At 43.6% G+C, this 72,089-nt stretch overlaps 2 protein-coding genes across 4 annotated transcripts; one reads left to right on the top strand and one right to left on the bottom strand.

Annotated features, from left to right (window-relative positions):
* The first annotated feature begins 29,442 nt into the window (after nucleotides 1–29,442).
* Nucleotides 29,443–51,809, top strand: LOC142491616 (myeloperoxidase-like). 2 transcript variants are annotated; one of them, XR_012800439.1, is made up of 15 exons: nucleotides 29,443–29,562; nucleotides 29,648–29,733; nucleotides 31,540–31,633; nucleotides 33,319–33,494; nucleotides 35,503–35,626; nucleotides 36,563–36,692; nucleotides 37,792–37,998; nucleotides 39,555–39,870; nucleotides 41,678–41,838; nucleotides 44,099–44,351; nucleotides 44,790–44,960; nucleotides 45,837–46,074; nucleotides 49,412–49,620; nucleotides 50,677–51,452; nucleotides 51,496–51,809. XR_012800439.1 is itself a non-coding variant. In XM_075594433.1 (14 exons), the coding sequence occupies exons 1-14, from the start codon at nucleotides 29,531–29,533 to the stop codon at nucleotides 50,697–50,699; spliced, it is 2,220 nt and encodes a 739-aa protein (XP_075450548.1). In that variant the 5' UTR covers nucleotides 29,443–29,530; the 3' UTR covers nucleotides 50,700–51,809. The 2 variants fall into 2 exon arrangements, 1 of the variants encoding a protein (XP_075450548.1); XM_075594433.1 differs by having other exon boundaries at nucleotides 50,677–51,809.
* An 8,078-nt stretch (nucleotides 51,810–59,887) lies between these two features.
* CIDEB (cell death inducing DFFA like effector b) lies at nucleotides 59,888–71,821 on the bottom strand. 2 transcript variants are annotated; one of them, XM_075594431.1, is made up of 5 exons: nucleotides 71,667–71,821; nucleotides 71,238–71,382; nucleotides 69,973–70,128; nucleotides 63,997–64,184; nucleotides 59,888–60,537 (listed from the first exon to the last, which is right to left on the bottom strand). In XM_075594431.1, exons 1-5 carry the CDS (start codon nucleotides 71,705–71,707, stop codon nucleotides 60,402–60,404), a joined length of 666 nt encoding a protein of 221 aa, XP_075450546.1. In that variant the 5' UTR covers nucleotides 71,708–71,821; the 3' UTR covers nucleotides 59,888–60,401. The 2 variants fall into 2 exon arrangements, with proteins under 2 accessions (XP_075450546.1, XP_075450547.1); XM_075594432.1 differs by having other exon boundaries at nucleotides 69,979–70,128.
* Between the last annotated feature and the right edge of the window lie 268 nt (nucleotides 71,822–72,089).

Below are 72,089 nucleotides of genomic sequence, written 5' to 3'. Positions count from 1 at the left end.
GATGATGGGGAATGATGGAAAGATCAAGGGGGATGATGTAGAATGATGGGAAGATCATGGGTGATGATAGGGAATGATGGGAAGATCATGGGGGATGATGGAGAGTTATGGGAAGTTCATGGGGGATGATGGGGAATGATGGGAAGATCATGGGGGATGATGGGGAATGATGGGAAAATCATGGGGGATGATGGGGAATGATGGGAAGATCATGGGGGATGATGGGGAATGATGGGAAGATCATGGGGGATGATGGGGGATGATGGAGGATGATGGGAAGATCATGGGGGATGATGTGGAATGATGAGAAGATTATGGGGGATGATGGGGAATGATGGGAAGATCATGGGGGATGATGGGAAGATCATGGGGGTATGGGGATGATGGGAAGATCACGGGGATGATGGGAAGATCATGGGGGGTGATGGGGGATGATGGGAAGATCACGGGGATGACATAAGTTTGACCTTCCATTCACTTTAGTAATTTGATGGCACTTCTTTGTATTTTTTCTAGTGCCATAATGTTTTTTTTTGGAGTGATGCCCAAAACTACTCCATATTCAAGGTGTGGTCTTTTCCAAGGATTTATACATTGTCGAAAGTATGCTTTCTCCCCTTATATCCCTACCTCGTGTTACGCAAGATAATATTTTATTTGCATTTGTAGCTACTGCCTGACATTGGGCACCGTTGCTACTCTTATATCCTTCTCCATCAAGTATTTACCTATTGTTGCCCCGTTTAATGTGTAAGTCACCTGTATATTCATGCTTCCCAAATGTATAACATTTATTTATATTAAACCTCATCTGCCATTTACTTGCCCATGTTATTTATTCAAGTCCTTCTGTAGAGAAATGACATCCTTCTCTTATCTTTGCAACTTACATTATTTTGTGTTATCAGCAGAGATGGAGACGTTGCTCTCTATGCCAACCTCAAGGTCATTATGTAGACTTGCATTGCTCTGTTATAAATGCCTACTTACCGCCTTAAATTAATAAGGTTAGTTTGGTATTACCTTTCTCTTATACATCCATGCCGACTATTACTAATAATTGAAATAGGTATTCCTGAATATTATCCCTTACTACAGGGGTGCACAAAACTTCTGAGCTGCGCCCCCCTACCTGGCACCCCAAGCGCTTGCGCCTCCCCCCTGTCTTGGGACCCGGCGTCAAATGCCGCTGTGGGTCATGTGACGTCACGTGACCCGGCAGCGTCATTTGACGCGTGATTTGCCATGGCAACGCGTCACATCACCTGACCCCAGCGTTGCCATGGCGAAGACCCGACTGAAAGCAGGTAAGGGAAGTTACAGAGGCCTCACTCCTCCCCCGGCATTTAATTTAAATGCCTTGGGGATGAGCACAGGGCCTCTGTAACCGCCACCCCCCTCACCCCCCTACTAAACCTTCAAGTCTGCTTTAACCCAGTCTCATGGGGCTGAATCTGTGGAAATTGAGTCTTTGGATATTAAATATAATGGTTAGGCTATTACTGCAAATAGCTCCTTAAGAACTCTTGGGTGTATGCCATCGGTGCCAGTTTCTTTATTTACGTTTATATTATCGATCAGCCTTTGCGCTTCTTCCTCTGTTAACCAAATGTTCGTTAATATTGACATAGTGGCTTCCTCTTGTTGCAATATTGTTGCAATTGATTCCTCCTGTGGAAATAAAGAGGCAAAGACTATATTTAATACCTCTGCCTTCTCTTTATCTCCAGTTATTTGTTTGCTCACCTCACACTTACAGGGTCTTATATTCTCTTTTCTAATCTTTGTGTTATTAATGTACTTGAAGAACTTTTCAAGGATGACCTTACTTTTCTGTTGCAATCCTTTTTTTATTTTCAATTTTTAAATTCAGCATTGGGCACCCCCTGCTTCCAGAGATACTTACCTCCAAAGGGGATGCTGGTTTCTCCTGCAAGTTTAAAGGTCCTGGTCACGTGGGCCAACAGGAAGTCACACCGGATGACATCACGGCTTCCTGTTGGCCCGCTGGACACGTGAGCTTGGATATGTGGCCATTACATGAACGTCAGCTAGTGAGCTGGAGTGGCTACCGGCACCCCTATGGAGGTAAGTATTTCCGGAAGGAGGGAGTCACCGGAGCTGAAATTAATGAGGTTCAGCTCCGCGAACCCCCTGCTTCAATCCTATGTAAAAAAACAAAACATGGCCAGCTTGGATTGCCTCTTTAAAGGATGACATTGATAACAATGAGCATTATTGTCCTGCCGAGAAAATTGAGTTATATGTACTGCTGTATACCCTATAGTATATAACGCTTCAATAACGCACCGATAACTTTAAACAACGTCGCAAATGAGTAAGTGCTGCAAAATTACTTATTCACGTGCTATTCCCTAAACTCCGATACCTCTCTAGCTCCCCCAAATTTTGCCAAATTTTACCACCTACCACCGGCTGGCATTATCTTGCCTATGTACATAATGAATGACCACTATAAACATAGGCATGGTAAGATTAGCCAACCTATAATAGGTCAACCCATGACTTGCTGGCCATTTGGGCTACTAAAGGCTTCATTTTTGCAGATATGGATGTAATTTTTTTTTGTATTTTATTTGTAGGGTTTTTGTGTTAAATGTCAGTCCCTTTGGCCCCTGAAGAAATTTCTTTGCAATGCATTGGAAGCCTTAGGCATCAAAGGGTTAAATACATTTCTGCTAATAATAATTCCATAACTATATTATAGAAAAGTGGTATATCTCCCACTCCTCCAAAATTACATTGCATGGGCTGATTATCGCGGATTTCTATGTATAAAATAGTAGTCTTCCTCGCACTCAGTAGGAGAAACACAGCGACACTGCAGTTAGCCAAAAAAATATATTTTTACTGCTCATAGAAAAAAAAAATATATATACACAGAGGTAGAAGAACCTCACATCATGAGTATATTGTATTAAGAAAAACACGGAGGAAGTAATTCCAGGTGTGTTTCTATCCCAATAGTAGACAATGTTATAGTGAAGGAAATATCCCGAATGATAGGAGAATAACAAGACACACTCCAGAAAAAAAGGGAAGAAAAATATCTATAATGATATATGCCAGATATAATCAATTGGACTACACAAGAGACGTATATAAAAAAAACAACACAGGATCAAGAAGCAAAAACCACAGTCAATAGGTCAAAATGGAAAATATAGTCACTAATTGATCAAAAGGAGGACAACGTCAGGGTGAGGACCCGTTCTGACCCATTCCTACGTAAACAAGAGAGAATGAAATCCAGTACTGTACTTCCCTTTAGAGAGAGCCTCCTGAAAGTCCAATGTAACAAGTCCCTTAGTTTATATTCATAGGGGATTCAGATCCCTGGCAGAAAATCCTACAATCAAAGACAACCGCCCACTATATTTATAGGGTCAGCAGGCTGGAGGGGTGATTGGGAGGTGCACTGGGTTAGACACAGAACTGGGAGGTGGACACACAAGGGACAGAGACAGACACTCACCCTCCTGATTTCTGTGTTATCACTAATTAGTGTAGATTGGACTATTTAGCTCTGAGTCATCACATTTTTGGTGTACAGTGTGTGCAAAAAAGATGAATATTCCTACTTATTTTTGAATAAGTATTTCCTAGTGAATACGTCCGGAATAAAAAAACATTTAACAACACTGTATCGACTTTCAGTGAATCCAGCCCAATGTGCCGTTGGGACTGCTCTCGTGCTGGCTGATGCTCCTTGATGTGTTAGCTGCCAATCAGAAGATTTCACTGTGTTTTTAACATGAAGCTATCTGACCAATCAATTCATTTTTCTCGATGAGTTTAAATACCTTGCTATCTGCTGTGAAAATATATCTTATATTATTCTGAATAGTGCCTAAAGTTCCTCGTTGTCAAAGCTGGCTTAGGGTGTAAGTAGTTTTAAGTAAAACTGTTCCTAATCTTGAATGAACAGTATTTTGGCTTTTATCTTGTCCAATACTTTGTCTAAAGGCTGATAAGGACTGAGTTAATAATCTCGTTGTTTACTGACCAGAATATTGAAACTGTTTCCTTCCCAAAATTTCTCTGAACCCCAATTTTTTTCAAGTTATTTCACGTAGAGACGAGTGAAATATTTGCACACGTTTACAAATGTAGTGAATATTGCGTACGTGTAATCTGCAAAATCTCGACCAAGCGTCACTAAATCATACAGAGATTTGCTGACAAAGTTGTGTCACAATCGATATATTCTTACTGTATTTACTAAATACATCAATTTGGTGACTTTGCTAGGGAAATACACAACTTTAGTAAAGAAAATCGAACGCCGCAACAAAGCACATTTTTACAATTGAGCACATTTCTTAAAATAATGTGCACAAATAAGTGAGTTTGTTTATAGCAGGTACAATACAACACATATCTGCTGCACACCAGAAGAAATATATATATAATGATATTATCACCAGTTCTCCTGGTTCAGGGAATTCCTGTTGTACAGATACCAGCACAACTGCCTTTCACAAGTGTAGCTGGCACTACACCCCAGGCGTTATTATGCCAGCTATACTTGAGAAAGGCAGTAGTATCTGCCGAAACGTTGGAACATTGGCTAAATAAATAGTTTTGTTTTTGCCACAATACGTAGTGCCCTGCTTCTAATTTGGCTTGTTTTTATAGTAGGTACCAGGTCCCGTAATGGCATAATTTTATTTATTTGGACACATAACATATTTGTAAAACAAGGTTTTAGAAGCAATGCTCTCTTCCATCAGGTCAAACAATACTCACACGTCTGAAAAGATGTGAGAAAAAGTTTGTAAAACAAATAAGGGCACTTTTACTCATGTCCCGTTGCATCCCAGAAACTCTAGACAAGTTTAGGAAATGGCCCAGTTGTTCTGTACAAACTGGTGTTGTCTGCTTGTCACTAAACCTGCACGTTTGTGATGTTCACACAATTAGAAAGGCAAGAGTTTTTCATGGTGTGGGGAAACTCAGTATACTAGGCTTTTTTTGACTCTTCCCACTTTGTCAGTTTCTTCTAATCTATGACTTTCTCAACATTTTCAGGTTTTGCAGAAGCTGTGGATATTCTATGGGTCCAACTCAAGACATTGCATCCTCGGAAAGAGAGAACCAGCTATTTCTCAAGCACTGCAGCCAACAACACTTCAACTGCCGGGCCCAGCGCTGATGTTGCTTAAGAAGAAACATGCAGACCCAAGGAAATGTTATTAAATCAAACAACCAATTTACAGACGAGGCCACGATTATCCTAACGCTTGCTTTAAACTAGCCGGGTTACATTCAGGGTATGTGCTGGGTATGTGCTGGGCTAGTTTGAGGCACGTTTAAGGCATTTCTGCATTGACTAACGACCCATAGGATTAACACAGCAGGGGTCCCTGGCAGTCCAATTCAGTTTGAATGGGACTGCCAGGGACCCCCTCTGTTAATCTGATGGGCCATTAATCAATGCAGAAATGCTGGGGCTAGTTTAAGGCACGTTTAAGGCATTTATTCAGGCTATACCTGGGTCTTTTTGGCGATTGCCACTGGTTTGTGTTAGAATAGTCGCAGTCTCTACTGTACAACAGGGGACATGGGGGTGACAGTATGTATCAAATTCTCCCATGTGCAAAAGTAGGGAAACCACAGGAGCAAATAGATTTATGAAAGAAAACATTTTCATAGCATACAGGGGAATTTTCCACTTTAATAAACCTGTAACTTTTGTGCTCTGTTTTTACTCCAGTTTACAGCCAGGAGTAAAGATGTGAAATTGTTTTGCCCAAGTATACAAACCACGCAAAAATGTGCAGTCATTTTTCGCAGTGAAAAAAAATCTACAAAATTAATTTCACAACCAGTTTGCCAAGCATTAAAAGTTGGTGTACATCGCATTTTTGCTTAATGTTGCTGATCGGCGAAATCTGCAAAATACACTTAATGCTGTTACTGTAAATAGGGCACACACACACCATGTGCGTGTTAGCTGTTACCGCCCATTGGATGGGCTTTTTTCTCCATCTTGCCAAAGGGTAGGGTGTGTTGGAGGTAGTCGTGTTGGTGGTAGTTATGCTGAGGGTCAGGGAGTCAGCAGCAGCACTTATACTCCATATATGCAGGGGTTTTACTCTGTCTGTAAAAATCCCTATGTGCTGCATACTGCTGTATGCTGTATGCAGCACTATGCTGTAATTGTGAAGTGCTTTGAGTCCCATTAGGAGAAAAGCACTATGTGAAATAAAGTTATCATTATTATTATTTTATTAGAAGGCCCATAAAGTGAGATTACAGGCATATATTGAGTGTTGGCGCTCTCCAAGGGCCCTGAAGGTTTGGCTAGCAGCAGAAGATAATGGAACCAACATTGTGTAATTTTATATCAGGGCAACTTGATTATGTTCCCTGCTTTATTCATGTACTCTTCTACTTAATAATTAACTGTTTTTTTACAGCATTGTGAGGAAGTGCAGGAAATATTATAAACATCTACAAAAATTGTGCCCACTTTAGACTCTCCTACACAGTTCTTAATGCCCTCTGTTACCTACAGCAGTCTAACACCCTGCCATGCCACAAATTCAAAATAGAGTACAGTACATACGCCCTGTACATGAGAGAGACTCTATGAGCAGCACAATGCAGTGAATGATTACATCATGGAGAACTACAAACTCATAGAGGGAGCATAGTTGAAGCCCAACCAGTGGCATCTGATGGGGGATCTGTGTGGGCTTGTGATGCCTTTTGAAGAGGTGACAGTCCCGTTTAGCAGTGACAATGCTGGCATCAGTAAAGTCATCCCACCTATATTCCTACTATATATTACCTCTGAATGCTGTATGAGTGTGAGAATAATGACAATGAGAATAATGAGAATGAGAATGCTGAATTGTTGAGGCTTGTGGAGGCCATGCTTAATTGCCAAAGAAAAAATCCCAGTGTAGTATTCGTGAAAACTAAGGAAGAATATCTTCTGAGTGCTTTTGTAGACTCTTACTTCTAGGAGGAAAAGTAAATATTTCCTACCTAGGGTGAAACAAACAGTAGCACAGTGTGAAATAAACAGTAGCACGGTGCAAAAAACTTGTGCAAGTGTTGATGGCAGAGGAAAGTAAAGAGCTATGGTCAGACTCATCACAGGTAGGGGCTAACTGCTCAAATACACCAGTATCTACTAAAAGAGCAGAACCATCACTGGGGAGAAGGAACCATAGAGGGAGTCCTGATAGTAGTAGCAGATGCAGTTATGTGTCTGCCTCAAGTTCTACTCCAACAGCAAGCCAAGGCACAGGGAAAGGGCATGAGGGTGGTACCGGTGGCAGTGTAGCAGCCTAGGTAGTTCTTTCTGGTACGTGTTGTCACAATATTGTTTAGTGCGTGTTAGGCCACAAATAGAGGAGGAGGGGGAAGCAAGAGCTACCAACATGGGGGAGGCATCGGAGTACCTCTGCTGTCCGCCAACCATAACAGCTCATGCAGTAGAACAAATCTATTTAGTAGCAGTTTGGCAAGACCTACAGTATGTTCATTAACAAAAAATTAAATCCTTTCCCATGACCATGTTATGCCTGTCTCCATGTTACCAGCTTCTGAGAAGGAAGCAGATTTAATTACAGATTATGTATAATTTAGGTTTTTGGCTGTTATATTTTTTGTTCCAAATAAAATGACAATTTACTGACTTGACATTGTCAGGACCCACGCATAAGGACTGCTTCATTCAGGAATCTCTTCAGCAGTCAGCTGTGTTCACTCATCACCTAACCGGTCTGGCTGAGATGTTTGCGGGGCTCGGTGCAGGCATATGTGTGGGGCCCCGGCTCTTACCTTCTCCGAGGGCATCTCCTATTCCTGGCATCTTCCCATGCATATTCCAGTCATCATGGCTCCGCGATGTCCAATGGCGTCGCTTTGCCATGACAACTTGACGTCACTTGACGTCAGAGCACCATGAGGTGTCACGCTGACATGGCAATGCGGCACAACAGGACGTCCCATTGTCATGGCAACATGACACCACCTGCCTGACACTCACTCAACTGCAACAACACAAATAATAATTCGGTCCGACCACAAACAAGGTCCATAAGGCTCGGTTGCGGCTAACTGCTGCGAGGTGAACGGCGATGCCGTGGGAGAAGTGCATACTATTTAGGGCCAATTACAGATAAATCATAGTGCATCTGTACTAGTTAGAATGGCATTGTTACTAGAGGGTCTATGATTGTAGTCAAAGATGTATGTATGCATTAGAAAAAAGTATGACAGGATATGAATGTATAATATGTTCAGCAGAGTAGTTGAGTATGTCTTACATTATCCAAGCTATACAGAGAAGGATGTCTATTATTCCTGAGTTAGTAATATGTATAACACTGTTAGGATGTTTTAATGGTTGGATCAGAAGCTAACTGAATTTTTCAATATTTAATACTTTATATGTATGAAATTTTGGGGACAACATTGGGTTTAGTTAGGGGAGACTGTAACCCCCTCTCTTGGTGTTGTTTACTAAAGTAAGCTAAGGGGTTAATGGTAAGAGGGAATGATAAGTTCCACTCTGTGGTGACGGAAGAACTATGTCACAAGAGGTATAAAAGAGGAAACAGAGAGTTCTGGGAGTCAGATATGCTCCCACAGTAATAGTATAGGTCAGGCTCCCTTTTGTTGTGTTTCAGGTAGGGACAGTGCCCCATCAGTAAGGATTCCATAGTATGGACACAGGAGAAAAGCATGTCCCAGTAACGAGAATGCAGACATGCCTCAGTGGGCAAAGCAGAGATGAACCCAGGATGTCTGGGGATCAGTCTTACATGCGGTTCCCCATCAACAGTATTCAGTATTCCAGAGGAAGTGGCTGTTCCATAACAGGGTGAGCGGTAACAGTAACATTACACAGAACAGGCCAGGATCTTAGCAGGGCCCCACAATAAAATGGAAACTAAGGATGTTGCTAAGAAGGGAGCCCACGGTCCACAATATAACGCTAGTACAGTAACAAGTAAATGCACCTCCCACGAGTGTTAAGAGAGGACACTTAGGGAAGACATGTATCAAGAGTGATCGCAGTATGGATGAAATGAAGTACAACTATGTCAATCTAAATAAACAGTGACTGCAGTGTTCCCAAGCATGGGAACATAGATAAAGATTGATGATGTACTATAAAAACTCCTGGCACCCATCCTTTCCATTGCCCAGCCTACCATAGACAGCACCCTGAGACAAGGTAAATCAATGCATATGTCTAATACACCACTATACCGATGTAACTTTCCTAGGGCGCTGGGCAGGGAGGGTTACTCAACCACACTGGCTACCAATATAGAAAACAATGTATGACAGATATAAGAAACAAGTAGCTGACATCCTTTTTATACAAGAAACGCATTTTAGACACTCAGACAGACAGAGGTTCTTTGACAAAACTTTCCCCATGTTATACCTGGCCTCAGCACAAGTCAAAAAGAGAGGGGTAGCCATTCTAATTTATAAAAGTATCCCCTTTAAGAGCGGGTCGGGCTGAATAGGGAGGCAAGATTTCTGATCCGTACTGGATCTCTGTACGTGTCCGAAATAACTCTTGCTAATGTGTACACATCGAATGAAAACAAACAACGTTTTTTTGACACATTTTTTGGTATATTGTGAAAAACACCCAAGGGTCATCGTATATTGGGTAGGGATTTCAACCTGGGAGCACACTAGGTCGCTCAAAGGGAGATTCCAGCAGATTTGTGGAATATCTTAGATCGCTTGGGATGGTGGACTACTAGAGGGAACTGAATCCCACAGGGAGAGATTACACCTTTTTCTCTTCTCCATATCATGTGTACACCAGATTAGATTACCTGTTCGTTGATTCACTTCTGATTTCCAAGACAATCTAGGCCCAGATTCATGTGGTCTGACCACGCAATGATAGAACTTTCCTTACCTAGCAAAATTAATAAATGCCCTCACTTTTCCTGGCAAATTAATGAGTTCCTACTCAAAATCCCAGAGATTGTGTCCGATGTTACAGATGCGATAACAAACTATTTTCAACAAAAGAACCCTCGCTAACCCCACTGTGGGAAGCCCACACGACAGTCCTCAGGGGCAAACTGATAAGCACAGCCTCCTATTGTAAAAAGCAGAGGTTAGCCAGAACAGAGTTCTTGAGTAAAGAGGTCCATAGGCTAGAGACGGCCCATAAGACGAGCCCTACCAAACGGATTTTAAGTGATACCATACTGAGAGCAGAATTGAACGTTTGCCTCTCAGAAGCAGCTGAAAAGGCTATGGCATGGACTAAACATACTTTTTAAAGAAAGCCAATAAGCCAGATACCATGTTGGAACATAAACTTAAAAATAGATGCCCTCTCCACGCGATCCACTCGATTAGTCTAAAATCAGGCCATTTATCATCAAACCCACTTAATATAATCAAAGAATTTCAGGAGTTCTATACTAAATTATATGACAGAAACAAAATAGAGTCAAACAAAACGTAGAAAGGAAAACTCTCCCCATACTTCTTGGGAGCAAAACTTCTAGTCTTACCTGAGATGGACACGGAGTTCTTGAGCTCCCCCAACTTACATAGTTACATAGTTACATAGTAGATGAGGTTGAAAAAAGACGTATGTCCATCAAGTTCAACCTATGCTAAATTTAGACAACAGATACTTTATTCTATATCTATACTTACTTATTGATCCAGAGGAAGGCAAACAAAAAACCCCATTAAGGGGAAAAATTAATTCCTTCCTGATTCCAAGAATTGGCAATCGGATTAATCCCTGGATCAACATCCTTCCCATGTATACTTATTTGGTATATCCCTGTATACCTTTCCCATCTAAAAAGATGTCCAACCTTTTTTTGAACAAATCTATTGTATCTGCCATCACAGTCTCCATGGGTAATGAATGCCACATTTTTACTGCCCTTACTGTAAAGAACCCTTTCCTTTGTTGCTGGTGAAATTTCATTTCCTCCAACCTTAAGGGATGGCCCCGAGTCCTTTGTACTGCCCGTGGGATGAATAGTTCTTTTGAAAGCTCCTTGTATTGTCCCTGAATATATTTGTATATAGTTATCATATCCCCTCTTAGACGACTCTTTTCTAATGTAAATAAATCTAATTTAGCTAGCCTCTCCTCATAAGTTAGAATGTCCATCCCCTTTATTAATTTGGTGGCTCTTCTCTGCACTCTCTCTAGTTCCATAATGTCTTTTCTTAGGATTGGTGCCCAAAATTGTACTCCATATTCAAGGTGTGGTCTTACTAATGCTTTGTAAAGGGGCATAATTATGTTTACTTCCCTTCCATCCATTGCCCGTTTGATGCAAGATAAGATCTTGTTTGCCTTTGCAGCTACTGCATGACATTGGGCACTATTGCTAAGCCTGCTGTCTACAAGCACTCCTAAATCCTTCTCCATCAAGGATTCCCCCAATATTTCTCCATTTAATTTGTAAGTCGCCTTTTTATTCTTGCATCCCAAATGCATAACCTTACATTTATCTGTATTAAACCTCATTTGCCATTTACCTGCCCACGTTTCCAGTCTCTCCAAGTCCTTCTGACGAGAAATTACATCGTGCTCTGATTCTATTACCTTACACAATTTAGTATCATCAGCAAATATGGAGACTTTGCTCTCGATCCCAACCTCAAGGTCATTAATAAACAAGTTAAAAAGCAGGGGTCCCAGTACCAATCCTTGAGGTACTCCACTCACGACTTTAGCCCAACCTGAAAAAGTTCCATTTATGACAACCCTCTGTTGTCTGTCCTTTAACCGGTTTTCAATCCAGGTGCATATATTATTACTGAGTCCAATTTTCTTTATTTTGTACACCAACCTCTTGTGTGAAACCGTATCAAAAGCCTTTGCAAAATCTAAGTAGACCACATCAACTGCATTACCCTGGTCTAAATTCCTACTTACCTCCTCAAAGAAACAAATAAGGTTAGTTTGGCAAGATCTATCCTTCATAAATCCATGCTGACTATTACTAATAATTTTGTTTTCCATTAGGTATTCCTGAATATTATCCCGTATTAAACCTTCAAGTAGTTTCCCTACTATTGAAGTCAGGCTTACAGGTCTGTAATTCCCCGGGTGTGATCTAGCTCCCTTTTTAAATATAGGCACCACATCTGCTTTACGCCAATCTTGTGGTACTGAGCCTGTGGAAATGGAGTCCTTGAATATTAAATATAATGGTTTTGCTATTACTGAGCTTAACTCCTTGAGGATGTATGCCATCGGGGCCAGGTGCCTTATTTACTTTAATTTTTTCAAGTCGCTTATGAACTTCTTCCTCAGTTAACCAATTGGTCATTAATATGGAGGTTGTGGCTTCCTCCTGTGGCGCTACTATTGAACTTGATTCTTCCCTGGTAAACACAGAGGCAAAGAATTTGTTTAATACCTCTGCTTTTTCCTTATCTCCAATAATCTGCCTACCCATCTCACACTGAAAGGGTCCTATATTTTCTTTTCTCATTTTTTTGTTATTAAGGTACTTAAAGAATTTTTTAGGGTTGACCTTACTTTCTATTGCAATCCTTTTATCATTATCCATTTTTGCTAATTTAATTGCCCTTTTGCAATTTTTGTTAAATTCCTTATCATTCTGATACGATGTCTCTGTCCCTTCTGAGTTAAAGAATCTAAACGCCTTCCTCTTCTTGTCCATTTCCTCCCCTACCTGTTTATTTTGCCACATTGGTTTTGACTTATTTCTTTTATACTTATTACCCAAGGGTATACACTGATAAGTGTGCTTTTCTAACAATGTTTTAAAGACTGCCCGTTTATCTTCTACATTTTTCCCTGCAAAAACATCATCCCGTTGTATTACTACTAGATTAGACCTCAGTTTATTAAAATCTGCCTTTCTAAAGTTTAAAGTCTTTGTTGAACCCAAGTAATCTGTTTTTTGATCATTTATTTCAAATGAGACCATGTTATGATCACTGTTACCCAAATGTTCCAGGACTTGAATATTTGTTATTACTTCTACATTGTTTGATATGACCAAATCCAGAACTGCCCCTCTCCTGGTTGGTTCTTCAATAATTTGGGTCATATAATTATCTTTAAGCACCCCCAAAAACCTGTTTCCTTTTGTTGTAATGCTAATCTCATTGCCCCAGTCTATGTCTGGATAATTAAAATCCCCCATTATGCAAACATGACCCGGTTTTGATGCCTTCTCCATTTGCAAATGAATTTTAGCTTCCTCAATCTCACAGATATTTGGTGGTTTATAGCATATTCCCACAAACATTTTCTTTATACTTTTACCTCCACTGCTAATTTCTATCCACAAGGTCTCTACATTTTCATCATTCCCTTCATAGACATCATCCCTTATCAACTTAATAAAATCTCTTAAATCAAATAAGGCACCAGGCCCAAATGCTTCAACAATATTTACAATAATATTTACATCTGTCATCGACAGTCTCGCGGGACCACAGGGCAGGTAGAGATGATGTCACATCCAGCAGAACCGGAAGTTCATAACCTCGTTGCACATCGGACAAGGTCACACCCGGCGCCTCCTCCTGGTAGGCCGCATCCAGACCCTGCAAAGCAGAAGGAGCGGGAACCTCCCCTGATGGCCGGTAGGCATCGTCCCCGGATTCCTCCGCAGGCAGGTCCTGAACAGCACCGACGTCATCCGGGATAGCGGAGCTCCTCCGCAGCCTCTCAGATGGACGCATCTGGATCGGAGCTTCGCTTGACACGGTAAGTGGTAGATGGGCTCTTCTCCTCAGCTTCCACACGGCCAATGCCATCGGGAGCAGCAACAGATGGGGACACCTCCACCAGGACGCTATGCCGGGGCGAGTCAGTCGCCCGGGCGACCATACTTATGGAGCTTGCTGGGGACTCACTCCTGACACCCCTGGGGCAGTCAACTCACCCTGAGGAACCTTGGTAAACACAGATCCCAGTCCTTGGACCGTCGGAACTTGGGCTCACGTGCCCACAGCAGACACAGCGGTGGTAGATCCATCAGTGTATAAGTCCTGTGAGGCCGCATCATAGGGCAGGAGGGCCGGGCAGTGAGCGGACATTGGCACCAAACCACTTGGGCATCCTGGCGCGATGATAAGGGCACACGGGCTCGCTTCGTCCGCAGCAGGTATAATAGGTGGAGTTGCATTGGTTGGTGTGGATGCTCTAAAACATGGCACAAACAATTCTTCGGGCCCAGGGCTGGAAGGCCTTAGATAATAGGTGCCACAGTGTAGACTTCGCTTCGAGGCCGACAGTGCCTCCAGGTAGGCGACAGTGCGGGCAGATGCACTGCAGATGATTCTGGCCACCCGCACGACTAGATAGCCGCCAGGTAGTCCATAGTAGGTGACTTCCAGGTCAACTGAATCCTGGGTGGATGCCATTGTCATAGACTAGAAAGAGAGTTGGATAGTAGCTCCTCTCTATTACTCAGCTTCAATGTGAATGACATGTGAGTGAAACTTGAGGACTCCTCCCAACTCCAAGGCAGACTCTGATTGGTTGAACACTCTTTTACTCCTCCCCTGGGTGGAATTAAAGGCAGGGCTGTTTGAATTAGAGGAGACTTGACTCCCGAGGAGCCAATCACTTACTTGGCGGTGCCCAAGCTTGGCTCCGGAATGATGCATCTTGTTTTGCAAACTTTTGCAAATTGGAAACTGCAGCCCATGCGGTCCCGTATTCGGGGCGGGAGCGCCATTTTGAAACTTCAGAACATATGAACACGTGGTGTCTGCCATTTTAGGACAGTCCAGACTGCAGCCTTAGATGTTAGAGTCCACTGCACTGTCCTAAACACACACTTCCTCTGTTTTTGTTACAGAGATGTGGTACACATTTCCAGGATACTTTTCCTACTGGAAGCCCCCAGAAACACGATGTTGAAGAAAAGATAGTGTGGGTCACACTCCTGGAGACTACTCCACCCAGTGCACCTCCCACACAGCACAATGCGTCGTGCTAGTTGTGAATGGGTACCCTTGGTCTTGCATCAGGCAAGTCTCCTGGCCCAGCCTTCCAACAGGATAGTAACAAGGATAGGGTAGCACACTCCCCGGTAACATGCCCTCGAGGGGGTCTCCCCTATAATAACATCCACGTGACGGTCTCCTGGAGACTGCTCCACCTAGTGTGCCTCCCCCACAGCACAGTACATCATGCTAGTTGTGTGAATTGGTGCCCAGAGTCATGTATCGTACAATTCCCTGACCCCAACCTTTCACAGGATAGCTCTTGCTCGAAGGTTCCACTCTCCCCATGGTTGCCTCAGGGAGAAAGTCCTTCTTTTTAATTGTATGGGTGCCCAAGGGTCCATGGGGTAGCATCAGTAGCCCTTGCCCTTCTCTGCACCATTTCCCTATGCTGCTGTTACTCGTGCTTGATGTTACTGCTGCAGCAGAATCCCTGAAAGCCGGTTCTGATCTCAACAGCGCCTCCAATTATAGCACATGTACCCCCACACTCTAGGAGAAATGTGTTGCGGCAACAGGTGTTGTGGTGCGGCATACCTGTGAGGGTTCATGAGAGCTGAGTTGTCTGCGATGGGGATGTGACCAAGACAGGCTTTTGGTGTCATCTTGGGTTTGGTATCTGTTGTTCAGCGCCTCCAGCTTCATTAGGCTCTAGGAATCCTAGAGGCAGTCCCATCTGAAGCTTATCTCATACTCTGAATGTACACAAATCTGCAGACATATTCCCCTGCAGGGCAGAGGAGGGGCATAGCATGTGTGATTCCCCCCCTCCTGCTCCGATTTCACCCCCCCTGCTCTGATTTCTCCCCCCCGTTTGTGAGTGTGTGTGTGAGTGTGTGTGTGAGAGTGTCTGAGAGAGTGTGAGAGTGAATACAGACACCAACCCACAGTCAGTCATAGTCACCCACCACCCAACTGTCACTCACCACCCAAGTGTCAGTCAGTCACCCAAGTGTCAGTCATTCAGTCACCCAAGTGTCAGTCAGTCAGTCACCCACCCGCCCAAGTGTCAGTCAGTCACCCACCCATCAGTCAGTCGCCCACTGCGTTCCAGACTGACCGACACAAACCTGGAAAAGCAGTTGTGAGTAGTAACATCATCATTACCAGCTAACATCACACGCCTCACCAAAGAGAAGCAGTTCCAGCCATCACATTAGGGGTGAGTTAATTAAATGTTTGACCAAATATAGCAGGCTAATTTTTAAGTTGATAATTGTGTATGGCCCGCGAATGATGTTATAAATATCCAAATGGCCCTTGGCAGAAAAAAGCTTCCCCACCCCTGTGCTAGGCTAACGTTGGTGATGAGGTCTTGATCACTAACTATAATGCATGTTGTGATCAATCGGTATCAAAATAGGTTGGATACCAAGGTGCAGTCTTACACTAAAATGTGCTATACATAGTATAGAAAGGAAAATTATCCTTGATGATCTCTACTGTATTTAGAAACGTATGAGAAACAGCAGCTCATTACTTGCCATAAATAGAAGTGTAACACTCTTGACTCAAAGGAAGTATCAAAGGTACAGGTATATATAAACACGCTTAGTAGGAGTGTATGTACTTATATAATCCTATTACAGTAATGAAAATAAAATCAATGTTCTGAGTCTATCGTGTGTTAACCCTTACTCAGTAGATATAGTAATTGAGGTGGTGATAGGCTGCTACAGAGCACAGTTCTGTAGACTAGTGCATACTATACATTGTAGTAATTCAAGGATAGTATTGCAACAAAGAGCAACATTCATATTTATGAGCGCTTCAAACAGTGTAAAAAATGTGTTTCTGTTGATGCACTATGTAACATTATTGTTACTTAGTAAAAGTGTTTTAAATTACAGTAGTGACATTCAGTAGCATCGAGGACTGGTGAAATGTATCATTTGGTGTACTGTACATTCTATCACTGCATCAGCTTAGCGGTAGTGTGCTGAATCATGTATGTCCTTGTCGCTAAACAGAGACTAGAACTGTCCTCATGGTTTGTTTGTCTATATGATGGATCCGTGGTAGTGCAGTATAAGGCATAGTATGTTTTGCTAGGTACAGAAGGTGAAAACTCAGATATCTGCATACGCACAGTGAATAGCTTCTTGTGCCATAATGCTTAGAGTTAGCTTGCATCAATACCAGCTGTATGACTAAAGATAACTAATGTTTCCCCACAGGGTCGAGCGTCCCGTCCATCAAAAACACATGAGCGCTAGGTCAGCCCGACCGGTGAGTATAAGTCTTATCATAGTTCAGTTTCCAATATTGGATTCTAAAGGATAAAATTACCTTTAACATGATTCTTATTCCTAGCAGTTCTTTCTTCCCTGTTAGAGTATATTTAGTAAATATCTCCCATGCAATGCCCAGGATAAGCATGCATGCCACTAAATGCTGAAAAATCAGCTTCTAAGTTCACTGCTTCTTCAGGGTTCATGTGATAGACATAAGAATAATGGCATAACACACCAACAGCCGTTTCACGTCCGATGATGCTTTTTCAAGGTTATCCTAACCCCCCCCTTTCCCCTTATAAGATCACAGTAAAGTAGTTGGTTGTGAGTGTGTTATTGGAGTATACCATAGGTATACAAGTCCTATGAGGAATCAATCCTATTAACCCAGGATCCTCATAGGTGGAGGCACTGCACCATATAGAGATATATAGAACACTCTGTCACCCCAGGTTCCCTATGAGAGGAGGTTCAGGCCTTCTGTACATCCAACAGGTAGCACCAGTACTGTAGTAGCCTCTGATTCCATTAGGGTGGGGGAACACCTGTTACATAAATAGAAAAACACGACCCAAATACATATAACCCCCCACACCCTCCAAATACATATAAAAAAAGCCACCCACCCCCAAAATACATACAACCACCCAACCCCTTAAATACATACAAAATACAGACTTACCTTGGGGATGGTCTCAGGCCTCTGGCCAGGCCCAGCTGCTGGTCCTCTATTGCCATTGAGCCCAGGCTCTCCCCAGCTGTGGGCCTCCCTCACTGACTGTCCCACGCCGAGTCTCTGATACCAGCACGCGCCGGGCCTCCCTCTCATGCCGGCGCACGCTGGAAGCTGAGCCCAGCTTACTCCTGGCGAGAACCGAAATCAGAGAGACCCGGCGCACACTGAAGTCAGAAGCTCGGCGTGGGACAGTGTTAGTGAGGGAGGCCCACACAGCTTGGGAGAGCCAGGCCAGCAGCAATGAGAGAACCGGCAGCCAGGCTCGGCCAGAGGTCAGGCCCAACTACTTTTTCCAGCATGTTGTCCCATCTCTCCCTCCCTGTCGGCGGCCCTGTATAAGGGTAACTAACCTGTTACAGTTGTCCTAAAATGGCTGCCCTTGCAGTCTGTTGCACGTCTTATCACTCCTTTACTAAATACCACCGCTCCCTAGCATCATCCAATCCCTGGGACACATTTAAAACAACTTAGCCCTTTCATTGTCCTGCAGAGTTCATCCCTTTAGTCATGTTCCCTATTCCCTGTAGTCCATGGCCCTGCTGATGTGTGGGTAAAAGGTGATGAATATGAGAATGGCACTTTCAAACCAAGCAGTTTGGGGACTTTTGGTCATGGTTCTGAGATGGATGGGACATTTGGGGGTGGTCCCCGCCGGTGTTTTGCTACAGCGGGACCCTCTACTGCAGCCGCACCACCGCTGGACCCTACGCTGCCGGTCGCTTCTACAATAAGGTAAGTTGTAGGGTATGGGCTTAACTTCAGGGGTTTTAGAGGTTAAGGTAGGGGGTTAACTCTAGGGGTTTTAGTGGTTAGGGTAGGGGGATATTTTTAAGGGTTTCAGCGGTTAGGGTAGGGGATTAATTTTAGGGGTTTTAGTGGCTAAGCTAGGGGGTTACCTTCAGGGGTTTTAACAGTTAGGGTAAGGGCTTAAGATAAAAGGTTTTAGCGTAAAGGGTTAAGGTTTTTAGGATAGGGGGTCTCCGGTGCTGGTATTAATGTGTATCAGCTCCGGAGACACCCGGCATCAATCCGATGCAGGAAAAATGCATTTTCTAAGTGCCGTCTCGCCGCTTACCGGCAGCTTCTCACCACCCCCTTGCCAACTTTTTCTAGCAGGGCGATTTGGAGAGGAAATCTCAATTCTAGAGCGACTATTAGCTGATCGGGGCTACTAGAATTGAGCGAGCATGAACGTGCCGAAAAGTGGCTTATCGCCGCGCATTTGGCGATTTTTTTTTCCGTAATTTTTTTTTGACGAAAATGTCTTTTATCGCCAATTTATTGCTGCTTACTGAATAGCAGCAGGCTTTTTTTGACGATAAGCTGGCGATAAGTGGCTTATCGCTATTTACTGCATGTGGCCCGTAATGTCATAAAGGGGTTAATCTGCAGACAAGGATTCTGGGTAATGACAAGCAAATTAGTTCACTGAGTGTGTCAGAAGCCTTGCCTGCAACTACTGTATGTGGCATGTGACAATGAGGAAACTAAAATCTCTTTGGACCAGTTCAATCTTTAGATTACATAGACAGTGAAATGTCAGTTTAGGACATCTTTTCCTGTTATTATGAAAGACTCACATTTGTTTTCTTGGCTTTGTATTTCAACAAATATTTCCTCATGTCAGAGGGATGTACTTTTTGTAAATGATGTTCTCATTTTTAACACACATCCTCTTCTGTTAGAAAGACAGTTTGGTGTCTAACTGAAGCTTTGCTGTGTTTGAGACGGAAACATGAGATGCGCAAGAAGGGCTGAACATTACTATCTCGTTTTCATTGTTATTGAGCCTGAAATGCACGATGGACACGTTTCTGTATTCAATATGCCATAAAGCACTTCTCCATGTCAAGTAAGCCTATGAATATCATTCAGAGTAATAGAGCCTAAAGGCCTTTGTGATATGCAGTAGCATCAGCTTCACAGCTAGGGCCCTCCCCACCCCCCCCCCCCCCGACACTATATGGCTTATTCTATATGTGCAGTAGGTCCTATTTCTTTTCATTTTTGTTTTATAACATAAATATTGTATACATTTTACTTAAATAAATTCTAAAGAGCTTGAACCCAAAAGCAGAGTGAAGTGAAATACATCATTGTAATGGAATAATGACCTCTATCATGCCAAAAAATGTTAAATGGGGCAGTGATAGAAATAATACTGTGTACCCAGGTTTGCACAAATTTATTCACAACAGTATTACACTATGTAGTGTTTCTTTATTTCATAACTACGAGACGAGCTCCCCTGATTTGTTGGAAGGTCATTTGATATCTATCAACTTTTCTTGCTCAATAATTGGTACGTAGGTGCTTCCTACATCCTTGTCAAAAGGATTCCAAATCCAGCCAAGCTCTCCTGTTTGTAAGGCCGCATCCATAGAGGAACGCGCTAGCTTCCGCTCTCCTCTGTGACCCGGCGTTGCGCTTGAAATACAATCTTGTTTGTATTGTGAAGCGCCTCTCTCCTTGTAGCGCATATGCACACGCTAGCTCTCGTGCACTATGCGCATATACATTGGCATCCTAGTGTTTGTTTCGGCGCAGGCTACGTAGCTTGCGCCGTATCCTGCACTATGGACGCGGCCTAAGTCTTGAAGCCTCTCAGAGAGATTGCAGTTGAGATTTTCAGTCTGACTCGGATTAATATTGGAGACTTCGAAGAATTCACTGAGGCATTGAAACATTTAGTAAGATCCTGTTTCGTATTTATGCTTCCAGAGAATGAGCTTTTTTTTTTAAAAAAAAGCAGAAATCTTATCACCCATTGTTAAAATATTACTATTTTTTCCTTGTAGCAATGAATTAAGGTCGTTCATTTTTTCAAAAATATCGCTGAGGTAACACAAAATCACAAGCCAAAGTTCATTGCAGAATTTTTGAGCCAAAGTTTGGTTATGATCCAATAGGTAAAGTGACAGTTCATCCTTGAGCTCAAAGACTCAGCGAAGAATCTTTCCCCGTATTAACCATCTAACTTCCGTTTGCAAAAGGAGGTTATCATATTGTGAGCCCATTTCATTACAGGAAATTGAAAATAATCTGTTCTGTAAACGTCGAGCCTTAATAAAATGCACTAATTTTATTGCATCAAGAACTTAGTTTGCTTCGGGCTCAAGATTCTTTTCAGCAAGAACTTCCCAGTGTATCATGCAATGTGTGAATTTCACAAGCGGTGCGATGTTTAGCACCTTTTCTCTGAATCCCTTCTTATATCCCAGCAATGCAGCAGCACCATCTGTACACACATCAACACAATTATACAGCAGCCGATCATTAGCCTTAAACAATTCATCCACAATATTGAAGATGTATATAGATAGTGCAATATTGCTGTGACAAATTAAATAAATTGGCTGATCTAATGCAGATGTACTCACAAGTGTGAGAAGGTTAAAGGCACGTAAAGGTATCTTTCCCAGAGTATGGATGTCACACTGTATTCAGGAAATCAATCTCAGCCCCATATAGAATCCAAGAGACCTTAGAAAAGAAGACTGGACATAGCGCAGACTGTATACCAAAAATTTATAAAAGGTAAGTGAAAGGTATTACACTCACATGATTTCAAAAGTTTAAAAGCATTTCGATCACACGCAGTGGATCTCAGCAGCCGGATAGATGGTGTATCTGGTTCTCCTCCTTCCGTGGCGTGCGTGTCACTGGTTTGCGTTCCAACTGCACAGGAAGTGATGTCATCGGCTTCTAGGGGTTCCGGCCAGTAGTACAGACGTCACTCTACGCGTTTCATCTCATCGATTTCATCAGGAGTCTTCTTTTCTAAGGTAAGCACTCCTGATGAAATCGATGAGATGAAACGCGTAGAGTGACGTCTGTACTACTGGCCGGAACCCCTAGAAGCCGATGACATCACTTCCTGTGCAGTTGGAACGCAAACCAGTGACACGCACGCCACGGAAGGAGGGGAACCAGATACACCATCTATCCGGCTGCTGAGATCCACTGCGTGTGATCGAAATGCTTTTAAACTTTTGAAATCATGTGAGTGTAATACCTTTCACTTACCTTTTATAAATTTTTGGTATACAGTCTTCGCTATGTCCAGTCTTCTTTTCTAAGGTCTCTTGGATTCTATATGGGGCTGAGATTGATTTCCTGAATACAGTGTGACATCCATACTCTGGGAAAGATACCTTTACGTGCCTTTAACCTTCTCACACTTGTGAGTACATCTGCATTAGATCAGCTAATTTATTTAATTTGTCACAGCAATATTGCACTATCTATATACATTTTTGTTTTCACATATCCCTGCGCTTCCCGGAGATTCATCCCTACTTCTCAACACGAGGACTGACAGAGCAATCCTCACCGGGTCATAGCAGCACCTGTTTTATGTGTTTGCATAAGTATCACCTTTTGATTATTATTATCACTACGATTATATGTATAGCTAGTATTTATATATAGAGCGCCACTATTAGATAAGTTTCCTTTTTCACAATATTGAAGATATCTTCTCCCGTAGTGAGTCCTTCAAATGATTTGCTGAACAACATTTCTTCTAGGATTTCCCCTTCATAACACCATCAAACAAATAGGATTAGCTGTGCTATGTTAACAATATCAGTGCTTTCATTCAGTTGGATTGAAAACACTTTGTGGCATTTGTATCAATGTTTGTGTTGCCATGTCCTTAGATCTATAATATGTCTCTTTACTGTGTCACCAGACAACGGAATTGATTTTAAGGCTTCGCCCTATTTGCCACCATGTATAATTTCGCACGTCTTAATTGCAGCCGGAAGTACTGATAGTACCAATATTATATGGCTTTATTGTCTTTGCAATCAGGTGAGAAACTTTGTAAAATGCCCTCTGAGCGTTTGATGATACTGTCACATATTTATTCATGACATTTGCACTTGTCTTCTGCAAATCTTCATATCACTTAAAAAAGGCAATATCTTTATTTTTGTATTCAGGATGCCTGGTAACACAGTGGCACGTGAGTTTTGTTGATTTCATACTGTCGTTGGCCAAGATATCGAAACATAATTGTCCAAGAAAAGCCAAGATTAAGATATCCTTCTTTTGCTACGTGAAGAGTTCGTGTAGAGCCCGTCATCGTGAGTTCCTGCTGGATGGTGACTCACGAGGGTCAGAGCGGACTTGGTGGAGTTGCAGAGCTGCAGAGCAGTGGAGCAGAGGAGCGTATTCTCGCTGTACACGCGGAGCATGAGTATTATCTCATAAACAGCTGTTTTTACTTCGTTGTTTGTGAGTTCTATGTATGAGCTTTTTGGAAAATTAAATACACCTTTTGCACAGTAATACACTAGGATCGGGCGCTTTTTTCCTTTTTTTTTCTTCTATGTAGGTGGAGAGGGAAGGTCGTTGTGCCCCTGCAAGAAGGCTACCTGAATCTTGACCAGTGCTTAATTCCTTATACATTGGACTAGTATCTCCATGGACTCATAAGGACAATTCATGTAGTTTTTATTTAATATTAATTTTTGTATAGGTTTCCACAGCACCTTTTTATATATATATATTTATATATTATTAATTTTGTTTTAATACCAGTAAGAGTTTATTCTATTGATACATTTAACTAGGTTGTTTATTTGTTTTTTAATTACTCAATTATTTGTTATCATCTCACACCCCAGGGCAGTCCCCTATTGTATATATACTAATATATACTAATATATATATATATATATATATATATATATATATATATATATATATATATATATATATATATATATATATATTAAAAGTGTCGTTCCACATAGGTTTTGTTGTACTAGGTGTCAACCAGGGGGTGCCCCCAGAGCTGAACCATGTTAATTTTAGCTCTGGGGAATCACTGCTTCCTGAGATACATAACGCCAAAGGTGCCCCAGTACTGTGCCCTACAGGGTAAACATGATGGCGGTTAAAAGGTCCAACCTGATCCTATGGAGTGTTTTTTTTTTGTAGAATATTGTTTTTTCATTAAATGCTTCTTTAAGTAAACAAGTAGTTAGAGTAAATAATATTAAAAAAAAGATAGAGAATGGGACGTCAGAAAATAAGTTATAGTCAGGGACGTAGAATAATTAGACTATAATATTGAGATAAGTAGAGAAGGATAAAGCACATGTGAGAAAGAGAGTTGGAGAAAAAAGTCAGAGGCAGAAGAATGGAATCAAATATTTATTTACATGAATGTACACTCAACACAGAATAATGAATGGTTACATTATCTGTCAATAGGTACACAATGTAGGAGAATTAAAATGACCTAACAGCTTCATTAGGGAACAGACCATCCCACTGGTAACAGGTGCACTGTGGTGGGCCATTTCAAGAATCAGCAGCTGCAGGGAGGTAGCTGCAGCCTTGTCAGAGGAATTCCCTGGCTGGCTAAGATGCACAGGTGTATGCTGCTGAGTGGGACTAGCGTGGAGTTGACTGGAGAGAACTACAGTAGGTGGGGTTATAGCATACATCTCACACAGAATAGAGTCACAGCACCCAGGGCTGGTGCAAGGGTATTTGATGCTCTAGGCAAACTTTCAGCCTTGCACTTCCACCCCCTCCAATCAATTTAACTTTCAGGAAAAAAATTCTAACATAAAAATTCTCCCCTACTCTCCCTGACATTCTCTCTTCCCCTCTCTCCCTGACACTCTCTCTCCCCCACTCTCCCTGACACTCTCTCTCCCCCACTCTCCCCTACACTCTCTCTTCTCTACTATCACTGACACTCTCTCTCCCCCACTCTCCCCGACACTTTCTCCCTGCCACTGACACTTTCTCTCCCCCCACTGACACTATCTCTCCATCCACTGACACTCTTTCTCCCCCCACTGACACTCTTTCTACCCCCACTGACAATCTCTCTACCTCCACTGACCTTCTCTCTCCCCCCACTTACACTCTCCCTCCCCCACTGACACTAACACTCTCAATCCCCCCATTGACACTGACATTCTCTCCCCCAGGCACCAGGGCCACAGACAGATTTCCCGGGGCCCAGAACTAGAGTTACAACTGGGGGCCCCTCCCATGTCGGCAGTCTTGAGAGACCCCCATTTCCTACCTTGCGAGCCCCCTCCTATTTCCCCCCTCTTCCCATATATTTCCCTCCACACTCTCACCCCTCTCTTCCTCATTCACTCCCCCCTCAACCCCTCTCTTACACCACTTCTCTTCTCTCACTCTTCCCCCCTCCATCAATTACCCCACGCGCACTCAATCTCCCCTCCCCACACTCATTCCCCCCCCCCTCTGGCCTTACACACACAATTCCCCCCACAAAATACATACCACCGAGTAAAATACATACAAAAAACTTCCAACCCTCAAATATATACAACCCCCACCCCCTAAATACATACAAAAACATTCCACCTCCAAAGACATACAACCCCCACAATACATTAAAAAAAAACATCCCAAAAACATACATACAACCTACCACCCCCCAATACATACAACCCCACCCCAAAACATAACAAAACAACAACCCTCCAATACAGACAACCCACCACCCCAAATACATACAAAAATATCCCCCAAATACATATATATAATCCCCGCACCCCCCAAATACATACAACCCTCAAATAAATGCAACCCCCACCACCAATACATAAAAAAAAACAATACATACAAACTTCCAGCACCCAATACATACAAACCCCCTACCTCCCAAATACATACAATCCCCCACTCTCCAAATACATATAACCCCACCCCCAAATACATACAAAAAAACCTTTCCCAAATACGTACAACCCCCCAACAACTTTAAAAGAAAAAGAAAGGGTGTGTGTTTCGAGCACAAGCATTTTAAGTGAATCTTCTTTGTCTTTGTCACTGTTTTGTCACAGAAATTGTATTTGTGATGGTGATGTTTTCAATAAACAATCAAAACACAATTTCAGTGACAAAGCATAAAGAAGTTTGACTTCCCGGCACCCCCACCCCCCTGTTTTATCTATTTGTGTGTGTATGTCTCTATGTGTGTGTCTCTCTATGTGTGTGTCTCTCTATGTGTGTGTCTCTCTACAGTATGTTTATCTGTGTGTGTGTGCGTGTGTGTGTGTGTGTCTGTGTGTCTCTCTCCGTGTGTGTGGGTGTGTATGTATGTCTGTGTGTGTGTGTGTGTCTATGCGCATGCGCGCCAAGCCCCTCTGCACATGCACACCATGCGCACCATGCGTGGGAGGCCTTTACAGAATCCAGCGCTGCCTTCCTCCTCTCCGGTGACTGGTGTTGTTGCAAGCTGGCACAACACTGTATTGAACAAACACAATTGTAGTACAATAGGATCCTCTCTTAACATTTACTACATTTTCCACCAATGTTAGCAAATAAAAAGGACCCCTGAGTTAATCTTCATATTTATTCTCACATTTTTCAAACCTGCTTCCTTCATTCCCCTGTTCAGTGCCGGATTAAGATTTTGTGAGACCCTAAGATATGAAAAAGATGAGGCCCCTATAAATAAAAAATGTGGAATGAATGATTAATAAAAATGTAAGATTTCTATTTGAATGGACTGACGTTTTCATGACAGAAAATAATTTGATTGTAAACTTACTTAATAAACTGATTTCACAATGCATTTGTTTTCTTGACTTTTGGAAAGCAAATGTATCGATGATATCATCAAATGATAAACCAAGAAGCTTATCGCTTTCTATGCACAAAATGCTAAGTGCAGAAAGATTTTCCTTCGCAAGGTCGTTCTTAGCACATTTTGTAATCCTTTTTAGCCTCGAAAGAGGGAGAGAATGGGGAGATGGGGAGAGAATGGGGGAGGGAAGGGAGAGATTGGGTGGGAAGGGGTAGGAAAAGGAGAGAATGTGGGGTGGGAAGGGGGAGAGAGAATGGGGGACGAAAGGGAGAGATAATGGGGGGAGGAAGGGAGAGAAACAGGGGAAAGGGAAGGGAGAGAGACTGGTGGTGTGAGAGAAAATGGGATGGGGAGGATGAGAGAAAATGGGGGGGGGGAAATATTGAGGGAATGGGGGAGAAGGTAGAGAGAGAATGGGAAGAGGTAGAATGAATAATACAGCATCAATGGTGACACTATTAGATATCATTATAATATCAATTTTTTAGTAATGTAATTTGTCATATTAATAATTTTTTTATGTGTCGCGGTGTTTCATTTTCAAAATTTGGTCGCCCTATGTGAGGTGCAGGGGGGGAGAGGTTGATGTGGGGGGGGGGAGAGGGTGATGTGAGGTGCAAGGGGGTGGGATGTATGTGGTGTGCAGGGGGGTATTGTGTGTGATGTGGAGGGGGAGTATTATGTGTGAGGGGGAGAGATGGGGGTGTGAGAGAGAGGGGATGTCTCGCAAAGGACGCCAACACTGGGGGGGGGGGGCAATGGAACAGTCGTCTTGAGCCCCAGGTAAGCAGTCTACAGCCCTATCTGGTTTGACCATCTTCATATCTCCCCCAGCACCTCTCATAATCATATATCTCCCCCAGCACCCCTCATCATCACCCTGATATATGGGTTGGGGGGGGTGATATGATGATGATCTGTGGGGGGGGGGAAGAGAAGATATGATGAGGATGATGATGAGGGGTGCTGGGGGAAATATGATGATGATGATGATGATGATGATGGTGATTTTACCCGTGCGGCCCAAATCAGTTTTCTTTGGAGCAGTTCGGCCCTTCTCATTTTACAAGTTGTGCAGGCCTGCCCTAAACTGTAGCTCAATTAGCTTATACATAAATCCAACCACTACCACTGTCACACCATACCCGCAATTAAACTACACAGAGATTCTGGATAATGTCATGCAAATGATCGCAAATGATCGCACGGTAGGAAGACTGGTCAGCTTTCCACCACAAGAGATGCGCAGAAGTATCCCAAATGCACTTGCAAACTTTTTCACATTTTGTTTTATATTTTGCTGAATAGGGGTTAAAAAAATAATTAGCTGCAAACATTTTGCACGTCTTTACTCTCCCTGTTTATAGAACTTTTGTATTCTGTATTACACTATGTAATATGTGTATGACCAAGAAGAAAGAGAGAACGCAGAGTGTCTGAAAGTCCCACATGAGCGAGGGGCCTCTTCCTCTGTACCAACCATCTCAAGTGTCATGCAGGGTCGAGTTGGGCAGGTTAAGAAGGAAGTGAGGAAATCGAGGTTACAAGTTATGGGAAGGAGGCACCATGGCAGATAGTTATATACAGGTCCAGCAAACACCAAATAAACTCAGGCGTGCATATCTTTCACAAGTTTCTTGCGGTCTATTAACTAACGTTTCCTGGCTGCAAAACCAGTGCAGAAAACACTACCATATTTAAGAAAAGTTTATCCCAGTGAAAGAAGGATATTTTTTCGCCTTCTAGTTTAATTCCTTTGCACTGTTTTTGCTCCCCTCCTCCCACCCCCACCTTGTACCTTGAGAGATTTGGGGCCATATCAACTAAGCAGTGCTGTACCATGAGAACCCTTCCAGCGCCTGAAGACACCTTACTGCCCATTCCCTGGAGGAAGTCTTATGGACTAGGACCACTTAGTACATTTGAACTTTGATCACTTTTTTTATCCTTCCAACTTTCATGTGCTTGGTTTGCCACCAGTTATTACAAATGAATATGAACATTGTTCTCGACTGTATCGCAATAACATATTGATATGAATACTTCTGTACATTATTTACTTCAGTATGTCATTGTTTTGGGCATTTGGCATTGTTTGTACTTTCTTGTGTTTCAGAAATACATTCAGGGCAAAATTTTTTTTTTATATAGCTCCAGATCCAGGGAGTCAAATCACTCACTGGAACAAATAATCATGATATGAAAGGGTGACGTTCTATTGAGGCCCGTGAGGCTGTTGATGGTAGGGATAAGTGAGACTGAGGAGGTTATATACTAAAGTCTCCTGGATCCAAAAGTGGGGCAAAACCAGTGCAAATGAAATGCAGCATATTTACCAAAGGAAATACTCTAATAAGTAAAAATGGGATTCCTATTATTTGATAAATATGGTGTTGTTTTTGCACTGGGTTTACCCTAGATTTGCAGCTGGGAGACTTTAGTACATGGACCCCCGAAAGTGTCTTTCAATGAGTATGACTAACTCCAAATCAGTGATCCTTGAAGGAAGTTTACTATAAAATCCAATATATATCACATTTTTGAGGGGGGGGGGGGGGGGGGAAGTATTCTCTGCAAAAAGGTTTTACTTGAGTGTCTATTAATGAAATGTTTCTCCAATAACCTTTCTGTAACAATTGATGGAGATTCCGTTACTTTGCAGTTTGGAACCATAGGGTAATGTTAACCTTTTTCACTGTCAGAGGGGTTTTCAACACATGGCAGATAAATTAATTGCAGGCCCCTTCTGGCAGTGAAGGGGTGATGGTTTCACAAACAAACAGATCTTATCTTAAGGTCTAAACAGACGTTACTATTACAGCTTCCTCCCAACCACAGCAACTACCTGCTAGTGGTTATCCACAGTCAAAGTTCCTTTCCTGTGGGTATCACTACAACACACACTCCCTCCCACTGGGTGTTTCTCCTGTCATAGAGTACACATTGCTCACCCTTATAAAATTAGAGTGTGACATGGATTGCATTCATAGAAGGGACCAGGGCAGGTGAGGTTTTGCTGAGGTTTTGTTGATGATGCACAGTAAATGGTTTATGGTAAGTGGATGAGAACATTTTTCCTGTCTCTATAAGGGGATGGATGATGACTTCCCTGCGAGCTGGTTTTGGGATCCTGCTGCTCCTCGGATTAGTGAGGACAAGTACATCTTCCTATTATGGTAATTCATTCTCCTCCTATCTTCTTATATACTCTGTTAGTTACTCAATGGTAACTTCAAGAGGTTCAATTAATGTGTGCAAAATAGGTAGAGAAAAGGACAGTGGCTTTGTAGACTAAGGGGATTATTCTATGTCAGCCGAAGTGGTGTATTGACTTCCATGGGGTACTTCGGGCCCAACAGGTCGGTTTGGCTGATATAGAATAAGCCCCTTCAAATTAATTTCTATTACTTTGCTATTTACTTTTTTTTTTTTTTAACGTAAAGAGTCAATCTCCAATAGCAGGCAAAAAAAAGGGGGTTTAAACAATTTTAAAATGTAATCAGCTTTCTTAGGAAGATTGTATGATCCTTAATTATGTTCACCTATTTTCTGTGGAATAATTTGGATACATGTAAGTTTCTATTTTCCACTTAATTCTGGAAATGATTGTTAGTTCTCTTTGTCTTGTTGGCCCACAGTGGCAACATAACTAGTTCAACCAAAAGAGCAAGAGGTAATTACATCTGGATCTACAATTTATCTGTATATAAAACAGGTTTTTTTTTTGTTTGTTTTTTAATAAACTAGATACAAATTGTAAAAACGTTGCAAAGTATTTGTTTAATGTGGAAATATTAAAAGTTTAAAAGAATGGTTTAAAATATGTATAGGTGTCTGTTAATTTTAATTAGTGTCAACCACTTACATGTAACCTATTAAATGTTACTGCTCGTCTTACTGTAGTTCACTTCGGTCTTAGCAGGGACTGAAATGTTCCCTTCTGTTATTGAAGAGAATGGAATCATTTTAAATAGGGCCTGTGTCTTTTTCCTTATAGCATAACCACAGCAAAAAGGGGAAACAGGGTCCGACTCTGTCTCCCCATATTTAACAGAATTAGGCTTTCCTGAATACACTTTGACCAATGCGCCTCAGTCATACTATTTTAAGTCAGAGATCTGAAAATGAAAGCACATTCCTATAATAAAAAACGGAAATAAGGAAATGCTGGTATTTGTAATTTGTTGGTAATTTTGCTTTTGTTTTCTTTGTTGCTATTCAGTGCAGAGCTAATGGATGCAGAGCTCGACATTACAGATTAGGTTTCAGTTTTGCTCCAAAATGACTTTGGTACAGTACATACAGTAGAGCCCTGTTCTACTGCCAAGGGGGGGCAGCAACATGCCATTATATATTTATACAGAATTATTTACCATCTCATGGGGTTTATGTATCAATGCCATTTTGGAGTAAATCTGGATCATTTTCCTTTCATTCTGCTTTAATATATCCTAGCATTTTGCTCTAATTGTGCCCTGTATGTGCCAGCTGGGGACTTGGGGAGTGTTAGTTGAATGAGGTGGGGGAGAGATTTTCTTTCCTTCACTATGCTTCCAAAAATCTGCCTAAAGTTTACTGTTAGTCTAACAATCTGCGCCAGAGGAAAGAAGCGGTTTGGTGAATGTGATGCAGTTTTGCACACAGAAATAGAGCCGTGCATCCTTTTTCTCTGCCTTGGTACACTCTCATGTTTGCATCTGCCAACGGTGACAAGAATCTAGCATTCATACTCGAAATGGAGTCAAACCTGTCACCACTGATGTAGTCACAGTGCCACTCATTTTACTGGCTGAACCAGCTCAACCCCATGCCAAGTATAGAGAATGCCAATACACTGCGCACCTCAACGTGTTCTGGGAAACGTTGCATATGGTAAAATCAATAAGTGTGACTGATCTTGCGGCGTCCTGGTTATTCCCCCCCAGTGTTTTTATTATACATCAAGGTTTTGGTGATATAACCTAAGGGTTTGCTTCTTACAGATGGAGTTGAGGAACTGGACAACAACTTTATTCTCGGCTGCACAAAAGAGGCAAAGCAGCTGGTGGATACAGCTTATACACACACCCGAAAAATGTGAGAGTTTGCTGATGTACACTTGGGGGGGGGGGGGGGGGGAGGGCATGGAAACATTTGTTCTAAAAGTTAACCCTTTTGGTTTTAGTTGTAGCTTTTTCCTGGGGGGTGGTGATGGTTTGGGCATTAGATTGTGGTCGAGTTTTCAATGGTCTTGAGTGGGCATTAGGATTACAATATATCTTAATTTAAAGTTAAATGAAGAGTAAAGCTTACAAAAGAGAGTCGTTTTAAAAATTGCCTCTAACTACAATATAGATTGAAAAAAAATCAAAATTTTAAAAAGTAGCTAAACGATTATTTTAAAGTACTAAGGGGTCTACAGGAGGTATCAAGAAAGTGGCCGGCACTGATGCATGTGTGTAAACATGTTTTGCATTCTTTCTGTCTGGAGCGTGACATGTTTATTAATAGTATTTGGCGCATGTTGTGCTATTCTTCTATGCTAAAAAAAATGACTTGCGCCATATTTATGGTGGGGGAGAGAACCAATGCAGAAAACATGAAAAGTATCGCAAGCCAGACATTTCTTAATACAATACAATGAGCAGCGCCAGTTTACAAATGTAACTCCGCCCTAACGCCTTCCACTTGCTCCATAAATCTCTCTCGCAGAGAGACGCAGACATACCCGTAAATGGCACCAGTAAGATTACAAGAAGAAAGAATGAGGTGCACTCACTGGTTTGATGTAACTGCCTCAGGTGCAGAACGATCACCCCCCGCTGGGGAGACCTGTAATTCAGGACACATCCTCCTAAAACAAGAAGGAACCGGCACTCCAGAGGTCTTCATACAAAAAAAACAAAAAGAAACGTTCGAGCTGTGGGGTTTAAAATGTCTTTTTTTTGTATGAAGACCTCTGGAGTTATGGTTCCTTCTTGTTTTAGAAACAAAAAATGATCGAGTGGACTACCGCTTGCTATGATAAGAAGTTGGGGAACTCACCAGATTTGAAGGTTAAAAAAGTCTTTAATGAAAACGACATAAAATGACAATACTCCTCCTCCTACATGTTTCACGCCCACTATGGCGCTGTGTCCTTCTTGTTTTAGGAGGATCTGTCGTGTACAAGTAAGATTAATACATAGGTGCTGCCTGTGCATATATATATATATATATATATATATATATATATATATATATATATATGTGTGTGTGTGTGTGTGTGTATATGCAGCACAAGTTGCGACAAAATAATGACTGCACGTCTAAATTTTGCCTTTGATACATAGAGTCCTATGACTTGTTTGCGTTTCTAAAAAACGTTGGTAATCATATAGCTGTAACCTATAGATGCAGCCACCAGTATCCAATCACTTGCCTGGGTAAAAACAAAGGCATCTCTCAGTAAAACTATTTGTGAGATTCTGCTGCCAGACTAATGGCCCATCGGATTAAGACAGCAGGGGTCCCAGCAGTCCCATTCAGTTTGAATGGGACTGCAGGGACACCCCGCTGTGTTAATCCAATGGGCCATTAGCCTTTCTGCAGCAATATCACAGAAATGTTGCAGTTTATTGGGAGATTGCCCCAGATTTTCCAAGGCAAGTGATTGGATACGGGTGGCTGCATCTGTATAAAACATTTCTTGGGTCCACGTTGGTCCTACTGTAGGTGGGACTGCTGCTCAGTAAAATCTCATGATCACATCTTTGTGCATCACTATTGTCAATCTCATCTAGCTTGAAGGAACGTTTGAGGACGAGGAATGTGAATGCAGGTGACCTCATGGCATACTTTAAGCAGCCTGTAGCGGGCAGCAGAAATGCTATCCGAGCTGCTGATTACATGGGCACCACCCTTCAGCTCCTGACAGAGAGGGTGAAGAACTTCCACCATAGACCCTTCAATATCTCAGGTACAAGATACTAACGAATCCTCTGATTGTCATGTTGCAAAACTGCACTTATCATCAACTAGTTACTGCAATATGTTGCTCTAGGAAAAAGCTATAGTATTGACAAATATCAATGGGGAACATCCATTAAACGTACATTTATTAGAGTGTGATGATAGCCCTTCATTTGAATGCACATTGATGAAAGATAATGATAGCTACTGTATAACACTTTAGTGCAAACACCCTTCAGAATGATACTATTTTGTCTTCGGCAAAGTACTAGTTTGGATCCCCCATTAGGTAACTTATTTTTGCCCATCAAACCTTTCCACTATGTTATATGCATTTTATTTACACAATAATAAAATACATTTGCATTAACACTGCACAAGATAACAGATAATAATAATAGCATGTTCTTGTATAGCGCTGCTAGTTTTACGTAGCGCTTTACAGAGACATTTTGCAGGCACAGGTCTCTGCCCCGTGGAGCTTAAAATCTATGTTTTTGGTGCTTGAGGCACAGGGAGATAAAGTGACTTACCCAAGGTCACAAGAAGACAACACAGGGAATTGAACCAGGTTCAAACTGTGCCAGTGAGTGTCTTTACTCACTGAGCCGTTCCTTCTCCCTATGTTATGTTAAGTATTGATGTTACAATATAAAGTACAGTATATCCAACTTATTCAACATGATATGGCAGGCAAGGAAGATATCATTACCATTAACTCCTCTGACTGAGCCTCTAACACTATATTTGCTCTATTTATCAGGACAAAACTGGTGTAACTTGGAGGCTGCACTTTATATTTTTCAAAGAAAAAAAATCCTGTTGCTTTAGTTTAGTAATTAATCATAGTTAATTTCACTAGATTTATATACACACACAGACATACTGCACCTACATACATACAGAAGACATAAAGACACACTGACTCACACATACTGACATACAAAGATACACACACACATGCACACACATGCATACACATGCATGCACATACACATGTATACACCGTCTCACACACACAGAAATACTATACACACGCTCATACACAGACATGCACATACACACATATGTAGACTGCCATACACATACAATGCAGACATACAGAGACAGAGAGGCAAACAAACTCTCTCTCCCTTCTTCCGTATGCCCGTGTTCTGCAGAGCGGAGTAGTGTTAAATTAAGGTGCCATGTCCCATTACATTTTATATCACCTGGTTTATAACAGGTGGTTCAGAATCATATTTTAATGATATATTTTTAAATATGAGCTGATAGTGACAATAGACAATTGGTGGCACCTCCAGTGACCCAAGTACAGAAAAATATGTTGTCAAAAGTTAAAACTCTGCACACAAAAGACATAAAAGACTGTATGTAGTGTTATTTTAGGTCCCCTATACCTTTTACCATTTCAGTCCCTGAAAATTGATGTTGGCATAAATCCCTCTTCATTGGGGGACGTACATAATATAATCCAGTAAATAATGCATTCAATTATATTGGGTTGGATGGTCTGTTTTGTGAATGCAGGTGTGTAAGCGTGTCTAATATAACATTGAGTTTTTTAAGGTCCTTTGTTCCTATATTCTTTATAGATTATTATTATCAAGATTATTATCATGTATTTATTCTGCAGCAAAATACAATGGGGTTTAAAGACAATAACTATAAAATGTCGACATACATGAACTGATACAATGGGTAAGGATAAGGAGCTTACAATCTAAAAGGAAGGGACATTGGAACAAGGAGGTTGGTATGTTTCTAAAAGCTATTTTCCATAAAACTGTATTATTTATTTGGTAGGTCTTGTGGTTTGGGCAGGAGGAAGAGGATGTAGGATATTGAGAGGATGTTGCCAGCCTGTAGTAGAACTTTTTCGATAGTGCATCTAAAGAATAGACTTGTGGGGTCTCAAAAACTTGTGTACTTCTTTATCCATAATGAAGTGTCAAGTTGGTCCATTAGAAGGTGCCTCAGGCTGCAGTGTAATGGTAGAAATGTTGTCCTTACAGACATTCTGACAGAGAACCAGCTGAACACTATTTACAAGGTGACTGGCTGTGCTTCCCAGAATCTTCCCAGGGTTTGTCACAACACCGGCCCCTATCGCACCATATCTGGAGAGTGTAACAACAGGTGAGATATTTTTACTTCAGAGAACCACATGGGCATCTACTGTACCAGTGACTTAGGTGAGATGGATAAGGAACATGGAGCTACATAGAGTGACAGTACTTTTTAATTTTAATGAGCATGGTTTTTGCTTTTATAAAATTACCCTTCACTTATTTTTTTCTCTTTTAAAAGTTGGATCTTACAAGTTTGTCCAATAGTTTAACCCTTTGCTCCCAGTCACACTTTGGTTAACAGGATTGCACTATAATGAAATAACTTACAGAACCATTACTTTTTTCATGGTTCTTTGGTCACTGGCAGGTGCTGGGCAATAATGGATCAGGTGTCAGCAAGATTCAGATAACATTCAAAAAACAATGGTCTTATTTTTTAAAGAAGATTAAAAGTGAATAGGTATATGAACACATAAAAAGTCCCCAAAACACATTTCTTTGTGATTTAGATTGGATTTCTAGGTTTTTATGTGAGTACTTCTGTGCCTTTCTTAGCTGAAATGGCAACTGACCCCTTAAAACAGATTGGCCTGCCACTTAGCTACAAACCAGCATTTTAATGCACACTTTCTAAATGAAGACAGATATGATCTATAAAAATATCAAAGATTGTATTGATTTCATTAACATAGAAAAGTATTAAAAAAGTGGCCACTAATAAGGGATCATGACATCAGAGGTAATCAGTACTCCCACCATGCTTTTCGCTTATGCTCCTACACAGCTAGTTTTGATAAAGTGGAGTAGGTAGCCCAATTGGTGGAAGGAAGAACCAGCCAGCAGATGAGGTTCAGGTTGGGGCACGCAGAGCATGATGGAAAGTACAGTAGATGGACAGACTTCAATTGGTGGGTGGTGACTTTGAGAACTTGTTGCTGTTTTGCTGGTGGGTGAGTTTGACATTGGTTGAGTGCAAGTGATGTCCTATCGTTCATATTCACAGGAAGAACCCCAGTCTTGGTGCTTCCAACACAGGGTTTATGCGATTGCTGCCGGCTGAATACGAGGACGGCGTGGCCCTTCCCCGTGGCTGGACTGACAACCGCAGGATTAATGGGTTCCGTCTTCCTCTGGTAATAATGCCCAGCCCCTAATAATGATTATATTGAGCCCCTCGTAATGATACTCCCAGACCTGTCAACTCTCTGATTTTCAGTCAGTCACATTGATTTGGAGTGAGTCTGATTTATTTTTAGCATCGGCAGTATCATAGACTTCAATGGAGTCTCCCTGATAGAAGTCAGTATTTTTCGATTTAATATACATTTTCTGGTCCTGAATCCTAAATCTCACTGATTTAGGTAATTGGAGGTTGATATCTCTAGAAATGATTACATGCGTCGCTGCTGTCTTTATGTGCAGTAATATACTGTACATAAGCCAAAGTTTAAATATTCCATCTGGTTACCGCTTAAAGCATTTTTCAACCCAAAAATGAAAAATAATACAGTGTATACTGTTGTGACAAAAATGAAAAGCCAGTGGAATCTTGGCTCTTAAGGTTAATAATAATAGTGCGCTCTTGTATAACGCTGCTAATTGTACGCAACGCTTTACAGACACAGGTCCCTGCCCCGTAGAGCTTACAATCTATGTTTTTGGTGCCTGAGGCACAGGGAGATAAAGTGACTTGCCCAAGGTCACAAGGAGCCGACACTGGGAATTGAACCAGGCTCCCCTGAAGCAATCTCAGTGTCAGTCAGTGTCTTCACTCACTGAGCCACTCCTTCTCCAGGTTACTCTACTTACAAGAAGTAGATGCAAATAAAGCCTATCTCAAACCTGGGGTTGTGGCATTTCTTTCTTGAAGATATATGCTGGTATACCCCAGGATAAAAGAATGGGAATAGACATAGAGCAGATCAAAAAATATCACATTTATAGTAAAACATGTACTCAATGTATTCACATTCTGTACATGTGTAAGTGGCACATAAACAAGTGAGGGACTCTTGGCTGGCCTGGTCTTGTATGTCCAGTATCCCTACTGATTAGGGCTGAGGAGGGTGTACAGCCACTTGACATACATACATACATTTTGATCTGCACTGTGTCTATTCCCATTCCAATATGACAATAATAAAAATATGTTTTTCAAAACATAATATAACCATTCACGCTTCCCTATAATAACATTATACTTTGTTTCCCTCACTCTGGTGTTTTTATCAGTCACGTGCAGTATCAAATGAAATTGTCCGTTTTCCTACTGAGAACATTACGCTGGACCAAGACCGGGCCCTCATCTTCATGCAGTGGGGACAGTGGACAGATCATGACCTAGACCTCTCTCCTGAGACCCCAGCAAGGTCAACCTTCCTGAAGGGCATAGACTGTGAAGTCAGCTGTGCCCGCGAGCCCCCCTGTTTTCCTCTGCCGGTAACTAACAGCACACAACATTCTCGCTGCTTATGAACCTGTGCGGAGCTATATGATAACATCTACATGTCTGCAATATTATTTATCTTTATTATTCATTTTTTTTAAATTAATATTTAATTTTATTAATAAATTGCCAATACATGTGAGATTATGGGCCCTATCGAATAAACTTTGATAATGGCCATTTTCACACAGCATTGCATCTCACCATATCTATTAGGCAGCTATTGCATAACCACACTACACGAAAACAGCTTTTCTTTTTCCTGTCGTGATTTGACTTCAGCAGTTCAAATATATGTGACACGCAAATTGTGTATGCAAATGAGGCAAACACAAAATGACATATTCACAGGCTATTAATTAAGGCGTGAGATTGCAAATCCCCCAGCAAAATCTCAGACAGAAATCTTGCCCCCCTCCTCCCCTCCCCCTCCCCTCCCCCCCTCCCCTCCCCCTCCCCTCCCCCCTCCCCCCCCCTCCCCTCCCCCCTCCCCTCCCCCCCTCCCCCCCTCCCCTCCCCCCCTCCCCTCCCCCCTCCCCCCCCCCCTCCCCCCTCCCCCCCCCCCCCCTACCCCTCCCCCCCCCTCCCCCCTCCCCTCCCCCCTCCCTCCCCCCTCCCCCCCCCTCTCCCCCCTCCCCCCCCTCTCCCCCCCCCTCTCCCCCCTCCCCCCCCCTCTCCCCCCCCCTCTCCCCCCCTCCCCCCTCCCCCCTCTGTAATTGATACTTAACTGCATTATCCTACATAACCCAGAACGTAAACAGTTTATGGACAGCTATTTTGTTATTTTCCATGACAATTGTTACCCATTCAATTTAAATAAAATAAAGTGAGTTAAAATAAAGTGAGCTAATTGTGCTTTCATAATTAGATTGGGACAGGTATCGGCTGTCATTGATGCAGCAGGACTGTTCTTCATTTAATAGCGTTTAATTGTTAGAGTTTGTGTTGTACGCAGTGGAAGATTTAAACCTTAGAGCCGCCCTCCTCCTCCTCCTTCCGCATTGCAGCGTCAAGTAACGCTGCAACGTCACAAGGTGTCACGTTGCCATGGTAACGTGATGTCACATGGTGCTGCGTTGCCATGGCAACACAACGTCCTGGCGTCATTTGACAACACGACCGCGAAGGAGGAGGAGCGCGGCATGAAGGAGAAGGTAAGAACGTTACAGAGGCCCCACTCTCTCCCCGCGGTAATCAGTGGGGAAGACAGCGGGGCCTCTGTATATGGGAAAAAAGGGAAAATTTGCTGTCCCCAAATATTGCCACCCTTTCGGGCCTGATGCAAAATACACCACTGGTTGTATGTATGTGTACTTGGCACTGGCAGTGTGTGTTTGTTGCATTATGTGTGTTTCACACTGCACTGTGTGTGGTGGCATTTAGAAGTATATTGCTCATGCGGCTTATTCATTGTTCTAATTCATTGAGTAGTGCACCGGTAGAGTGTATGTTGCTTGATTTATATTTATACACCCTGAAAGTGTACGTACTGTAGCCCTCATGTTTATATGCATTTACAAGGCTTTTTATTACTCATTCCAATTTGCAGATTCCACCGAACGACCCTCGAATCCGTAATCGGAGCGACTGTCTTCCAATGTTCCGCTCGTCTCCTGTCTGCACCCCGGGATCTCCTATACGCGAGCAGATCAATATCCTCACGTCATTCATCGATGGGAGTCAGGTGTACGGCAGTGATTTGCCACTTGCCGCCAAACTCCGCAACAACACCAGCAACCTGGGCCTGATGGCCATTAACCAAAGGTTCACTGATAATGGGCTCCCATTCCTGCCCTTTGAAACGATCGAGGAGGACTTTTGCGTCCTGACGAACAGATCGTCTGGGATCCCCTGCTTCCTGGGAGGTGGGTCCTGGATGGTGTATAGTATATAGGATAATGTGTTCCCTTCCAGGAGGGACGTTAATCCCCGGGAGCATGTGCAATCTGACAATATGTCATCATAAATTTACAATCCAGGCTTTGTTTTCTAAGGCTGCGAACCCGCTGCGGTCGGCGGGGGCCGCGAACCACCAGACCCTTGCCCGAATGGTCCCTGCCCCCGCTGCCTACTTCCGGCAGGGCTGACTACGTACTGTGACGCGTCAGCCGGCCGATTCTGCTAGAATCTAGTGATTTTCGGTGTTGACGCGGCACGTGGTACGCGAGTCAGCCAATGGGAAGGAGGGGAGGGAAGGAGCTGCGGGTTATTAAAGTGTGTGTGGGGGGGGGGGGAGGGGGGAAAGGGAGGGAGGGGGGGAGAGGGTGGACGGCACCACGATCAGAGCCCACCCCGGCTCCCTGCTGACCGCGATCTGTGTCTGTCAGCGCCCCACCTGTCTGCAGTGCTGGTGCGCTGACTGAGAGAGCGGGGCCTTAGCCTAAGTCTAATCTTAGTACATACTGGTCTGTAATAGTTCTTCATTTCAATGAAAATGGAGACCAATTAACTGGACCACTCTCATGATAATAATAATAACATGTTCTTGTATAGCGTTGTTAGTTTTAGGTAGTGCTTAACAGAGACATTTTGAAGGCACAGGTCCCTGCTTACAACCGTGGAGCTTACAATCTATGTTTTTTGGTGCCTGAGGCACAGGGAGATAAAGTGACTTGCCCAAGGTCACAAGGAGCTGACACCAGGAATAGAACGAGGTTCCTCTGTTTCAAACTCAGTGCCAGTCAGTGTCTTCACTCACTGAGCCGCTCCTTCTCCCGTACATGTCAGGAATGTAGGTTGCAATACTTGCCTTGCTTACTGGGATATGGCTGAAGTAGCCCACTGATTCCATATTACATTAACAGGTCTAGCTATACCAGACATTTTTAGTGAGATTATAAAAGTCCAATGTGACACAAGCATTGATGGAAGAAATGACAGTCACAAAAATATGTATTTAAGAATCTCCTTTTTTGCTTTTAGATCATAAATATGGCATATACCTTTTTAAAATGAGTTCCAATAAGCTCTACTGCTTTTTTTTTTTTTTTAAGGCACTTCAATTATTGGCATTGCTACTGATGCAGCGGCCGTTATTCGAACACTTCACGCGTCATGTACATTGGAATCCCGATTTGAAACCGCGGGATGAATTCCAGCCTCCCCGCACTAAGATGTGAGCGCGGCGAGAGCAGAAAAACGAATTTTAGTGTTCTGGCTTTTAAAAACATGAAAATGACACAGTAGCACAGTACTGTACACATTACAATTCGTCCATTTTATTGTAAACGAAGAAACAGAATCCACGAAATTCAAACAAAACATCCGCGATAAGCGCGGGTGCCTGGGGCGATTGGCCGCGTTCATGCTGCGTGGGGAACAGCAGAGAACTCAAAATCGGCGCCGTGATGTGTTCGAATAGCGACCGCTGCATCAGTAGATAACAGCTCATATTGCAACGTTGGCCAACTACAGTCCTCAAGGGCCACCATCAGGTCAGGTTTTCATGATATCCCTGCCTCAGTACAGGTAGCTCAATCAGTGGCTCAGTCATTGACTGAGTCAGTTGTTGACAGAGCCACTGACTGAGCCACCTGTGCTGAAGCAGGGTTACCCTGAAACCCTGACCTGCTAGTGGTCCTTGAGGACTGAAGTTGGCCAGCTCTGTCATAATGTTTGCTTTTCATGTTGGTAAACATAATGTTATTTTCTGATGGCGTGTGTTGGTTGTAGGAGACCCTCGTGTCAGTGAGCAACCTGGTCTCACTGCTTTTCACACACTTTTCGTGCGAGAACACAATCGTATAGCAACACAGCTTCGCAGGTTGAACCCACGTTGGTCCTCGGAGACTCTGTATCAAGAAGCTCGGAAGATTGTAGGAGGGATCTTACAGGTACAGTAACTATTATTCACATCATTTCTTTGCAGCACACTGTACTCTTCTCCCATCCTTAATAATGGAAAGCGTCAGTGCTCATAGCAGGGGCGTAGCTATAGCCCGGGCAAAGCCTGGGGGCCCGCACTCTTGGGGGGCCCACTCTCCCCCCACCCCTGTAGAGACAGGCTGGGGGGAGATGGTATGCGGTAGCGGGACTCCCGTGCTACAGGAAAAGCAACCCGGTAGAGGACTCAGCAAGGCAGGGGAGGAGCGCCCTCTAGCAGTCTGACCCAGAAGTCTTTCTTACTTACGGTGTCTGCTGCCACAGCTCCTCTGCCGGCTGCTCCTCTGAACATCTCTTCCCGCCAAAGGTAGGCATGGGAGAGAGAGAGAGCTGAGGGGAAGAGAGAGAGAGAGAGCTGACAGGGACAGAGAGCTGAGGGGGGGGGGAGAGAGAGCTGAGGGGGAGAGAGAGGTGAGGGGGAGAAAGAGCTGAGGGGGAGAGCTGAGGGGGGTGAGAGAGCTGAGGGGGGAGAAAGAGAGATGAGGGGGGAGAGAGAGAGCTGAGGGGGAGAGCGAGCTGAGAGGGAGAGAGAGAGCTGAGGGGGAGAGAGAGAGCTAATGGGGGAGCGAGAGGGCTGAGGGGGAGAGAGAGCTGAGGGGGAGTGAGAGAGCTGAGGGGCAGAGAGAGCTGAGGGGGAGAGAGAGCTGAGGGGAGAGAGAGCTGGGGAAAGAGCGAACTGGGGGAGGGGGAGAGATAGAACTGGGGTGGAGAGAGAGAGCGCTAAGGGGGAGAGAGAGAGAGCTGAGGGGGAGAGAGGTAAGGGGTGATAGAGCTGGGGAGAGAGAAGGGGAGAGTGAGAGCTGAGGAGGAGAGAGCTGAGGAGGAGAGAGCGAGCTGAGGAGGATAGAGAGACCAGGGGCGGATCTGCTGGTGATGAGGGGGGATAATGAGAGAGAGGATCAGGGAGAGGATGGAGGAGGAAGACAAAAATTACAGTCCGTATTAATATTAATGGGGCCCTAAAAAGTTTTTTGCCCGGGGGCTTGTGCATGTCTATTTATGTCACTGGCTCACAGGGAGAGGATAATATTGATGAACCAGGGTCGGACTTGTGCATGAAGGGTCCACGAGGGGGGGAAAACAAATTTTAGGTGCCTACTATGGGACATTACGTGGGGAAAACATGATGTATACATGTGTGGGGATACACATATGTTGTGGGGAGAGTGTGGGTGATGTGGGGGTGGGGGGGGAGTACTGTACAGTATCTCTCTCTTTCTGGTGCACATGGAGTAGGGACATTGCAGTCACAGTTAGGCTGGGGCCATGGTGCCTTCTCCTGTGCGTAGGCACGCAGGTGCTTTCCCTGGCCATGGTGGACGGGCCGGGGGGGCGTTCCTGGGGGCATTCCTAGTGACGTCACGGAGCTGGTTCGCCCTCATTGGGCGAACCGCTCACTTGACCTGTCTGTCGCGATGAGAAATCAGTTTAACTGATTTCTCACGCAACGCGCACCCCCTCCTGCTTCCACGCCCGCACGGCGCATGGACGCGAATACTGCCTTAAGGCAGTCTGTTCGCTGAGCGTGCGGATGCCTCCGCATGATCTGCAGTACCATGGCCCCAGCCTAAGAATCATCAACAAACCCCCTCTGGTCAGATGTCTAGTGCCAGCGTGCTGATGAAAACAGCCCCAACATTCTCTTTACACTCTGTATTCATGTTGTGCACAGGAGGGGAGTGGCACAGTGTTTTGCAGTGCACTGCAAAATAAGGAAACGTTACAATCCATGGCAGCAATGTTCCCTCTCCCTCTGCACTGGACAGAGAGAGTTGCTGGGTCCCACTTGATCTTGGGGACCCACCAGTGATTTTGACTCAGTCCCCAGTAACACTGGATAGAAGCCATGATCTTGAGAATAATGAACCTGAGGAGCCAATACTCATAAGAATGAATTGATGAAAGGCGAACATATGCAGCTCGCACATAATGAAACCAGGGCTCTTTAGTGCTTAGACCTCATGCAAACAATAAGTTGTTTCAGGAGGTGTGTGCACCACCAAACTACTTCAAGGCACCAAAGAGATACAAAGTAGCAATGCACAGCCACATTGTTACAGATTTATAAATATATGTAGCAGTCTGGCTGTGTGCTGCTATTGTGTTTCTTTTTGGTATTTTGCAGGTGCATTTTGACTCCCTTTACCTATATTCTTTCCCTATTACCCCTCCTCGAGTCATCCAAATAATCCTACTTGTTTGGGTTGGCAGAAAATAACCTTCAAGGATTGGCTGCCCCTGCTGCTGGGCTCGGAGCTGCCTCGGGTTCTTCCACCATACACAGGCTACAATGAGTCTGTGGACCCGCGAGTGGCCAACGTCTTCACTGTCGTTTTCCGCATGGGCCACACATTGATCCAGCCCTTCATCTACCGGCTGGTGGACCGTTACCGACCCTTGAATCCAGGACCAGAGCTCCCGCTTCACCAGACCTTCTTCAACAGCTGGAGAGTGGTGAGAGAAGGTAAACTAATGAATTACACTTCTTCACTGTGAACACGTCCTATCAGCATAAGAAATTTAAGCATAAAGAACATCCCAAGCATGAAGCTGATTTTCCCTCTAAGAAAGTGTTTCTGAGTAATTCAAATGACAAACCTTTTTGTACCTTAAATATAGGATCAATCAAATGATTGCCTTGCAATTATGCCTTCTATTTGTCACACTTTCTTTCTAAAGCTCTCATCCAGATCCATAAAAGTTATCGTAATGCAATGGACCCGACTTAATTCCCATTTTCCCAGTCTGTAAGGTTCTCATGCATTTCTCTTTTGAGGACGTTTCCTCACATTCTTACACTCTCATCTCTTGCACTGCGGTCTCACATCTCCCATGGCACCTGTAATTTCAGAGTTTTAACCTCATGCTCTGCAGGCCTGCTTAACCGACATTTATTACGCAGGTGGTATCGATCCTCTACTTCGTGGCCTCATGGCGAATCGAGCGAAATTAAACCGTCAGAACCAGCTGGTTGTTGATGAGCTGAGAGACCGTCTCTTCCAACTCCTCAAACGCATTGCCTTCGACCTACCAGCCCTCAACCTGCAGCGAGGCCGAGAGCATGGGATTCCAGGTAACCTCAAGGAGGGAACGGGAGAGGGAGAGACTCTTTTTCGCTAGTTGAGACACTTGTGCACGAAATGGAACACACCTGAGATACCTGCGAAATATGCCAATCTGGGTAGTCAAATTATTTAAATTAGCATATTTTCCAGGTTTTACAGGTGTGGTTCTATTTGTGTGCAGGGGTCTCTCTGTGTATTGTATAAATCGTGTGTTTGGGGATGTATAAAAGTAACTCGAGACTCTAGCAAAGAAGAGACCCCTGCCCCACTCCTGCAAACCCCTATTTCAGGGTCTGGATGGGAGTAACGCCACCTTAGGTAAGGCAGGTGTATCATGAGCCATGTTATTTGAAGCTAACACAAGGCAGTGCTAACTTAAGATTGTTAAAACCTATGCTAATGAGACATGCAACAGCCTTATTTTGGCGTATTAGCTTTGTGCCACATGCAAAATAACGTCCGTTATTGATTTTGATAACGCCCCATTATTAACACTGAGTTAACAGACCTCTGTGGATCTGGGCCCTATTAGGTTGTAAATTTACAAATTAAGGAGACTGAGGAGCGAAGGAGGATGAAGCTCTGCCCATGCATCACTGGAAAGTGACGGACATGTACTGAAGGAAGACAATTACAACAATCAGGGACAATTAAGGACACATGTAGTGGGGTCTATTTATGGAACTTTTTTATGTTGTTTGTTCATTATGCCATTTGCATTTGAGAAAGGCCATTGAGGCCGAAACGTCATATATCTTTGGCTTATAATAACTTTTCTAAGCAAAAATCCGCAGTGCCCAGGTTTTTTCCTTCCCCTATTAGGTTGTGTCTTCCGCATCTATTATACATCTACAAGTAACTATCTCGCTCTTTCTTTCACTCAGGATACAACGCGTGGAGAAGGTTTTGTGGTTTTTCTCAGCCACAAAATTTGGAAGCGTTGGCCTCGGTGCTGAACAACAGGGGGCTGGCTCAGAAATTCATCAACTTGTATGGGACGCCCGCAAATATGGACATCTGGGTTGCAGGTGTCGCTGAGCCTCTTGTGCCCAATGGCAGAATTGGGCAGCTGCTCGCCTGCCTGATTGGGAACCAGATGCGTAGGGCCCGAGATGGAGACAGGTAAGTGGGATTAACTCGAGATACTGTAGATACAGATTGAAGACTTTAGCAACCTTATTATGGTCTTTACCAGGGGTGCACAAACTTTGTGCGCTGCGCCCCCCTGCCTGCCAGCCCCTGTGCTCACGCCCCCCCGTCTTACCTAAAATCTTCTGCCATTGCAGAGGCCTCACGTGATCCCCCGGCACTAAATTTAAATGCCGCAACCCCCCCCTCCCCCAAGCACGGGCCTCTGCAGCCGCCGAGCCCCCCCCAGAAAAATCTTGCACCCCCCACTTTGCGCACCCATGGTCTATACCACAACAACACTATCAATACGCCCCATAACAGTATAGGGGCTGTCTATTGAGGCTGTTTTTCAGCAGAGAACGTGTGTTTTGACACATTGCACTTGTTTTTCAAGTACAGTGGCATGAAATGTAAGAAACTGGGTTTTTTTTAACATCTGCTGCCGATTGCTAGAAGCCAGAAAGTTAACGACATCTTAAACTTGCAGATTTTCTGACGCACCTTGTAGGGAGCAAATATTGCGCGCATTCATCTGATTATATTCTGTGCACTATGTAACTCCTCTCTAACATCTTGACACTCCCCATATAGCCAGTTGATACACCTGGGGCACAAACTGGAGCAAAATGTTTGATACATAGATACAGAATTATAGCACAAAAATCCCCTGCAAACAGGAAGAAAAGTGTAGCTGAGTCACTTAGACCAGTGGTTTTCAACCTGTTTTTGGTTAAGGAACCCTATGTGGAATTTTGAGGAACCCCAACCCTCTCTACAGCGTGTCTGAGAAAAGATACATTGTAAAGGGCCCTAACCCTCTGTAATAGCTCATCTGCAGCACAATTCATTGTAAGAACCCCCAACCTCTCTAAAAGCATGTCTGTGATCAGATGCATTGTAAGGAACCCCAACCTCTCTAAAAGCACGTCTGTGATCAGATGCATTGTAAGGAACCCCAACCCTCTCTAATAGCGTGTCTGTGATCAAATGCATTGTAAGGAACCCCAACCCTCTCTAACAGCGCGTCTGAGATCAGATGCATTGTAAATTCTTCTATAATTGGTACAATTTTAAAATTACCTTAAAATTACAGGGAACATTTTAGGGATGCCCGGGGAACCCAAGAGTTCCAGAGGAACCCTGGTTGAAATGTAATTGTATACTTCTGATTGTCCGAGTGAATCAGCTAGGCTTTTTTTTGCTATAATTCTGGATATATATTAAGGGTTTTCCTGGATCCACCCTTTATCTCGCCTGACACCAGATAAATACCAGGATTTCCCTAGTGAGTGCCGTTTCCCTGTTATCTTCATGAACATGAATACGTAGATGCACAGCAAGATGAAAATGACTCTATTTGCATCGATTTTGCTAAAAAATAAATAAATAAAAAGAATAATTCTTTAGTACATAGTCATCTACATCTTGAATAGGTTTATGAAGGTTTCTGTTCATATATGTTATGTTCCTACATATTCTTACGTCTTCTTCTCCATAGTGTTAGCTAATCATTGCATTTGTTTGAAAATTGTGATTGTCTTGTGGCCCTTTTCCATTTCACAACAGCTTGTGGCTTCGTAGTACAGAGTACAACTGTAGGTCCTTGTGAGCCCCCAGTGTAAATTATAACAAAGGTTGGGAACCCCTCTTAGCAAACTGCCAACTCTAATTATTTGTGGAGGAAACTCGCTGATCTCTAGATGAAAAACTCTGTGTATCCCATTTCAGCTTTCTCCTTGAAAATACAGTATGTCACTCATACTAATGTAATGCTCCTGCATTGTCATCTGAAACCCAACAGCATCTCAAAACCTTCATCTCTCTGAAAGGCGTTTTCACATGTTGGCCAGCATGTCAGGGACATAGGATACATACAGCATAGTACACTTACCTTTTAACTAACTCCTATTTATAGTCATTATGGGTCTTGAAGCCCTTTCTCACTACAGAGAGCAGTTTTACTAATCCCATAATCCTGACCAGGGGGTGGGTTTAAACACCAGGATTGTGTAGTATTGTTGTTGTAATCTGGAGTTATTTGACTTGTGTAACTGTGGATTTTTATCCCACTCACCCTCTATTGCTTGATCCCAGCAGAACTGATACGACCATCATATTATGCCACCCTCCTTAGGAACAGTTGCCAGCTAAAATGACTAAAGGCAGTCATGGTCCTACAATACATGAGGCTATGAAGATATACAGTGTGGTTAAATATACTGTACCCTCTGTTGCCAACATTAATAAATTGCAGAGATAAGGGGGTTGCAGTATGATGACTAATGCATTTTTTGAGTCTCTTTAATGTGTTTTTTTTTAATTGGGGTTCCCTCAGTGCATCCTGCAAATTGGTTGCGGAGGGGGTCACTTCCTTTAGTTCCTCCATTAAGGGGGTGTCACTGTGTGCTGAGAAGATTGCATGCTCTCATTCTACTGCTTGTTTCTCTGACAGAGAAGGGAATATGTACAATTACATGGTATAATCATAGAATAGTGTTAAACAGGCAAATTGTTCTCCAGCGGAAAAAAAACTGAGTGTGCACCTTTAACTTTCACAATGTATAGTTAACCCCTCTACTTTTGGCTCTCACGTAGAACTATAGCTGAGGCTAGGACTTGAGTCCCTCATAATAACTTACTTGGCCACACATGGTTTATGGTCAGACGGTAGGAATAACACAAACAGTATGGACAATAAAACTAGTTTACTGGCACCTTACTGAATCTAGTACCTTGTGATACTCAGATGAGGATCACTACACACAGTATACATGTAACATACAATCCCCAAATAACACTGCGTAGGTGTGAGTCAGTGTCAGTGGTATAATAGCCACACAATCCTGGGAATGTTGGCTTAGGATGGTGCCAGCACACCGTGGGAGCTCGTGGTGTACTGAACCTGTTGCAGGTCTGTTCTTTGAAAAGGTGCTTCTGTATCACCGTGTCTTTATAGCCGTTGAGAGGCACCTCCAGTGGCACTTGGTCTCTCGCTCCACGTCTGGAACTGTAGCTCTTTTTCAAGCTGCCACATGCACACTCTGCAAACCTCGACCGGATCTGATAGCACACAGGTCTGCGCAGATCTGATCCAACATGGCCGCCCCCCTTCCTACAGGCTCCTCTCCCTTCTCTTCCACAGCAGTTATTATTGGCTACTCTCATGTCCATCACAGTCACATGTCCAGGTCACATTGGAGAGAAACCTGCCAGGGGTCAGTGTGAGTGTGTGTGAGCTTATCACACATAGGGTTACATGTATAATGGAGCCAATTAGATTATCAAGATTCTGATTGTGTTAGGCTGTGACAATGTTTTTTTTCTGCAGTTTTTATTATGAGAGACCATCAGTATTCACTGGTGCTCAGCGGAGCGCAATAGAAAGGGTGACTCTGGCACGTGTCATCTGCGAAAACACCAGGATTACAGAGGTCCCCATAAATGTCTTCATGGGGAACACATACCCTAGAGATTTCGTAAACTGCTCCAGGATCCCAGCACTGGACCTGAATCCATGGAGGAATAGGGAAGGAGCTGGTAAGTTTAGGGAACATTAAGCAATAGTGAACTTTGACCTCTCTTATGTATTCATGCTGATAAACAGGGCTCTAACTTTGCCTGCCTGCTAAGGGCCTGTGAGTGTCCCAATGACCATCTTCTCCTTCTAATTTCAGGTCCAGCAAATTGTCACATTGTATTTTCAGCCAAGCTAATAAAAATATATGATTCAAACATACATTTATTTGTTACATGTTCATATTATTGTTCTTTGATTGAAGTATAAAGATTTGTATGTTTTGATATATATATATATATCTATATATATATATATATATATATATATATATATATATATATATAGATATATATATATATTAACATTGCAATACTCCTCACAAATTTCTTTAACGTCCTGCCCCTGTAGAAAACTAGTTGAAGAGCGCTGCTGTAAAACATGCTTTAATAGTTATGGTTCAGCCTGCACTTTGGTTTTACTGGTCTTGTCGGCTAGGGGAAGAAGTGCAGGTTGTAGTTGGGTTAATGTCTCATGTCAGTGGTGCACATTAGGGTTAGGTTGTTTCTAGTAGTATAGATTGAGGCTAGGTTTTATAGATGAGGTTATAAATATTAATATGGTTAATTGGGAGTAGTTGTACAAGCTGAGGTTGGGTTGGAAGTTCAATAGCCTGACTATTGTGATAAGCGTTATACAGTAGTTGGGAATGGTGAAATGTAGAGTAAAGGAACAAGATAAATTGGGGTTTGCTGTGTAAATTGGGATTAGGGTGGGGTTATAGAAAGAGTTAGTGGTGCAGGTTGATGTTGAAATGTATGATTGAGATTATGGTATAGGTTTGTTTGGGGTTAAGTTAATGTTGCATGTTTAGGTTACGGTTAAGGATTGTGGAGTTTCTTGAGGTTTCGGTTGGGTCTGGTTTAAGGACCAAGATAGGGTGCTGGATTCTGGTTCTGAGAGAGGTTCAGGTCGAGTTTGGTGGTACAGATAAGGTTTGTTACATTTAGGAGTTGGTTATTTAGAAATGAGTACATTATTATTACATTATTACATTATTTTCTGTCTTTCAATTCCAGAGCCTGAAGATTTCTCTATGTAGAAGCCTCGGAACAAGATTTGCAGAATTCTCTTGATCCTACTATGTGCAACACTCATGCATTTAACTACTTATACTGCATGCTGTATTATAATATTTCCTCCACTTTTTTACCTTTCACACGTAATCGATTTGGCTTCTTACATATTTACATGATATATAAATAAAAACTGCATGTTACTGTTTCTAAACATTGAGGGGGAAGTAAATCAGAGTAAAACAATGTTTCAGTGCAGAGAAATGATAATATATTTCCTTATATAACAATGTAGGAAGCATTGTGCATAGAATTTTATTGGCACAAGTCCTTGCACAATGGAGTTTACAATCTACCATTTTGACTTGCCTAAACTCACAAGGAGCTGACAGAGGGATTCACCCACTTCCAAAACAGTGATGTTACTACTCTACTACAGTACTCATTCTCTCTCTGCAAAATATACATTAGGGTTACATACATCAGAAAGCTTAGGACACAAAGAGATAGTGTGATGCTCCCAACAAGTAAGGAAATCTGGACTTTGCAATATCAAGTGATCACAAGGTTGGAAACAATGTGAAAACAACTTGAGTATTCATCAAACATCATCAAGTTTGACGAACACTCAGGAATAAAGGAGTGACAAATAATATATAACCAGGCACATGAAGTAGTATTCTCTTTAATGCAGGAGGTTGTTCTATGACACCTGAGTGGTTTAGAAGAACAGGTAGAGTATGTGGATTACAATGGAACAGCCTCTAAGTGGAGTGGAGGTCTTCAACCGAGCCACTAATTGAGCCACCTTTGCTGAAGCAGGGATATCCTGAAAACCTGACCTGTTGATAGCTCTTGCGGACTGGAGTTGCCCACCACTGGAGTAGAATATGTATAGAAAAGTAGGTGAACTTGGTATACCTGTGTATACTTACATTTCCTTCATTAGAATTGTATGGCACCAGAGCCTGTATACTCTTCCTTTCTACATCATTAGGCATTTTGTCCAATCAGTAGGTACCACTTATGCTTTTTTTTTCTGTTGGAATAGCTTTTCATACCTTGCTGTCATTTTTTTGTGTGGCATTAATGTACTTGAAAACAATCTTTTATTAATAAATATACATTGAAGTCAATCTGATTTACAATGTGTTGTTTTCTCTTGTGTACAAATGAATGTTCGCTACACACAAACATATCAAATTCCTGTTCAGCCAGCTCACAGAAGTGACCTTTGATCCCTATGTCCAATAAACTCAGGGGATAAGGGGATAAGGATTTGAGCAACCTGCTCCTCCATCTCCGTCAACCTTAAATTTGGGTCAGGAGGTCCTCCACCAGTAGCTGTTGCACTTAAAAGTATCTGATTTAGATTTCACATTGCGTTTGATATCTCCGAAACGTTTCCTGCATTTCATATATGTTCGGAGTTGATTGCCACAAGCGGATACGGATACTTCTACCTCTTTCCACAATTCCTTTTTCACCCGGCCTGATGTCTTGACTTGAGATATGCAACAAAATAGAATTGTGAAGGGGCATATGTTATTAACAGAACAGGATTAAGTTGTAACGCTTGTAACATTTGTGATGTTGGACAAAGAGTATCTGTGCACATCAAGAGTAGCAAAATGTAGGTAAACGTAGCTAAATATATATCTCTATATATATATATATAACATGCAAATTATTTGAAATCTGAACATGGTTGCTAACACTAATTGATAGCATGTGTGTCTACATAAACAATCACATGTATATGCTCATGTCATATCAATGTCTAGCACAAATGTTAATGAATACATGTCAATTATTAGTATCCAAATAATTGGTATTGATGTTCTTACCGGCTAAGTTCCCAAATAGACGATCATACCGCTGCATAATCTCAGTCACAAGGACTTTATTTTCCTCAATTTTCCGTTAAATCTTATATTTCGCTTGAACCACTGAGCTACTCTGCTGCTGACTGGCCTCCCCTGTTTCCAATGGTAGAGACTGCTGGAGACTCATACTCTACCCACCACCACCAGTCACCCCCCCACCACCACCACCAGACACCCCACCACCACTCACACGCTCACTCACACAGCAACTCACATGGCCACTCACACATTCACTCCCATTGCCACTCACATGCTCACTACCACACTCACTCCCATGCTCGCTCACATGCTCACTCACATGGCAACTCACATGGCCACTCACACAGACACTTCCCCTACGCTCGGCCAAACCAACCCGTTCTTCAACTACTCACAAATAACATATAAATAAAATAAATTACGCACTAACAACAAACTTTCAAACTCACAATAACAGAAAATAGTAAAGCAAACAAAACAACAGAAGACAAGCCTTTCAAATCTCACAACAACTCTCTAGCAATACCAACTCCTCAAAACAACGAGCTCTGTCTGTCTCTCACTCACGCCCAACAGCACAGAGACTGATTTAAAGAAATACACCATTTAAATAGGCACATGGGATATTGCATGTGTCGCGAGAATATCGCAGAATGAAAAAAAAAGTTCATAACCACTTGATCAACAAAATGCCAGTCATGAGCCATTTACTACTTATGAGAGAGGCGATAACTTTGCCGCAGGATTATAGCCCATTTCATGAACTTTCAGATGGCTGCTAATCGACGCTTTCTGAATACCGTGGTAGTAAAGCTCCAAAAAATGGCGATATTTATGGCCCAGCGATATTTTTATGGAACCTTTGGTGCTTAGGCTCCTCTTTCTTCTGAGTGTAGTTCAATTGTGTATACAAGGCCTAAGTCATTGTGATTGATAAAAGTTAAAAAAGAGTCTAAAATGTTCTTCTCACCTTTGCAGATTATGAGAATATCATCTGTATAGCGCCTCTTAAGTATAATATTGTCACAGAAGGTATTGTTTTCCCAAATTATGTTGAATTCCTTCCCGAATCCCATGTAAAGGTAAGCGTAGGAGGGGGTGAATTTAGTGCACGTTGCGGAACTATATGGGGGTATGTAGAATTATTTTTCAAAAGTAAGGAAATTGTGTACAAACATACACAATCCCTGCAAGCTCTAATCCTGACACACACACTATATTATATACTAGCTGATATACCCGGCGTTGCCCATGATGTAAATCCATAATAGGTAGTATTAGTTATAAATAGGGGAACAATAGGTTGACTATTTCGTGGAAAGGTTGTATAATAATGTTGAAAGGAAACATGGCAGAAAATGTAATACAATGTTGTTTCAGAATGGTTTATTGTAAACACACCACAGTACAATGTATATTTTGCTGACATAAGTGATGTAAAAATGTGAGGTGTGTGTCCCGATGGGGTGTGAGCGGGTGTGAGGCGGGGGGGGGGCGGGTGAAAGGGAGGGGGGGCGGGTGAAAGGGAGGGGCAGGGGGGTGAAAGGCAAGGGCGGGGGGGAGGTGTAAGGCAGGGGTGGGGGGGGAGGTAAAAGGGAGGGGTGGGGGGAGGTGAAAGGCTTGGGTGGGGGGGTGTGAATGGGGGGGGGGGTGAAAGGCATGGGCGGGGGGGTGAAAGGCATGGCCAGGGGGGGGGGTGAAAGCCATGGCCAGGGGGGGGGTGAAAGCCAAGGCCGGGGGAGGTGAAAGGAATGGGTGGGGGTGAAAGGCATGGGCGGGGGGAGTGAGGGAGTTAAAGGCATGGGCGGGGGGGGTGAAAGGCATGGGTGGGGGGGGTGAAAGGCATGGGTGGGGGGGTGTGAATGGGGGGGGGTGAAAGGCATGGGCGGGGGGGTGAAAGGCATGGCCAGGGGGGGAGTGAAAGCCATGGCCAGGGGGGGGGGTGAAAGCCAAGGCCGGGGGAGGTGAAAAGAATGGGTGGGGGTGAAAGGCATGGGCGGGGGGAGTGAGGGAGTTAAAGGCATGGGCAGGGGGGGTGAAAGGCATGGGCGGGGGGGGTGAAAGGCATGGGTGGGGGTGTGTGAAAAGCATGGGCGGGGGGGTGAAAGGCATGGGCGGGGGGGTGAAAGTCATGGGCGGGGGGGTGAAAGTCATTGGTGGGGGGGTGAAAGGCATGGGCAGGGGGGTGAAAGGCATGGGCAGGGGGTGAAAGGCATGGGCGGGGGTGGGTGAAAGGCATGGGCGGGGGGAGAAAGGCATGGGTGGGGGGGTGGGGTGAAAGGCAGGTGGGGGTGAAAGGCAGTGGGGTGAATGTCAGGGGGGTGAAAAGCAGGGGGGGTGAAAGGCAGGGGGGTGAAAGGCAGGGAGGGTGAAAGGCAGGGGGGTGAAAGGCAGAGGGGGTGAAAGGCAGGGGCGGGGGTGGGCTGAGCGATGTCGGGCAGCAGGCGGGAGAGACGCGGGATGCAGCGGGGTTTGTGCCGGGGGGCGTGGGCTGAGCGATGTCTGGCGGTGGGTGGGAGAGACACTGAAGGCTGTGGGGTTTGTGCGGGGGGGACAGAACGATGTCTGGCGGCGGGCGGAGAAACACTGAAGGCTGCGGGGTTTGTGCCGGGCATTGGGGGGGGGCTGAGCGATGTCGGGCGGCGGGCAGGAGAGGCGCGGGAAGCTGCGGGGCTTGTGCAAGGGGGGTGGCTGAGCGATGTCGGGTGGCGGGTGACAGAGACACTGGAGGCTGCAGGGTTTGTGCCAGGGGGCTTAGTGATGTCTGGCGGCGGGCGGAGAGACACTGGAGGCTGCAGGGTTTGTGCTGGGGGGTGGGGCTGAACGATGTCGGGCGGCGGGTGGGAGAGACACTGGAGGCTGCAGGGTTTGTGCGGGGGGGGGCTGAGCGATGTCTGGCGGAGGGTGGAAGAGACGTGGGAGGCTGCGGGGTTTGTGCTGGGGGGGCTGAGCGATGTCGGGCGGCGGGTGGGGGTGAGGCGGTAGCCGGCGTGTGAGGAGTTTGGCTGAGGCGCGGCGGGGGTAGATTGATTGAGGGGGTGGCGGGTGGAGGTATGGGTTCACAGACACACGGGGGGCGATACACTAGCCAATGAGAGCCGTGGGAGGGCGGGCAGACCGACGGACCAATCAAATTGTCTACAGGGACGCACAAACAACACTTTCAGTTTTATATATATAGATATTTGTGTCAAAGGGAGTGCAATTGGGTGTGACCAAATTTATACAAAAGACAAACAAAAGACAAAAATTTACAACAAAAGACAAAAATTTACAACAAAAGACAAAAATTCCCAATGCTAGATGACAAAAAATTATTACTTATGAGAAGACAAACAGTTAAGTATTTAGAGCTCCAGATCAGAACCAACGCTAATACCACCCTAACCCTGTTACTAGTTTTAAATACTTGGGCATATGGTTTGACTCCCATTTAACATTTGGGATGCACATTGATACCCTGACATCCAAAACCTATGCCAAACTTGGTGTATTTTATAGGAACAAATCCTCCTAAGTCTTCTGGTCAGAAAGTGTATCGCACAGCAGATGCTAACTTTATATCCTCTACAATTCAATATGCCAGTTTGTTCTCCAATGCAACTACAACACACATCACTGCGAAATGCTCAAAGTACTAGATTGGTCATCGCTTGAGTCTAGGCACAAAGTTCATCTTTCCTGTCTTGCCTTCAAATACTTTCTGGGCAAACTACCCGTCTATCTGAACAAGCTCCTCACCCCTACCACATGCAGCACTTATTATCTGAGATCTGACTCCAAAAGACTGTTCATGGTCCCAAGGTTCAGCAAAGTATCCGGTCGCTCCTCCTTCTCTTACCGTATGTCATGGTAACATGTGATAGGATATAATATACACCAAATATCTGGGTTGCATTGAACACGACTTAGATATAATAAATATAGTTTATTCCTTAAAGAAGGAGAACACACAAGATGATACAAATAATAGACAAGAAATAGCACTTACTTAAGGGTTGGACAATGAAGCAATCAGGTACAGGATTGGCAATTCATTCAGCAATACAGGTTCAAATGAAGACATCACGAAAGACCCTGGGCATAGAGCTTACACTCGTTTATATGGCGTTTCAGCCCCATGCCCTAACAGGAGGTGCAAGGCATTGGATGACAATTATCTGCACCCAATCCCTCCTTACCACCTCACTTGAGAGGCCAAGTTATACCTGCCCACTGGGTGTGCATTATTCTAATCAGGGGCTCATTTCCCTAGCCCCCCTCCCACAAGACTGGCGTCGCCCAGTCTGCTTGGGACAGGAAAACTTTTGTCTCAAGGTGTGAAACACAACACTTATCACAAGTACCCACGTCCTGCTTTCCTTTGTGCTAGCATACACAAACAGGGTGGGGGAGCCTACCATATGGGCTCTGGCTTCCCCGGGCTTTTATACCAGAGCCAAAATAACATACATTCTTTAATATCTACACATATTAAAATAATATGTACTGTGTGTCTGAGCAGGTTGAAATTTGCCAGGTCCTCATGCCGGAGGACCCTTGCCATAGTGGCCAAATATCAGCCTCCCACGACCCTCAGAACCGGAGATACAAAAAACAAGTTAAAATCCCCAATTAACTTTAATGCAGGATTCTCCGCTATAAGCTAAAATAAATCCCTGCAGTTCACTCTTTCATTGAAATCATTGGGCTCCGCTGCTTTAGGCTTTCAATGGAGAAACTCTGCCATTGAAGTCAATGGGAAAAACTTATTTTTCACATTTACCCATACTCCGGCTGGTTGATTGGAGAGGGCTGGAAATTGCTCTGCAGTCATGCCGGAGCAGTGACTACATGCAACCAAAATCCCAGCTCTCTGGTACTCACAGAACCGGGGATATGGGTTTTACCTTTACACACTTTCGGACTTAGCCGTTTCAAAGCCACGCGGCTTTCCTCCATTAGAATCAATATGGCCGGCACCTCCATAGGAAATGCATGGGCCGGCGCCGCCATAGGATTCAATGGGACCTCCACTACCATTAGAGTCAATGGCGAGCGCGACCCTTTACGGGGGTCCTTAATTCTTGGACCCAGTGGTGGTCGAGTGTGGGGGTTCCTAGGGTCTAGGGGCAAAAATAATTTTATTCCTGGGTGCCCTAGAACCTAAGTTTCCCACGCCAATTGTATTTGAACTTGAACTAGTGTGATCTAAAGCTCTTTTTTAGATATTGTATCCGCTTCTGCGGTCTGCGGTTTGGATGGCTGCCAACTGATTCCTGGAGGTCGGCGTCGAGGAATCCCCATTGAAATGAATGGCTCCATTGACTTACAATGGGGAACCGCTGCTCCTCCTCTCGGGCTCCACCTGCAGGTCTTCTCTGAGAATGGGCCCAAATCGGCGGAATCTCCATAGGGATTACATGGGCTGTAATGGCGACCTATGGAGAGACTGCAAAATGGAGCCTTAACATTAACCCTTTCCCTCCCGCATAGATCCCAGTTTAGGTGTTGGTGCAGACACTGGAATGGGAACAATACATATTCACAGGTGGATACCCAGTTGGTGCTGAAGCAGGGGCATAACTACAGTACTGGACATCATTCCAGTTAACCCCTCGCCTCCCAGATGAGAGTAGGGAGTGGCCAAATGGGGTGTAACCCCTATAATACCGGGCCAAACCCCCTCTCCCATGACACCGTGCACCTCAAAACTGGAACAATCTACTGGAGACTCTCACAGCCACCACCAGTCTAAATGCTTTCAAAAGTAAAGCTGTCTCACCTTTGAATCTGGTCTGTAACTGTTACATAAGCCTATAATACATATTATCTCTAACTGTGCATGCAATGTCTTGTATATAATTATACCCGTTCACTTAATGTAACTATGTATTTGTAACAATGCATTATTTATCATCATAACTCTATGCCCAGGACACACTTGAAAACTAGAGGTAACTCTCAATGTATTACGTCCTGGTAAAACATTTTATAACTAAATAAACTAGATATTTTTTGTTATATTGGATGCAGCACTGGGAATTGTTGTCTTTTGTTGTATGTTATCTTTAACCAGCTATAGTTATTATGTCATGGAGTATAAATATTGAGCCTCTCTGATGTACTGTATAAGGCACGTTCTATAGTGCCGGCCGCGTGCTACGCCGTGCGCGCGCGCGGATTTTTAGTTGCTGACGTTAGTCAGCCTTTCTATAGAAGGGCCGCACGCGCACGGCAGGGAGAGGGGAGCCGACAGACAGCGGCGAAAATGAAGAAATTCATCTTTTTGCGCCGCTGCCTGCGCTCAAATGTATGTATATGTGTGTATGTGTGTGTGTGTATGTGTGTATGTGTGTACTGTGTGTGTGTGTGTGTGTGTGTATGTGTGTATGTGTGTGTGTGTGTGTGTGTGTATATGGATGGGTGTGTGTGTGTGTGTGTGTGTGCGTGTGTGTATGGATGGGTGTGTGTGTGTATGGATGGGTGTGTGTGTGTGTGAGAGTGTGTGTGTATGGATGGGTGTGTGTGTGTGTGAGAGTGTGTGTGTGAGTGTGTGAGTGTGTGTGTGTGTGTGTGTGTGTGTGTGTGTGTGTGTGTGTGTGTGTGTGTGTGTGTGTGTGTGTGTGTGTGTGTGTGTGTGTGTGTGTGTGTGTGTGTGTGTGTGTGTGTGTGTCAAGGATTGTAAAACAAAAAAATAAATATTTATTAAACTTTTTTTTTTCTTTAAAAAATCTATCTAGATCTTACTTTCACTCACACAACCCATGCACACACATGTACTCACACATACACACACATATACACACACACATACACACACATATACACTACCTGCAGCTCCCGGCTCTATTTACATGAAAAGCATGCGGCACGTGCACGCGCATTCGCATAGGAACGCGCAGCCACACGGACGCATGCTCTATAGCCCTAATGGGTAGTGTACTGATAAAAAGACAGGTACAGTATCTGCTTACACCAGATAACCTGATTCCGATTGACCAATTGTTAATCAACTTGCTGCCCTTTATAAACTACCATCCAAGTTACTCCTCATCTGTCTAGCAATAAGTACCTATGTATACAAAGGAAAAAGTTCCAGCTGCCAGATTTAGCTATGACTTAAGTAACATACTGTAACATTATTTTCCTGTGTTAATCTTACCAGAGTTTAGTGAATATGAGATGAAAACACTTTCTTTGCATATCATTTCCATACCCTTAGCACTAACGCCCATTATAATTAATGCTATGCACTTTACGGGATAAAACATGGCTTAATTGTGTGTTATTATTATTATTATTATTATTAATAAACTTAAGTGAATACAACAGTCCTTTTAACGTGTTACAAAAAAAAAAAAGACAAATAGCATAATAAACATGTTTATTTGTATTAAATGAATATTGGACCTTTTCACTAAATCATGTAAAGGGGATTCCACCAGTCACTGAAGTCTGGAGAAAAAACAAATATTTCAGTAAAAGGTGGATGGTTTATGCTTGTTTAAATCTTTGTCAAAAGCTCCCAGCTATAAATCTACAGGAATGAATTGCACCAGATTTATCAAAAGAAAAATGTAATTGATTTGATATTATACTGTATGTAAACCTGCTCTGGATTCCTAACCAAAACTCTGCCATTCCAAACTTTCTCCACAATTGCGTGAGACCCATAATGTCCAATTACTGTAGCATCGTTTTCTTTTAGAAAGAATTTCCCTTTTTTTTTGGCTGGGAAAGGTAGAGGGGAACAAGTTCAGCAAAATCCCCTCTGGTACCAAAGAGGTTAAACAGGACAGAGGATACAAGGGATGGGTATCAGAGAGTTTCGAGGGAAAGTTGATGGGGTGTTGTAGTATGGAGAGCAGAGCATGGGCCGTATCACCCCTCATACTCGTAGATTCTATTCGGCTGCCAGTGGTCTGCTCCCTCCACTAGTCGCCGCAGAACTCCAGAGGCAGAGAGCATCAACCGTCCCACCCCCTGCAGCGCTGCCGAGAGCAGCCTCAGGAACTCCCTGCAGGGGACACATAAGAGAAATAGGAGACACTAATGTGACTTCCCAGCATCATTCCTGATAAACATGTGAAAGCTCAAGGACATTTAGAAGGAGATTCAGTATGTTCGAATGTGGGGTATCGGACCCCAAAACACTGTTCACTGGCATTCAAGTAAAGGGGGTGGGGGGGGGTTGATGCTAAATTGGGGTGCAAAACCCCACATCAGTGTTTAGTGAATCCCAGCATCGATGGGAAGATTATAGCGAAGTCTCTTTATCTTCTATTGACATAGTTAGATGAGAGAACCTTTATCAGGATAAAGCGTGGGAATTACAATAGGGCTAGTGGCATACCAGGGTGCTTGATGTACCAGGTACGTCATTAGGGCTCTGAAGAGGTTAAATATTTTTGTAAGTTAGTTTATAAACATGTGAGCTAAGGCATGGAATGGGTTTAATTTCCTCTGGCTACTCAATTTGTGGGGGATGTCTCTGTGTGTTCAACACACACATTGGCTCTCGGAAAAGGGCAGGGTGGGATAAGGAGAAAGAAAACACGGTAATGAAAACATGTCCGTATTCAGAGGGTGCGAATAGTTCAACCTTTCAAAATAAACAAAACCGTCAAATTGTTCATTGGATCGCTGTTAGATTTGCTCGAGGAAGCCAAGAAGATTGTTCAACTCTGTCCAAAATGTTGTTTTTGGCCAGCGTACTATGGGACTGCACCTTGAACAAATTACATCTTTTTTTTCCCTTGAGTTTGTATGTTGCTTACATCTGGCGCCAGGGCTGCGTTTGTGGGGTTACTTAGGAAAAAGCTCCTTTTTTATTTTTTTTAGCTCAGTCACTTTTTTAGGGAACACGTTACTCCCAGCAGTGATGCTTAGGACCACAAAAGCGGGACCAGCTTTAGCACGCCTCCGCAAGCATTCATATGACTAGCAGTAGTGGTGAGCTAAAGTTTGGCCCCCTTTGTGGATCTGGGCCTTAGAGTATTAATAAGGGTCTGAAATACTAAATTTTAATAGAAACATCCTTTATCTACCCCAATTATTTATCGAAATCTAAATGACTTATCGTAGTTTATATATCATTTTTTTATTTCTTCGGTTCCAACACCTTTTTCCCTATTAAAGTACAATTTCCTGGCGCAGGGGGTTAGCCAGTAAAGTTTAGGTCACATCAGACCTGGCAGATTTTTCAATGCCATTAATAGGTTAAAACAAATGGAGCACAGTGTAGTGGAATAGGAAACCGGTCATTATAATGTGTACATTATATATATATATATATATATATATATATATATATATATATATATATATATTCCCTTTGAGAAAATGGTGCAAAGCATTTTGTCATCATGTTAAAAAGAATTGTGCACTTCTGCTATGATGCATAAAATCATTTATTTTCCTAAGCCACCATGGCGTTTGGAAAGGTGACATATTTATTATCTAAATAATATTTTAGATAAGAGTTTCCTCAGTTACAAGTTGATTCTGGAACATTCGCCTCTCGAAACACTAAAAGTCGCTAAGACCTAGGCTCCCTCTCCCCTCTTCCTCCTCTTTCCTTACCTTGTCAGGTCGTGATGCGCACTGGTGGGGGGATGGGGTGGGTTGTTTTGGCGCAGTGGGGAGGTGATAAAGGCTTGTGCTGGGGGTGGGAAATCATTCTGTGTTCCACACTGAGGTTTTCCAACCCTCCTTTTCCATTTTGTTTTAAGTTGCTATTGTGTTTTGAGCTTTATACTTGTGTAGCATAGTCTCCGGCAGCTACTTATTTTCCTGGGCCCTACCAGTGTAAGTCCTGTTAGGTGCAGGTAGTGGGTGGGCTAATTCTTCAGAAAGGCCTTGTGTGCTTTTGCAGCCTTAGGCCCGTAATATAGATCGATCGGCTCCACGCTCACTGCCGTGCACGCGGCCCTATTATTGAAAGGCTGACTAACCACAGCCAATTATAAGTGCCGCGCGCACGGCAGAGCAAGCGTGCCCACTATAGAACAGCCCTTAGATGCATTTGATGTATCCAAGGGCGGGCCTAGCAACAGCCAAAAAGTGTCAGCCTGAGGGGTGGATACTGGTTGGGTCACATGCTGGATGTAATGGCCTGTCAGTATCCAGACCTGCCTGTTATAGGGCAGGGTTACAAACAAAACCACAGGGTATAAATACTGGCACTTTCCCAAAATTGGGTGTGTCTCTTTCCTCCCTCTGTGGAGTGAGTGCCAGCTACCATAGTTCTCATTAGGAGGCCTAAGGAGGAACACTATGCAGAAGGCCTGGTATGGGACTCCAGCCCTATCAGTGATACCTTCACTAGGGGAAGCAAGGAAAGGAATGCACTGGTGTAAGATCCTGAACATGCAATAAATACCATGGAAACATCTATCAGAGTGATTTACTGTCTTGGGATAAAGGAAGGTGTCAGTTTGAGCCATCCTACTTCTATCCAGAGGATCCAAGCTGACTGAAAGCGCTGCAACCTATGAACAAAGGTACCTTGTACACCTGTCCTGATGATTCACCACATCACCGCGGAAGAGCTCAGCCCTCCTGTCACCTCACAGGTACACACCACACCACAGTACAAATGGCGTAGCAGACCTAATCTCACTTAGAGTGGGGGTAAAGGGACTACACTTGTTTAAAAAGAAATATATATATAATAAAAGTTGAATATATACATATTTTGGGTGTACATTGGTTTGTTATGTTGCCTCTGCCATGGCGGCAGGTTTGGAGGTAAATGCTGGATAACCTTGCCAGACGGGGCTCAGAGATACAGTAATGCCTGGTCGTGGCATTTGTTGGCGAAGGGGCAGGGCTCATTGTGCTTTGGGTACCTGGGCCCCAGCTCGCGGCTTATGATGAGTCATCTAAGTGGCTGAGCCAGTGCCGTGGCTGGCTTGAGGAGTTTGCGGGCCATGGTTGAGCACTATTGGGTTTACGAGTGGGTGGAGCACTCTGGCAGGGTTGGCACTTCCGTGTTCTGTATTTGAACCTCCAGACCTTTTGTGTGTGTACTTTATTTACTGGTATGTTTTGAGGGGAGCAGCATCATTGTCTTTAAGGTCATGTTGCTTTGTTTTTATTTGTTAGTGATGAATGTAAAATAAGGAGGTGATTATCAATCTTGTTTGCTCTGATAATATAATCAGTTTCATACGTGCCAGAAAAACAAAGAGAAAAGGAGACATGATAGTGTAAAAATGGGCTAGTAAAACACACTCATAAAGCAGCAATTCCCCTAAAAAAAACTAAAGTGATGTCACAACACTTCTTCTTCCTCTGGAGTAGTTGTTCTCAAACCTCTCCTACAGGTTTCTGAGGCAACCGCCCAATATTCTATTTATATGCAAAATATGTGCATTCACCTGTGCATTGGCTTTTCCTAAAACCTGGTGTGACTGATGGTCACCGAGAACCACTGCATCTAGTGGAATGCACAGTGTGTGGACATGTTTCTAACCTGAGCACTTTCTTCGGGCCCAGACATTGGAAGTCACCGCTCATGGAGAACAGGCCGTAGAATGTGGCCTTAATATTCAGACTCCCAAACAGATCCCGCGGGTTCAGCTTGTATATATCGAACGTGATCCTTGCGATGTCCCGGCTGTTCCGTGGCTTCTCCTTCTGCAGGGAGTAAGACAACACCCCCTGGGACAAGTACCAGATGAACAATCATAAGAACACTCAGCTCACATATTTAGAGGGGTAAGTAACGGCTGCCTGAAGACTTTGACAAATCCTCCCCATCGTCTCTTTACTAAGGAAGTTCAGAATACAACTACATTCACTATTATTCCTACTTCTTCATGCATATCTTCTTTAAATTAAAAATGCAGTCCTTCCACTGGGACTCCTGTCCCCAGTTACCAGGATGAGAATTGGGATCCCAGGAGCTAACCTGCAGTTTTTAAGCCTTGGGACCCTCTGATACCTGAGATATTTACCAGTAGTGGCGGTACTTCTGGTATTTAAATCTCTTGCATCATATGGGCCAATAGGAAACCGCAACAGATGATGTTGCGGCTTCCTAATGGCCTGCATAACACAGAAGATTTACACCACAATTTTTCCCCCCTGGAGGGGACACCAGCGTGCTAGTACGTACAGAGCGAGAGAGCAGGAGCGCCAAGACAACTGGACCGGGCCCGGTCGCTGCATGGGGTCCGTCCGGCGCTGGAAGTTGGGCCTGGCCAGAGGTCCTGGCCTGGCTGCTGGGCCCCAGCTCTCCCCCTCTGCAGCGGGCTGCTCTCCGGTCCAGCCTACAGCATAAGCCAAACCCTGCATGCCAGAAGTTGGACCCACCTCGATGCCCTTCTCAACTTCCGTATCTGCCTGTAAGATTGGCGCAGCACCAGAGGCCTCCTTCCCAGGTAAGGTGTGTGTGTATTATTGTATTGGGAGTGTTATTGTGTATTGGGAGTGGGGTGCATTGTGTGTGTATTGGATGTGGGTGTAGGGGGTTATTGTGTGTGTATTGGAGATGGAGGGAGGTGTTATTATGTGTATTGGAGGTAGGGGGTTGTGTGTATTAAGGTGGGGGGACAGGGTTTATAGGAGGTAGGGGAGGGGGTTTGCGTGTATAGAGAATGGCGGAGGGGGGATTGTGTATTGGGGAGGGGGGTTATGTGTATTGGGGTGGAGGGTTTGTGTTTATTGGGGCTGGGGGATTGTGTGTATTGGGGTTGGGGAGGGGGTTGTGTGAATTGGGTGTGGGGGAGAGGGGTTGTGTGTATTGGGTGTGGGGGAGGTGGAGTTGTGGGTATTGGGTGGTCGGGGATTGTGTGTATTGGGGGTTGGGGGATTGTGTATATTGGAGGGTTGGGGGAGGGGGATTGTGTGTATTAGGGGTGGGGGAGAATGTTTGTATTGTGTGTGGGGTTGTGTGTATTGGGGGTGGGGGGGATGGGGGGTTGTGTGAAGTGGGGGTGGGGGCTTTGTATGTGTGTATTAAAGTGAGGGGTGCTTAGTGTGGAGGGGGGTTATTGAGTTTGTGTGGGGGGAGAGAGCTGTGGGAGAGAGAGGTGGGAGTGGGGGAGAGAGAGGTGGTGGTGTGGGAGAGAGAGGAGTCATGGTGTTAGAGAGAGAGAGATGGTGGTGTGGAAGAGGTGGTCGAGAGAGGTGGGAGTGTGAGAGAGAGAGAGGTGTGGGGCGGGGGGTGCAGTGGAAACTCTAGTCCTAGGTCCCGGGAAAGGTATCTGCGGCCCTGAGTAAGTATATTGTGATCCAGAGGTCCCCGGGGGCTGAAATTTACATCATGGTTAAGAAAATTGGGAATGAAAACAACATGCTATGGGGAACTGCTACTTTAAGATATCCTACTAGATGCCATACAGTGGACATGGATAATGATTTAATATGTACACAATGGTATCAAGCACTGAATGGAAATAAGGAAGAGCTTGAAATCACTCAATGATGTTTATGAAAATGTATTCAACTTCATATTTTCTTAACCATCATCGAGTGATTTCAATCTCTTCTTTATTTCCATTAAGTGCTGGATACCATTTTGAACATATTGTGTATACTGTTTGGGATATAGGTTCTCTATGGTCTCCATAACACCACAATTTATATGATCAACGTTTTCTCCTTCTCGAGTACGATTGTTTTTTTGTGGTGCTGTTTTACTCATGTGTAAATTATGTGATAATGATTCAATGAGCCAGGCTATTTTTTTAAGTGTTGCTGCTTGTTCTCCCCATAAAAAAAACTAAATTTCTTATCTTTTTTTCGGGATATTTTTTTTTACGTTTTCCCACTACAAAACGTGGACAAAAAAAAAGCACCAGAATGATTAAGGGACATATTCCAATTAAAAGCACCACTTATTTCCCTTTAATGAATGTGGTTTTTGCACTTGTACAGTCCCAGGGTTTGCAGTCTCAGGACTTTTATTCGCAAATCTGGAAGGCTTGAGCTGCTATCAGGAAATATACATGTAACCTAAGGGATCATTGTTACATCAAGACAAGCCATCTCTTCTTTCTGTACTCTAAGTGCATTCTGTCCTGGTGCGGCATTACATTTTCCTGCATAACTGACTGCAAACACAGATATCATGCAACATAGCATCTTTACAATTGCTGGGATATTATAAAACAGCAAAGTAATTTACTCGGTCCAAAAACACATATGAAATACAGTATACCTGCTTTGGCGTTATTTATCAAAGTCTTCCAGAATAAACCCTATTGCTTTGAATTAGATGTTGTTTTCATTCATCTATTTGGTACTACTCGTGCAACAGGAATATTTTGCTAGATTACCTTCTTAGGCACAGATCCACAGAGCTAACCTAAGTTAATGTCACGTTTAGAGATGGGTGAATTTTTTTTTTGTTGCCGATTTGGATCCACGTGGGATCGGTCGGTTCCTTTGGTCCGTGTATTTCCGCAAATCAGTCTCAAAAAGGGCGAATCGTATTTTCTGGATTTTTTTTTAATTACCGTAATTTAAGAATCCAATCCGAGGACTCAGCAATCTGCGCACGGATTGCTGAATCCACGGATTGGATTTTTAAAATCCACCACCGGATTGCAGATCCGAGGACTGGATTCTTAAAATCCACCACCGGATTGCAGATCCGAGGACTGGATTCTTAAAATCCACCACCGGATTGCAGATCCGAGGACTGGATTCTTAAAATCCCCCATCCGGATTCGCGGATTGGATTCTTATAATCCAACAGCGGATAGTATCCAATGGCGGTTATGGATTAAACCCCACGGACTGAAACTGGAACAATCCGCTGATGGATTTTACCTGGCAGGACGGAGTTTGAACGGAAAGCTCGGGAAATTCTGCGAAACGCATTTTGACCGTGTCACCCATCTCCGGTCACGTTATGTCTTAACATTACATATGTGGCCTTTGAATATACATGTTAAGTTGTGTTTTCTCCTGGAAACAGCGTTGCGTTAAGTATATCGGCTGTCAGTGACAAAGCGGTGCTCTCCCTAACAGAGCATATCCTCTAACGTCTGTGAAGGTTAACGCAGGGACCTAACATTACGCTGGTTAAATTACTCCCATCCAGACCTTCTCCCTGCTCTCTCCAGCAAAACCCATATTTCTAGATCTGAATGACTAACATGTACGTAATGTGACGTTATTGGTAGATAACGCGATATTATTGTAGCATAACATTGTGTTGAGTAATGAGATATACAACGTCTGTTATTTTTGCGGATAATTCGCTTTGTGGATTTGTGTTAACCTCAGTAAAAATAACGTCCGTTACTGTTTTAGGTAATGTGACGTTATGCGCCCCGATTTAACCGGGCTCTGGGGATGTGGCCGTTAAAGCAGAAATACTACATTCCTTCTTTTTTTGTTTTCTTATTTGTATATGTAAAGCACGTGGAAACATATAACGCTATATTCTTACCTAAGTTGGCAATTGTTTGGTGCTCCTGTTATAAGTCTGTAAAAATCCTGATTGTGTGCCTAACATAATGGCTGCTTCAGTCAGTGTAATTCAGCAGCTACAATACATCCTGGTATTACAAAGGTAACATTGTCTATTGTTACAGTTTACAGCTCAAACTGCTGGGAACATTAGCAACAAATTATTCCAAACAGGAAGGGGTTGCAAAAATGTTGCACTGCTGGGGTGGTGGGTTAAAACCTGCTATAGAAATTAAAGGACGCTTTAAAACTCATTCAAAATGGCATCAAGAGTTAAATAAAAACAAGCAAAAAAATAGTCACTATTATCTAATACAGAACTGATTTATTAAAAAAAAAAAAACCCATATAAGATGTCACATGTTTTGCTGCTTTAATGTATCAAGGTATCTCTCAATTACCTTTTTTTCTGTACCTACAGTAATAACACTGATGACTCAATCAAACTGAATTATCAAATAGTTTTTTGAAGAGAATTTCTCTCCGTTACTTTGGGTACTGCACCAGTATTACGGGTCACCCTTTAGTGCAAGGGGGCTCAACTCCAGTCCTCATGAACCCCCCAACAGGTCAGGTTTTCAGGATAACCCTGCTTCAGTAAAGCCATCTGTGCTGAAGCAGGGATATCCTTAAAACCTGACCTGTTGGGGGATCTTGAGGATTGGAGTTGAGCGCCCCTGCTTTAGTGGGTTTCTAGCTATGTACTTCACTAACCCAGACTTGGCTGTACAAGCCATTAATGCAGCCTGTACTTTTACAGAAGCGCTCTAATAGGCCACGCTTATAGTGCGCGCGACGGCGACGCCACGGATGACGTCACCCGTCGCCGCTAGCGATAGTTGTAATTCGCTTTCCGGCGACGTTGCGGGCGACCAGGTCTTTGATTGGTTCAGAGGCTGTCACATGTGGCAACAGCCTCTGAAAAAACAAATTTTACCGGCTTCAAAAATTTGCGCCGCCAGCGTCGCTCCCGTCACTCCGCGCTTACTATAAGCGCACCCAGCGGCGGCAATACATTTGTTTTGCCACGACGTCGCATCGCCGTCACTATAAGCGCAGCCTTAAACAGACATGCAAGTTTACAGTGGGGAAGAGAGGGGATGGTAGGGGCTATGAATTAAAGTCTCTTGGCTGTAAAACTGAGGCACAACTAGTGCAAAAGAAAAGCACCTACAGTAATTTATCAAACAAAAATTAGTTTTGATAAAATATGATATTTTTGAACAAGTTTTGCCCCAGGTTGCTGCATTTGAATTAACAATATATTGTCCTCTTTATCATGTGTGATGCTAGAAATTTGCATGCAGATCAAAGGAACCGGCAGATCCAAATCCACAAAATAAAGTCGCCCATCTCTAGCGATCACACTGCAATCGGCTGCAAACTCCTGCTGACTTGAACAGGAGTTTCTGACTGAGCGCGTCGTGATCGGCCGATTCTGAGTTTGTAGCCGAAGCCCCTAAATAGGATACTGAGAAAAGTCACCCAGCTACAAAACAAAGGCAATCGAGGTGCAATCGGGGTGCAATTTGGGTGGGAGAGGGAGTAGCTCAGTGAGTAAAGACACTGACTGGCACCAAGCTTGAAGCAGGGGAACCTGGTTCAATTCCCAGTGTCATCTCCCTGTGCCTCAGACACCAAAAACATCGATTGTAAGCTCCACGGGGCAGGGACCTGTGCCTGCAAAATGTCTCTGTAAAGCGCTACGTAAAAACTAGCAGCACTATACAAGAACATATTATTATTATGAAAAGAAAACAGCACCAGGATTATTAATGAACACATCCCATTGATTTCACTTAGATTTTTCCTCCCAAAAGGCTGCCGCTGTTTTTATTGCATCTCAGTTTTGTAGCTATGATCCAGGTATAACATTTTGTAAATGTTCCTTTGGCACATAAAGTGTTCTAGAGATGAGCGCTCTCATTGTAGCAATGCTTCAATATATCTTGCCATGGCCACTGCTACTTTATGTATTGGTGCATATAAATGTGTTAATGATTGGTACTGGTGCTTTGTCACTCACTGGTACCTTTGCAGGTTTCCAACTGTGACATTTCTCCAGGACCATGATCACTGAGCCATCCTCCAGCATGCCAAAAAAATCCTCCGTGTCCACCAGCGTCCCATCTTCCTCCAACACTAAGGACACAATGCCGGACAGGAGAAGAGCATCCATAGCCTGACAAGGAACACAGTGACTGTGACATATATGGTGCACATGTACAAGACAGTGAGAACCTGCACACACCTTTGGAATCTTTACATATAGATAGTACTAAATCACTCTTGAGAAGATAAACAGTATAATTTGTCAACGTGGATGTAGCACTGGGCCTTTTTGTCTTTTGTTCAGTATTAGGGAGTAGTTATAGAAGTTGGTGCCCGTCGGGTCTGTGTAGGGATTCTTCAGTTACATAAAGAAATAACAATTGAAATACAGCAATGCCAGCATCTGGCTCAATTTGTTATGCAGAGAGATACATGAAGCACAATGTTTTAAGGGGCTGAGGAAAGGTTGTGACCCCTGAAACATTGTGCTTTATGTATCTCTCTGTGTAATAAATGGAGCAAGATGTCAGCATTGTATGAAGTGTTATTGTGCGAAGGGCCGTGCTGGACTTTCATATAATAATGAAGCACATACAAAGGGGACACACACTGTGACACAAACAGAAACATCCCAAGATGATGTTCAAAGAGCATCATCATCATCAGACATCTTACTGGCCATGGTCTCTAAGGCTTTGTCCCCGCTGGCGCTGAGCGTGCTCGTGCTTGGAGAGCTCCAAGCATGAGCGCCGGGTGTCCTTTAAATTTTCGCAAGCGCTCGCGGGGGACGGGGACGCTGCAGGGGAATCTGAGCGCGCTAGAAAGTTTACATAATTTGTTTACTTAAGCGCCGTTCGCCAGTGAGCGTGTGTGCCCACGCATACGCGCGCATCACGTGAGCAGGTACTTGCATGTATATATATATAAATGCAAGTCACCTCGCCAAGTGACGCCCGCTCAGCGAGCTCAGCGCTAGCGGGGACGCAGCCTAAGGTGTTCTCTCGTGCTGAAAGGTGTCTCATGGAATTATTTGAATAGCAGCACTTAGTAAATAGGGGCCACAATGCTGGATATCAGCAAAGCAGCCACCATGTGATAGGATGCAGAGGCACACAGAGGGACACGCTTAGTGACACAACAACAAATAGTCATATGCCTGCCAGGAACACAGTGCCACCCACTGACACAGCTAAATAAACTATTACAACACTGTTAACCCCCTGTTTATTGCAGCCTTACCTTTGCTATGAGCTCCCTCAGGGACCCTGCTGTCACACCTTTACGTACGCTGCGGTCATCGCTGCAAACACGGAAAGGCCTCTGCGGTGGTGAAGAGGCTGTTTTTACCCGTCGGGTTATCTCAGAGCTCACAGACGAGACAGACCTGCGAGTTACCACAGTCAACATTATACAAATGGCAAGTTATCATGGTTTGGAAGAGCGATCCCACTTAGTCACTGAGATCCAGGTCCCACTTTAGCCACCGAGAGACATTTATCTCACAATAGTCAAACTCCTGCAGTGCCTTCCTTCCATTTTAACTGGGCCATTGATATTCTTTAACTATCCATAAATATTGGGAGCCCTTTTTAATGGCCCATCCCAGCTACATCATCCTTCCCCCATTAACCGCTTAAGAGATGAGGGTTTTGAGACCAGAACACCAACCTGAGCAAAGCGCTGGGAGCAAGATTTGATATGAACGCCATAGAAATCCGCTGGCAGAGGCCACGTCTGTGTGTCCCTGCAATCAAAGCTAATCCTCAGCTGGGAAAGGAAGTGTGGACTATGAAACCTTTCAGCACACAAACACAGGAGCAAAGTTCAATATCATGGAACAGATATAACATTTCGACACAGGTATCTCAGTACTTAGTGACACACACAGATGTCTGGTAGGCCCTTTATACTGAGACGAAGTGTATAGGGACACATTCTTCTTGTTCCTTCTCAGATCATGTCTATGGGGAAATGTACAGTATCAAGGCAATTTTAGGGCAAAGCTGGGCAAAACAGAGGCGTTTTCAAGATACTATGCACCACTTTGTGATTTAGGGAGAGTTAATAGGAGAGATTAGCAGGCCAATATAT

This window comes from Ascaphus truei, chromosome 3 (assembly GCF_040206685.1).
Source record: "Ascaphus truei isolate aAscTru1 chromosome 3, aAscTru1.hap1, whole genome shotgun sequence".
In the NCBI taxonomy this organism is placed as follows: Eukaryota; Metazoa; Chordata; class Amphibia; order Anura; family Ascaphidae; genus Ascaphus; species Ascaphus truei.
The sequence above is the reverse complement of the archived record's forward strand: the minus strand, read 5'-3'. Positions and strand labels throughout refer to the sequence as shown.

Coding starts and splice junctions, on each gene's coding strand:
- LOC142491616 (XM_075594433.1), top strand. CDS start 29,531: ATGGATTGCATTCATAGAAGGGACCAGGGCAG. Junction 41,839..44,098: donor TTGTAGGAGGGATCTTACAG/GTACAGTAACTA, acceptor TTGGGTTGGCAG/AAAATAACCTTCAAGGATTG. Junction 44,352..44,789: donor CTGGAGAGTGGTGAGAGAAG/GTAAACTAATGA, acceptor TTTATTACGCAG/GTGGTATCGATCCTCTACTT.
- CIDEB (XM_075594431.1), bottom strand. CDS start 71,707: ATGGCGTTCATATCAAATCTTGCTCCCAGCGCTTTGCTCAG. Junction 70,129..71,237: donor TGAGGGAGCTCATAGCAAAG/GTAAGGCTGCAA, acceptor GTTCCTTGTCAG/GCTATGGATGCTCTTCTCCT. Junction 60,538..63,996: donor GGCCCGAAGAAAGTGCTCAG/GTTAGAAACATG, acceptor TGTCCCCTGCAG/GGAGTTCCTGAGGCTGCTCT.